At 38.7% G+C, this 59,697-nt stretch overlaps 6 protein-coding genes across 8 annotated transcripts in view; 3 read left to right on the top strand and 3 right to left on the bottom strand.

The window, feature by feature from the left end:
* The window catches only part of rbm8a (RNA binding motif protein 8A), a 10,770-nt gene extending 2,574 nt beyond the window's left edge, over positions 1 to 8,196 (bottom strand). Inside the window, exons 1-4 of one of the 2 annotated variants that reach the window (XM_053327289.1) lie at positions 8,112 to 8,196; positions 5,952 to 6,011; positions 5,776 to 5,853; positions 2,622 to 2,758 (exon numbers count right to left, since the gene is read on the bottom strand). In XM_053327289.1, the coding sequence (XP_053183264.1) occupies positions 2,622 to 2,758; positions 5,776 to 5,853; positions 5,952 to 6,011; positions 8,112 to 8,178 (342 nt within the window). In that variant the 5' untranslated portion in view covers positions 8,179 to 8,196. The remainder of the gene's footprint in view (positions 1 to 2,621; positions 2,759 to 5,775; positions 5,854 to 5,951; positions 6,012 to 8,111) is intronic. The other variant, XM_053327291.1, reaches the window with a different exon arrangement.
* A 1,000-nt stretch (positions 8,197 to 9,196) lies between these two features.
* Positions 9,197 to 19,145, bottom strand: tap1 (transporter 1, ATP-binding cassette, sub-family B (MDR/TAP)). Its single transcript, XM_053327391.1, has 13 exons — positions 19,006 to 19,145; positions 17,536 to 17,868; positions 16,606 to 16,834; positions 14,425 to 14,539; positions 13,863 to 13,993; positions 13,394 to 13,599; positions 13,098 to 13,295; positions 12,784 to 12,912; positions 12,435 to 12,629; positions 12,167 to 12,340; positions 10,355 to 10,514; positions 9,947 to 10,083; positions 9,197 to 9,857 (listed from the first exon to the last, which is right to left on the bottom strand). The coding sequence occupies exons 2-13, from the start codon at positions 17,854 to 17,856 to the stop codon at positions 9,630 to 9,632; spliced, it is 2,223 nt and encodes a 740-aa protein (XP_053183366.1). The 5' UTR covers positions 17,857 to 17,868; positions 19,006 to 19,145; the 3' UTR covers positions 9,197 to 9,629.
* Positions 19,146 to 21,642: 2,497 nt separating this feature from the next.
* On the top strand, positions 21,643 to 26,839 carry LOC128366657 (uncharacterized). Of its 2 annotated transcripts, none has more exons than XM_053327403.1 (5): positions 21,643 to 21,793; positions 22,789 to 22,896; positions 23,065 to 23,208; positions 24,667 to 25,281; positions 25,736 to 26,839. In XM_053327403.1, exons 1-5 carry the CDS (start codon positions 21,748 to 21,750, stop codon positions 26,647 to 26,649), a joined length of 1,827 nt encoding a protein of 608 aa, XP_053183378.1. In that variant the 5' UTR covers positions 21,643 to 21,747; the 3' UTR covers positions 26,650 to 26,839. The 2 variants fall into 2 exon arrangements, with proteins under 2 accessions (XP_053183378.1, XP_053183379.1); XM_053327404.1 differs by lacking the exon at positions 21,643 to 21,793 and adding an exon at positions 22,101 to 22,218.
* Positions 26,840 to 27,455: 616 nt separating this feature from the next.
* Positions 27,456 to 38,548, top strand: notchl (notch receptor, like). The gene is made up of 11 exons (XM_053327388.1): positions 27,456 to 27,735; positions 28,737 to 28,881; positions 29,554 to 29,892; positions 30,578 to 30,798; positions 32,253 to 32,592; positions 33,543 to 33,718; positions 34,013 to 34,074; positions 34,401 to 34,524; positions 36,010 to 36,107; positions 36,302 to 36,633; positions 37,521 to 38,548. Exons 1-11 carry the CDS (start codon positions 27,684 to 27,686, stop codon positions 38,032 to 38,034), a joined length of 2,403 nt encoding a protein of 800 aa, XP_053183363.1. The 5' UTR covers positions 27,456 to 27,683; the 3' UTR covers positions 38,035 to 38,548.
* A 3,418-nt stretch (positions 38,549 to 41,966) lies between these two features.
* On the top strand, positions 41,967 to 44,239 carry LOC128366168 (uncharacterized). The gene is made up of 6 exons (XM_053326848.1): positions 41,967 to 42,011; positions 42,368 to 42,463; positions 42,741 to 43,256; positions 43,545 to 43,629; positions 43,747 to 43,849; positions 44,050 to 44,239. Exons 1-6 carry the CDS (start codon positions 41,967 to 41,969, stop codon positions 44,237 to 44,239), a joined length of 1,035 nt encoding a protein of 344 aa, XP_053182823.1.
* A 7,029-nt stretch (positions 44,240 to 51,268) lies between these two features.
* On the bottom strand, positions 51,269 to 59,456 carry LOC128366167 (DNA helicase B-like). Its single transcript, XM_053326847.1, has 12 exons — positions 59,273 to 59,456; positions 58,280 to 58,633; positions 57,494 to 57,708; positions 56,475 to 57,344; positions 56,151 to 56,313; positions 55,488 to 55,629; positions 55,240 to 55,379; positions 54,558 to 54,642; positions 53,548 to 53,607; positions 53,069 to 53,375; positions 52,305 to 52,454; positions 51,269 to 51,781 (listed from the first exon to the last, which is right to left on the bottom strand). Exons 1-12 carry the CDS (start codon positions 59,454 to 59,456, stop codon positions 51,269 to 51,271), a joined length of 3,183 nt encoding a protein of 1,060 aa, XP_053182822.1.
* Positions 59,457 to 59,697: the final 241 nt, after the last annotated feature.

Raw genomic sequence — 59,697 nt, 5'->3', positions numbered from 1 at the left:
TAAACAAGCTCTCTACAAGCAAAAAGGACAATAGCCTTATCATGGAAAAACTTTGGTAAACCTGCTATTGCTGTGTGGTTTAGGGAACTAACTTCTTGTTTACCTCTGGAAACAATGTCTTATACTCTCAAAGACAGACAGGAGGTATTTCAGAAGGTATGGGGTCACTTCATCAATTATATGAAGGTAAATGATTTGTCGCATCTGATGGACGGGCCTGGAACGGTATAACACCTCCTGCATGACCCAGTTCTTTCTTCCCCTGCCCCCTTGGACTATACACTATGATAATGTATCTTCTGTGGACCCCTGACTATATGCTCTCATAGAGGAAGCCTCTGACCGCCATGTTTGTGTTTCATTCTGTTGTTGTATGCATGAAAAGTTGGACATGATGATGTATGTTGGTACACTTCTGCATCATTTGCACACTGGTCCGTTGTTATTTGTTCTTGTATGTCTTTTTATGCAAAGAAAATTCAATAAAGAAAAAAAAATGAGACTGCAGTTAAGAGAAAAAGAAGAAATCAAATTTGTATAAGCCATAAGAAAGCAGGAACAGCAGCAGCCTGGGTTACTTGAGATGACAAAGCAAAGACGTTCACAATTCAGAAATAGTCTGGCTTTGCAAACAAAACAAATGACTCATTCCACCAGACAGGAAGGATGGAAATGAAACAATAATGTATTTGTTTTTATATTATTTATTTCTCTTACACGAGTTGCATTGGGTAACCGGGTATGTGTGTGGATTTAGCTTCTCTATTTGGAAATAATTTATCACTGAAGAAACAATTAGGGTGAGTCAGAGAAACTGGGGCAGTTTAATTTTCTGGTTGAGACAACATGATGTTGGGAGTTGGTCTCAGCATCGTTTCAGCCAAAGCATTAAAAAAAAAAAAGATATTTGGCTCATTAATGGCATTTTTCTCTGGCTTTTTAAATGTGTATGTGGCTTAGTGGAGTCTCCATAAATGGTCAAATAAATTAATCTAGCTACAAAGTGCCGTACAAACAATTTCAGAGCACTTTTGATACCTGCTTGTGTTATAAAGCATGTAATAAGAACATTAAATTAACTACCGTAAATTCCAGACTATAAGCCGCTACTTTTTTCCCACACTTTGAACACTGCGGCTTCTACTACGGTGTGGCTAATGCATGTTTATTTTTTTTCGTGGGTGTTGTTGTTACGTACTTTATTATTTTTTCACTTTGCTTCATGTTTGATACACGTTGTTGTCCGACTCGTTCATAGGAGAGAACAGGAGAGTTCGCTCAGTAGGTTTAAATTCAAAGTTTTCCAATACAAGATGTAGGCTATAATGACAGGTGCGAACGAGGTAGATTACTCCAGTAAAAGTAAGACTTCGTTTAATGACTTAGAAGTCGCCAAATGAGAATTTCGTTAGTTTATATAGTGCAGATTTGTAAAATATTACTTTTATGGAGGGTCACAGTCACAGACTGTATAAACTTAGCATTTCATAATTGTAGTAGCAGCGGTGCAGCAGATGTAATGAAGTCCACGCAGCACTCTGGATGCAAACTAATATTAAGCCTATATCCTATTCATTATAATGTCCATGGACATAAACGGCGTGCAATCGCCGATGGACCAACCCTAGCTAATATCTCATATTACAACGTGGGACACATGCGGCTTAAAATCTGGTGCGGCTTGTACAAGCACAAAATTGATTTTCTTTCTAAAAGTAGAGCATGCAGCTTTTAATCAGGTGCGCTCTGTAGTCTGGAATTTACGGTAGTTTCTTTCTACTTCACTCATTTAACAATTACAAGCATGAATTAAGACCATAGTAATATTTTGGAATATTGCCCTTGTAGTACAGTGCAATGCTGATTTGGAAATGTATGGTCCAGCCCCCTGAGAAAACTCATTATATGGGGTTACTACTATATGGGCACTTTGATATCCAATCAGTGGTTCTTAAAAGACACAAGAGCAGCAAACACTATTTAATATCTAAATGGACGTCCACTGGATTGTTTGAAAAATTAGGTATATTCTATTTTATTTATTAAAAAAATAAATTAAAACACATTGTCACACTGTTTATAATCTTTTTAATTTTGTAATGCTTTAAAAAAATGTTCTACTTTATTGTATATTATTTTATTATCATCATCATTCTGTAAGTTCTATCTTTTATGTCATTTTACTTTTTGTCATTTTAATCTATTTTAACCTAGTTTTTACTACAAATTCTCTAATTGTCTTAATTTTCTCATACTTATCTTACTTTATTTATATTTTTCTAAAAATGTTTATCACTCTTATTTTCTCCTGAGTGCATTGGTCTCAATTTTCTCTTTTTAATGTTTTTTTAAATTCAAATATTGTCTTATTATCAGCTTGTCAAAGCACTCTGAACTACAATAACTTGTATGAAAGGTGCTATATATAATTTTGATTGATTGATTAATAAATTACCTATTAGTGTAAGAAAGTGAACCAGAGGCTGTGTCAATAAAATAAATAAATTGCCAAGAGACAGTGACAGGTGTGCATCGACTGAATGTGAACACTCTTCCCTGAACTTTGGACACACTGACACTCACAGATACACTATTAATGGCGCAGTGGTTATTTGTCTCACCTTGAGGTAGCCTGTTCTACGATCGAGGTTGAGATGCAGGTTCTTGATTTCTCCAAACTCTGAAAACTTGTCATGGATGTCCTCCTCTGTGGCCTCTTCATGAACACCGGTCACAAACAGGATCCAGCCCTCCACAGCTACAACAAGGAAAAACAGCAACGTGTCAAATATATTAAAATAAACAGCTAATTTCAACTGGGTCATTTAATGAGTGTTAGTTGATAAGTGAGATACAGTTTCCTTGTTTTTGGGATAAGAGCAAACACAAGCAGTTGATGGTAACTTATGCTGTTAGAAGTACAGAAAAATATCATAATTATTACTAGGGCTGTCAGCGTTAACGCGTTAATCGTGATCTGATTAATGCAATCCATAACGCGTTAATTTTTTTAAATCGCATTTTAATTTTGCAAGCCTTTTTGTCCCTTCTACTCACCCGTAGACGGCTCCTCTAGCTGTAGCGCTATGCTTTGAAGTGGCCTCCTGCAGTAAACCTACCGCGCTGATGGAAAGTAAGAGAGCTACTGGACTTTTGAACGGCTTGTTTAACTTTAAAACACTTCCAGACGCTTCAGTTGACAACGTCAAAAGTAAAATGCAACCTGTGTCAAACGGAGTTTAACTACCACCGGAGTATGTGGAGTTTGAGTTAGCACCTCCACGCTAAACACCCAGGTGCAGCCAAGCCAGCCTCAGCTCCACCAAAGGACCATTTTGGAATGTGGGAGTCGCAGCAGAGCCGTGATTGATTCCCAGTTAAGACACTCTGGTAAGAAATGCTTTACATTATGGGCTTAAAACTGCCTTCAAATGTAAAATAACAGGATTTTAAACATGCAATTCAAAACGCGGTTAACTATGGAAATTCTGTGATTAATGGCAATTTAAAAAATTAATTGTTTGACAGCCCTAATTATTACACTGTTACTGATCCCACTGACAGCCTGCGCCAAACAAGAGCAAAGCCGTGATAACACAAGTAACAGGATCTGACCAAAGGAAAAACAAACAAACCCTTCTTAAAGACACCATTTACTGTCACGACACCAATAAATTACTGGTGTGCATTTAACATCCTCACACAATGACACATAGAAATTTGTCAGTATCAAAGAGTGCTAGAGCTACAGAGCTGCACTGACACGCATCTTTATTGACTGTTTGTTCTTATCTTTCTATTTCTATTTAAAGCACATTATTCTGTGATGATACAGAACTGCTTGTTCTTTATTAGTCAGTTATTTGGTTTGTAATATCATCATCAGAATGATTTCTCAGACTTCACTTCAGATATGCAAGTAAAGCCTGCTATGTACTTGTAGTTTTCATACAATGTATACAAAAGCAATCATTCCAGTCTGGTTTGAGCATTATTTTCTGTTTGCCTGATTACAGTCTCTCACATACAATGGCGATTTTTAAAAATGTATATGAAGGGGTTGCCATCCTTGAATAGAGTTTTGGATGTGAAAAGATTGAAATTACTCAGTAAACTTTTGTTTTTGGCTAGGAAATGTACAGTATCTCACAGAAGTGAGTACACCCCTCACATTTTTGCAAATATTGTATTATATCTTTTCATGGGACAACACTATAGAAATGAAACTTTGATACAATTTAACAGTACATCTATAAGCTATACAAGCTGTACACTTATATCAAAGTTTCATTTCTATAGTGTTGTCCCATGAAACGATATAATAAAATATTTGCAAAAATGTGAGGGGTGTACTCACTTTTGTGAGATACTGTATATTATTTAATTGGATCAGTGAAAAAAAACCCCACTGTAACTCAGCAGTACAAAGAAATTTTTAGAGTTTTTCCTATGGAGAGACTAAGTGCCAAATTAAAAAGGAAATGACGACACTTTTAGGGACATATGGCAACCCCTAATAGATTACCTGCCTAGGGATCTAAGTGAAATTATACAGAGGGGAAACACTGGCTTGGAAGGTTCCAAAGTGAATCAACCAGTAATAAGAAATACTTGTTAATAGATATAAGGACACACATATTTTCATTTGCCGATAAGTTGTCATTGACACATTAACATTTTATATTTTCTTTCTTCTTACTTTTTACTTTACTTGAATCTTTTCCTCTTGCTTAGACCTCTATTGAATGTTGTATGTTTATATGTATTGTTGTGTTATAGTTTTGAAAATAAAATAAAGTCTGATTATTAAAAAAAATGTATATGAATAGTTAACTGGCAAATCTCAAGCGATTGTATTATCCCGATCAATTTAATTTTTTAACGGTGCAACTGTTTGGACATTGTGCCAATATGATACAATATACCATTATTATTATTATCATACATTCATGTAGAGAGCAACGATTAGTCGATCAATTGATTAGTTGCCAAATGTTGAATTCATTTTCAGCTGGACAGATTCATAATTTTTCAGGTCTGTGTTAAAACAGTCAGGTGCCCATATGAACAGTGAAAGAAGTTTCCTCGCTGTAATCATTCCTCCTGCTCATACTAACTATTAAAAGATCCTTCAAATGTATTTTCAAACTAAACGATAGCCAATATCTGCAGTATCCACGCAGGGATTTGTACAAAGAGTTGTGTTTAAAGTAGATGTGAAGCTTAAATGAGGCATCAGCAGTCTGAGTTAGTCATATCAAGTGGATATCTGCCACATTTACAGTCTTCTTAGCATCAAATTCCCTCTTTGTGTTTCCCTGTTGAGCTGTGGTGGAAATATCCTAACAAAACGAGGGACTTTAGAGTGCCCTTATTTACCCCACATCTATTGCAAGTGTCTGGAATATTCGAATTAAATTTGTTTAATTTTTCTGGAGTAATATATACCCTCATTAGCCAATTAAATTGTAGGAGTCTTAGGCGCGTATTACCTGTCCCTGTGTGGGCTGATTTGCTCTAAAGAGACTGCAACACTGAAAGAAATCTACTTGATTTAACTAATTTGGACTGAATCTTCATCTTAGCCACAAAAAAACTTTTAAATGCATTTTTGCACAGAAGCATGCTTGTGGATTTTGGCCCCCAATCACTATGAATAGGAGGAATTATCATGGCAAAAAAAGAAATCAGTGTTCATTTTTGCATCTAAATGTTGTTGAAAGACAGACTTCATTGTTAGCATGTCCTTTAAACTTTATTTTAAGCAGCACTTACATCTCTGAGGTCCTGGCTCATCACCATCCTGTTCCACAGTATCGTAGTCCTCCTTGATTCTGGACCTGGCTCCTTCCTCTGGAAACAAGAACAGAAAAAAATAATCAGCACTGCTAAAAAATTCTGACTGATAAAGAATTATTACCTAAGTCAATATCGCAAGATTGGACACTCACCTGAGCCGAAGCCACGTCCTTTCCTCTTCTTTGCTTTCTCTTTTAACTTGTGGATGCTCTCTGAGGAAAGAAAGTTGAAAATGTCAGAATCAATTCATGCAACTTCATCCTTTTCTGCACTCAGGGTAGTGAAAAGTAACTGAGCACATTCACTCAAGTACAATTTTGAGGAACTTGTACTTTAATTGAGTATTTACATTTTATGCTATATACTGCACTCCACTACATTTCAAAGGAAAATATTCTACTTTCTACTCTATTACATTTTACAGCTTTGGTTACTTTCCAAAGCCTGATGGATAATATAACAAGCTTTTAAAATACAACACATTGTTAAATATGAAACCAGTGATTTTCAAATGTTTTGGCTTTTGACACCGTACAAAAAGCAGTGTGTAGTCGGTGTCACTTTTCAAATAGCAGAATTTCGTTTTTTTTTCTTTTCTTCTTCATTAATCATCTCACAACCCCTAAGATTCATGTAGTGACCCTTTGGAGGGGACCAACTGTAATAAACTAACTAACTGCATACACGATCAGCCACAACATTAAATCCACTGACAGGTGACGTGAATAACTCTTAGTGCCGCCTATGGGGTCAACGGGTGGGATATATTAGGCAGCAAGTGAACAGTAAGTTCTTGATGTTTATGTAGACAAGAGTCAGAGCATCTTGTGGGGGGTTCCCAGTATGCCATGATTAATACTACCTATAAAAAGTGCTCCAAGACTTATTGTTGCACATGGGGAGTGCAGGCTTAGCCCATCTACTCCAATCCCACAGAGGAACTAATATAGCACAAACTGCTGAAAAAGTTAATGCTCAAAATCAGTCATTCTTTATCAATACAGCACTTTTGGCAGTTTTCACATAGAGCAGGTCTAGACTATACTCTTTAATTTAATTCAAAGAGATCCAACATTAGCACATGAGCAGCACTTGGCGACAGCAGCAAGGAAAAACTCCCCTTTTAATGATAAGAAACCCATGCTGACTCCTGCCCACTACTGAAAGTGCCTACAATGGGCATGTGAGCATCAGAGCAGGAACTTGGGACAAGAAGGCAAACCAGCAGAGGCAATATGATGCTCTGAGTGTCTTGGAGCACTTTTTATAGGTAGTATTGATCATGGCATACTGGGAACCCCCCACAAGACTTGCCATTTTGAAAATGCTCTGACTCTTGTCCATGTTTTCCTGCTTCTAACATAAGGATCATCCATGTGAATTCAAGGACTCAGACGTCTCCAGGCTTATGGATGTTACTTTAACATGTCCCACGTACTTAAAAGTTGTTCTATCAGCAGGATAATGTACCCCACCACACTGCAAAAACTCTTCAGGAATGGTTTCAAGAACACGACAAAGAGTCCAAGGTGCTGGGTTGGCTCTCCCCAGATCTCAAACCTATCAAGTATCTGGTCCACGGGGGTAATACTTTACCTACATAGACCTCATAATACTTATGTACTTTTACGGCAATACTTTAACTACATCACTCATAATACTTATGTACTTTCATTGTAATAATGTAACTACATCACTCATAATATTGCAGTACTTTTACTAAAATACTTTACATCACTCATAATACCTATGTACTTTTACTGTAATACTTTTACTACATTAAGCTCATAATACTTATGTACTTTTACTGCAGAGAGGTATCTTATCTATTATCCAATTAAACCTCCGTGCATAAGTCTCGTGCCATGCCGCTAAAATGAAACCAACTATTTGGATGTTGGAAAGCACAAGTTACAAGTTGTTAGTTCTCTGCAGCTACATTAAGTTAGAGCTAACTGCGGCTAACACACACGCTCATTGTTTTGTCGTGTTTCCTCGTGTTAATGTTGATAAACTACGTTAGACTTCTGCACTATTAAGCAGAGGAAACCCTTAAAAATAAATACACCTAAACCAATGAACGCTGGAAATGCTTTATTAAAGCAAAGTTTGTAATGACTGTAAGCGCGAAAGAGGGTTGAATGAATCATTAGCATTAGCATTAGCATCTCCAAGGCCTGAACCACGCAGTCTGGCGTTTTGGAGGCATTTTCAACCTCGGCCAACGTGCTGTAAACCTCAATACTTACACACCTTTTAAAGGCAGTGCTTAGGAATCGTCTCCTACTAACGTGCACAAATAATATTATTACCATCACCATCCTCATCCATAGGAAAGTCCTCGCCTCCCGCTTCATGAAGATCCAACACGTCCGCCATGATGCCTCTCTGTGTGTGTGTCTGTGCGTGCTGACCGACGTAACGTGGTTACGCAAAAAGAGTCCCGTGTTGGAGGATGTTGCCAGGTTACGAAAAAGTAAGTAAAGACCAAAACATAGCTCAAGAAGGACATCACTCTCACAGAATATGATTTGTTACTTATATTCAACAATCCTAATTTTTCCAGCAACGAACAATTCGTCATTAATTTGCTAATTTTTTTTAATTAATTTTGTTATTTTATTATTGATACTTTTTTATTTATCCTTCATGTATGAACTTGAATGACAAGTTGAATTTAAGTGCTTGAAAAACAAGCACTTAAAATCATGGACAAGAAGCTTCACTTGTATCACCACTGTAACATTACTCTTAAGTATAATCATCTCACCCTGGACAATCTCAGACTGCCTTGTTTTTAAAATCTTACATGTTCTTACCCCCTCCACCACTGAGCCAGTTTGTGCCATAAAGGACAATACCAGAACCACAACATCAATATTTAGCTGACTGCATTGTTTCTTATGGATGGATCACACTACTAGGACACTTTACTCATACATATCAGGACATAATCAACCCTTTTCTGTTAAAAAAACTTTAAAACAGTGGCTCAAGCAACACCAGTGCTGCAGCCATTACTAAAACTGATTTGCTATCTATGGTTCCTAATGTAACGTTTATTTTAATATGATTTATTTGTTTTTTCTCTGTTAATTAAAAACGTGGAAGGCAGGAAAAGATTCATGAAAAATGTTTATTCTGTAAACCCAACAGTGACACACACTACTGATTGCTTGAAAAATAGCATATATATACACCATCCATGACATTTAGAAACATTCAGTCTGAAAATGTGCAACAGGAAATGCCTAAAATCTTGCACATTCATCCATCCTACATGTTTACAAAGCAATAAAGTAAGTGATCATCATTAATCCTGCTGCAATTTATATGCATTGACATAACTGAGCTGCTGGTTAAAACATCGGGCTGTGTTTAGGTGACACGGTAAGGGTGAGTTATAGGTTGTAGCAGAGCATCATGGACAATGTTGCAAATGTTTTATTGTTATATATGTTGTATTTTAGAGTCAATCCATATTGAAATATAAATTAAAATGTCCCTTGATACAAGTTCCTCATCTTCCTGGAGCAGCTGGGGATTAGATATTCAGCTCAAAGGCTGCTGACTTTTCAGGAACTCTTCTTCTGGGATTTCTGGCACAACTTCCCGTAAGTTCAAGATGCATTAAAGAGGGGAAATAGTCTTAATGGGCCAAAACTCTAGCAACACCTCTGATATTAAGTATGGTCTTGCAATAAAGATAGTTTTTATAATGCTAGTGTTACTGGAGTTTTGACCCTTCAAGTCTGGACTTCTAATCAGCAACAACGTTCCTGTCACTCGTCTGCTTCTCTGGCTCGAGGGCAAGCCGCCACCCACGCAGATTAGTCTTCATTGTTCCCCTCTTCTTTACGGCAGAAGCCCTCATTTTGCTTTTTCACCAGTTCAGCATAAAGGCCACTTTTCCCAATCAGGTCTTCATGAGTGCCTTCCTCCTGCACCACCCCGTCATTCAGGACAATTATGTGATGGGCTTTCTCCACAACACTCATCTTGTTGGATATCAGCAGCACAGTGCAGTCGTCGGTTTGTTTTAACAGAGCTTGGTGGACCTGTTGAGTACAATCATGACCCGGTGTTACATGAAGCAAAAACATTACAGTAAATAATGAGAAAAATGTGAAACTCAAGTACTTCCTACCTGATATTCATTCTCTGAGTCCAAGTCACTGGTGGCGTTGTCCAGTATCAAGATTTTAGGACGTCTGATTAAGGCTCTGGCTATGGCGATGCGCTGCTTCTGGCCTCCAGACACCTGTCCTCCCTTCTCCCCGGCATCTATCCAACAGAAGGATATACTGTTATTGTGTGTATGTACATCCTCGGGGAAATAGGGAATGGGAAATTAATGTGAATTTCCCAATCGTGGGACTAATAAAGGAATATTTTATCTTAGTTTCTATAGTCAAATTAACACTCAATCAAATTAATTGTTCTTTTACTACTTTCAAAGTAAAAGTGAAAATGAAAAGTTGAAATGAAAAGTGAAAATGAAAAGTTGGGTCTTTCCCCAAGGAAAGCCCCAACTTTGGGATCCACTATTTCGAACCTGTGTTGTATCCCTTTGACAGGTCCTTGATGAACTCGTGGGCACTAGCCAGCTTGGCAGCTCTGTGCATTTCCTCATCAGAAGCATCCTCGTACCCGTATTTGATGTTCTCCCGCACTGAGCGAGCAAAGAGCGTGCAGTCCTGATTCACAACAGCGATCTGAAAAACAAACAGGATGAAGAAGACAAGTCAGTGGCTGCTTAACTGTTAGAGCTGACGCAGAGCGGCTTACAATGCAACAGCAGAATAAAGTTTAGCAAAAGTGTCCTATGAATATTCCTGTGACCAGTGTGCAATAATACAAACATATAAAAATTTAGTTGAAAGATAAAAAGGAGGAAATGGGTGAAATTAAACTGAAGTTTTTAGTACTTGGAGTAGAAACTTTCAATGGATTGCAGTTCACCTCTGCTGTGTCATTATTATTGTACACCTCAGGGCTACTTTCATTTCATTTCTGTTTTATGGCCTCAGCTGCACAATAAGCCTTCATATTTTTCATTTTGAATTTTCGTCAGTGTTTGTGGTACGGTGGCTTAATGAACCCCTGAGGGTGTTACTACCTCACCAACACAGGTTGGTGTTTATTATGTCTTTCTTCACTGTATCACTGATAGATTCACGGTATAGCAAATAGATCCATGCAGTCTTTTCTGCTGATGATATAGAAATTAAAAGTAAAATATGTTGTTTTTATGGTGGAAAATTGCAAACGTTTGGGCATTAACTCGATCAATAGAGGTCCAGGAGTGCAGAACTTGCAACACACTTTATTTCTGTAATGATTACTGTAATGTCCCTTTCTGCATTTTCGCTTGAGCTTCCTGGCCCAGGAGCCAGTGGGCGGGACTAAAGAGGACATCAGGAAAATTCCTGCACCTGGGTAGTTTAGGCCTCAGCCTATTTATGCTGGCTGCTTTGATAGTTAATGTCTCTCTTCTCTTCCTTCCAGGCCTCCAGGCCGGTTAGGTTTTTGCTTTTGGTTTTGTTTGCACTCATTATTGATTTAACTGACTCTAACATTATTTTATTTTGACATAAGTAATAAAGTAACATAAGTAATAAAATAAATGCTATTTTAGACACTTTATTCATGTGTAATTTCCCTTTCTTTTTCTTTTTTTGCGGACTGTAAGCCGGTTTATAACATTACACAGTTACAGAGCAGTTGCGTTGTACCTGCTTCTATTAATTCTTTGTTGATTTTATAGTTGTGTTGTTCTGTTTGCTAATTGTCTCGTTTGTGAAAGATGTCTTAATCACAATGAGACTGCCTGTTTAAATAAAGATTAAATAATAAATTGCTTTAGGACAACAGCTTGTTAATTGGACTGAAGAATTTGTCAGGGCAGTGTTTCTATGACTGACTGTACATAATTCTTCCACTTAGTGACCAAAAATCACTTAATGAAACTTCAAATCTGTCCTGTACATTTTTCGGCTAAAAATATTTTAAACTGTGCAGTGTTTACATTTATGTTTACCATTGCTGTGCATTGCTATAGTGTGAAACTAGCAGTAGGAATTACATTACCTACATGCTCTAAATCATCATGTCCACACACACTATACATGGAAAACATGAACCCACTTTTAAAACATTGCACTGAAAAAAAAACCCTCTCCATAGTACTTTCAAGCTTCCTGTTCTTCATGTCAGCTAATGCTTAAAATTTCAAAAGCAAAATGATCTGAGTCTGTGTACCAAGAGAAACCTTTGTGTCACATGATCTGTCAGCTTTAAGTAACACTTTCAGATTTGTTTTTAATGGTAAAAATACTGGCTGCATTTCCTCTTGTTATTCACCCACCTTGTCATGAAGGTACTGGTCTTTGTAGCTTAGCAGTGGTTTCCCATCCAGTAGGATTTCTCCTGCTTCGGGCTGATAAAACCTCTCCAGCAGCTTAACACAAGTGGACTTCCCTGATCTGTTTAGCCCTACGAGGGCGGTGATCTGGCCTGCCTTCATCTCCATAGACAGGTCCTGGTAGAAGAGAGAGAAAGTGTGGATTGGTAAAGGGTCATATGTGATGATAAATAATTGTAAAAGTAATAAACATAAATAAAGAAATACATACCTTGAGCAAAGGAGTGTTATTTTCTGTCCCACTAGAGTAGCAAAATTTAACGTTTTTAAACTGAATGTGTCCTCTAAGGCTTTTCGGGGCCAGAGTGCCATCAGGAGGTCCCTTAGGGTCCCGATCCAAATATTCGAAGATCTTTTCAGAGGCGCCAATTGCCTTCTTCACCTCTGGATAATAACGCATGACAGCCTGGGAGAGAGGTGGTAGAATGAGGCACTTTTTAGTTTGACACATGTTGGTTTAAAACAAAAGACTCACTCATGCTCCTGCAGTTGGGGAAACAAGTGCACAGACATAACGTTTCATTCAAAATGATTCCCTTTCTTCTTGGCTCGTGGCTCACCTCAACAGCAGAGGCAAACTGTAGCTCGTACAGGACGAAGGACACCAGGTCTCCACTGCTAACAGCCCCTCTGGTCACAAGCGTCCCTCCATAGTACAGAATGAACACCTTCAATGCTAAAGTGGTCATCTGGAGGAACAGAAACAATGGTTTATTTAACAAGATAAACTATGCATCTACCTGACGGAGAGTACAGTAACCTTTATTTGACATTATATTGTCCTATATTCTCTAGGTTTACTCCCATTAGCTCATATTCACAGGCAAAGATATGCTAAGAAACACTTGATAATCCAGGTCAGTATTTAACTCACGCTGCTGGCCCAGGTAGAGGCTGCATAGGCTGCTGCTTCCTGTTTGTTAAGGGCGTAAGTATCCTCCAGTCGCTGTCTGTATCTCTCCGTCTCACCATCCTCGTTGGCAAAACTCCTCACAGTCGTCATGTTGAAGAAGGTCTCTGTGGCCACCTGGTTGGCCTTAGCTAGAGACTCCTGAACCTTTACGGCAATAGTCTAAAAGATGGACAGAAGCTCAAGCTGTTAATTCTTGCTTTAAGGTAAAAATGTCCTTGCAGAATAAATATGGGATAATTAGGGGCAGTAAGTTTTACCTGGTGGAAGTGTCCAGTGAGCTCCGGTATGACCCAGATGATTGGCAGTCCCATGCAAGTAAGCAGGGACATTTTCCATGACTGGCTCACCATGAAGTATAAAAGGAAGCCAAAACGAGCCGTGTACCACATCACAAGACTTAGCTTCTCACTCAGCGCCTCGCTCATATCGTTGGTATCCGTGGTGATGCGGGACACCAGTTCACCTGAGATAAGAGTTGAGCATTAACTTTGTCAAAGGGATATGACAATATAAATATGTGTTAAATATGTTCTTAAAATCCTGTACAGTTGTGGAAATTACTTATTTGTTATATTGGGGAAATCATAATCAGGAAAAGCGTACACTCTATATGCATGTTAAAATGGTTTCAGATTTATTCATAATGGCCTACTGTATGCAAAACACTTTGATTTAAAGATAACTCTCCGTCGACTCAGCCCTACATACACTGTGTACATGACTTACCAGTTGAAGTGGACTCAAAGAAACCTATCTCCTGTTTCAGCACAGCCTGGAAGACGACTCCCTGCACTGAGGTGTGTATGCGGCTCATGGTGATGTTGTACGTGAGGTCACACACAAACTCAAGCACAGCACTAAAAAGAGGACAGAGCACACATTTTGGTGGAAAGTACATAAAATGCCACGATTAGGATGTAATTACCACCAATTTGTGTACAAAACTAAAAAAAGAAATCATGTAAATATCTTCTTAAAACCCAGAATTGGCTGTTTTTTGTGTGAATTCAATCCGAAAGATGCAAAAGAAACCATGGATCAAACACGGCCATGTTTTAGGACTACAAACTTAACCACAAAGAACTGAAACTAAATCCAGTATAAAAAACATTTATTGAAACACTAACCTAAAATCTAAAAGTGAAGTTTTACCAGATAAATTTGGTTAAAAGATAACCTACAACATTGGTGTTTGCTAATTGAAAAAAAGAGAGAAAGCTGTAAGATAACATTTTTAAAAAGTAGAAACAGTAATGCTTTAACAACTATGTGACAAAACTTGTTTTACCTGGCAATAGTCATTAGGGTCATGGCTGTGATGGCTTCTGTGAATGCATCAGGAGCTTCTTCATTTATAATCCAGTCAGCCACACGACCAGTGTACTGAGGAATAGCCATCTCACCTGCGGTCAGAAGATCACATTATTATCGCCATTATCAAAACACTTTCTTTGACCTTTTTGCCAACGAAAGCACAGAGGTTCAGTCACAGACAGGCATAGGAGACAAAGTGGAGATCTGTGTAGCTGCTGATGCACTAAGATGGAAAAAACCATTTATATTTTGATTGATTATTTCCAAACTGTGGTGGAAAAATGAGACAACCCACTTCACTTTGCTCAAAAGACAAGCAGCAGCAGCACCTTTCAGCTAGTTTATAGCCTGTCTGAAGCATTATAGATAGACTTGCCTCTACTCAGGCTAGGGCTGGGCGATATGGCCTAAAATCAATATCACAATATATTGAGCAGTTCACCTCGATAACGATAAATGGACGATAACTACCACCAGAGCGATAGATATAACATATGTTATATAACATATGTTATATCTATCGCTCTGACTACCACCACCCCGTGCGCTAAAAAAAAGTTTGGCCACTAGATGGGGCTGTGGCAGCATAATTGCTCCACTCCAAGGTTAGATGTATTGCCCTGGCTGGTGACGACAGTCTTTTTGCACAACTTACATTTTACATCTTTCTGAGCAGTATCTTTCCTTTTGAAACCAAAATGTTGCCACACGATTGAAGACGCGTTTTTCTTGGGAACAAGCTACTGCTCTTCCTCCTCCTCCTCCTCCACCAGGTGTACCTCCGCCGCCGGCGCTGCAGCTGCCCCTTCGACGTTTGAACTGTCCTCTATCTATCTATCTATCTATTTATTTTGCTATAAGTCATATGTCAAGTCGAAGAAGAACCAACCGTGTACCAAAATGCCGAGTGCATAATGATATGGTTCAACTCTTTTACGCACCGGGCGCACGCCGGTTACGCTTGGAGTTTGTTTATGGACAGCCAAACCTGATAGCTTAGTGTCATACACCATTAAAAACCTCAGACTATTGGCTAAAAGGTTATCAACTTCATTTCACCGAATACTTCCATTGGCTGGAAAAGCTGTCAATCAAACCCACGTTGTCGTCGGTCACATGTCCTCATTGGCTTTGGAGACATGTACTGCCTAATCCTAAACACCGATTGGCTTGTGTGTGGTGTCGTCAGAAGCAGGAGAGGCTCACGGTCGTAAACATCTAGTCACGTGTACTCTGAGATGGACGTGCAGGTCAGGAAATGACGTAAACGGACCGGATATGGTTTGTTATTTGTGTTATTACGTTACGTGTTGGACTAAATACATGGACATATTGAGGAAAGTATTTCGGTTTTATGGAAACGGATTTCATATTTCACAAGAATGGATACTTGGCGAGCTGTACAGAAAGTCCTGAGTCATAAGATGATCGTTGTGGATAAAGGGAAGACTTTGAAGGTATGTAGCATTATAGCTTTTCTCACTTAGCTCAGGGGCTAGCCGAGCTAATCGCTAATACTATTACGGCTGTGAGCAACCATATAAGTCGTGAGTGGTCTTGAATGAATCAGGACAATCTAAGCTTTCTAACAATGTACGGCATGAATATATATGTTTAAGGGTTGGTGTTTAAAACATTCAGAAGAACGTGTGGCTACCACCAAACATCCGTCCCGTCCCGTAAACGGAACAGCGTGCGTTAAGAGGTAAAAAACCGAATATACCGACATGGGCGAAATGACGTCGGTTATTGTCGTAAATTTCGGTATCGATAAATTTTCGGTTTATCGCCCAGCCCTAACTCAGGCTGCGGACATGTTGCTAGCTGCTGAAATGTGAAGTCACAGCTGGTTAGGATCTTCATGGACTTTTTTCAGGCTGCTTGCATTTTGTTTGTAGGTGAGGTCACTCGGGCAGACACAGACATGCTACAGGAATTTCAAGATAAACGGGCGTCCCAAACATGATGATCGATATCTGTACAACCCCTAGCCCTAACTGGTGTAAATAGATGCAATGTTACCTTTTGATTAGTAATACCTACTCTGTGCTTGAAGCTGCTATCTTATATATAACTTTGTAATTGTATGAGGACATTTTTAAAGCTATCATAATATCAAGTGCACCACCTTAAATTAAGGTGCTGGCTCACTTACCATAGGAAGAGAGAACCACAAGAATCAGCACAGCAACAAAACGCCAGAAATAGGGCTTCATGTATCCCATCATTTTCTTAAGAGAGGCACCGGTGTCCTTTTTTGGTTTTTCGGAGGGCTTCCTCGTCCACAGAGATGAGATGTATTGACCCCAGGAGAGCAAAAGAGATGACACATATCTGCTCCAGTAAAGCCACGCCACCACAGTCACAATATAACTGTGCAACACCTGCAAAACAAATAGCAGGTTAAACACACGATACCATATCCCAAAAAAAAAATCATTCACCTGTTGCTTCAACAATGCAAACGAGTCTGTGTTTGGATAAAAGGCAATGTATTCAAACTCATTGGTTTCTTTTTTACCAAATGTATTGCCACGTTTCTCAAATTATGGGTTTCTAGTTCTCATAAGACTGGTTTAGTTTTGGTTTCACTCTTGTTCTCGCTAAAGGCTCAGTAGCTTATGCAAAAACATTTTAACCATTACAAGTAGAGTTTAATCTTGCTGTGACAGGTTAAAAATCATATCTAACTTGGAGGAAATGTGATACATTTCCAAATAAATTGAGTTTAATACCACTTAATTCTAAAACATATACAATTTCATTTAAAAATGGTCACACTATGTCAATAATGGTGGATTTTCACAATCGTCCTTCCTCAAAAACATTCAATAAGAAAAACCATAACTATACGATTTAGCTTATCTTATGAAGCTACTAAATTGAAGTAACAATATATATCAAGTAAATGTACCAAACTTTCCACATTACAATTTTTAGCACATCCATGTTGGTCTATCATGACATGTTTCTGACACATGAGCAATGTAGGACAAAGATATCTGGAAAAAAGCATTCAGAAAAGTGCCTGCTACTGCCTTTACTTGGATAGAGCTAACTATGAATTAAAAACACAGCAGCTCACCCTTTCCCAGGAGTGCCACCCCCATAGTTCCTCCATGGTGGGCTGCCCCAGCACCCAGAGAAGACTGGTGTATGCTGGGAAGAGAAAGCAAAGGACCCCTAAACTTTGGAGCCCCTCAAAGCTGCTCATCCATGGCAGGTTACCAGGAAAGGTGAGGATGAGAAGCAGGAGGAAGGTAGCCCTGGTTATCCCTCCTGCCCACAGGGTGATGAACGGGTGGCTGAGGAGGAGAGGCGAGAGCTGTGCCAAGCGGAAGGCCTGCACCACGCAGACATCCAGGCACACGAAGAGCAGAGGGGAGAAGTAGCTCATTTTCTGCATGTCACACAAATTCTGCATCACAAGAAGAGAGTGTTAGGGTCAGTCGTATTTAAGTTGACACACAAAGTAAGGTTTATATTATATTATTTATATTAACTGTGGGCTAATTAATCAAATAAACATTTTTAGAGAAAAGTGCCAAAAATCTGCTGGTTGCAGCTTCACAGATGCAAAGATTTAAAGCTTTTTTATGTCACAAATGATAGAAAACTATTCATATTTGTGTGAATAGTTAGCATATTTGTTTGAGTTTGGACTGATGATCAGACAAAACAAGACATTACGGTTCACTTATTGAATTTGCTGATTGTTATAAATACTTGGGACTCTTGGCTGGATACCAAACTTACTTTCAAGGTCCATGTGTAAAACCTATCAAACAAATTTAAAGCTAAATTAGGATTTCTGTATCAAACAAATCGTGTTTCTCTTTTGCAAGTTGCAAAACAATAGTGCAATGTACAATCTTGCCTTCTTTATAACAGGTGATAAAGTTTTTACCCACCATTTCCTACTTTACAAAAGGTGTGTAACAGACAGAAGGGAGTGTTGGAGTTCATTAATTACGTTCAAACACAACACCTATAATGTCATGTTTCAGGATATTTTAATATTATCTGTACTTCTTGTACACACAGAACTTGGTAAACATGGTTTCAAATATTTTGCTGCACTATACTGAATCTGCAACCATTGTTATAATCAAATAATGATCTTAGTTCCTCATATGCATGAAGTATAAGAAAGCATACTTCATTATTTTCTGACATTTCGTAGAGAAAACAATTGATAGTGTTGCAGCCCTAAAATACTTATCTACCCCTCTGTAAGTATTACTTTCACAGGATTATAAGTGAAATCATGTCCTTTATTGACACAGATAAGAAGTTGCTGTCTGTTTAGTGCTCTTTGTCTTCTGTGTTAAGTTACTTTCACTTTCACCCGTAGGCTACTGCTGATTTCTTTGAAATGGTCTGAGTAAAGTAACTCTAAACCAGACCCACATGGCACAAAGACACACAAAGAAGCAGCACACACACACAGACACACACACTCATTATTAGTATATCCATATTAGTTCATTTACAGTAAGTACAGTGCAGGCCTGGTTTAGCTTGCATCATTACAGCTCTTAAAAATACAACTTACATTTCCTTTAGACGAAGCCAAGTTCACTGCGGATGTTTAATAGTCGTCTGAAATCTGAAGTGACTCCAATATTGAAGCTAGAAAGCTGAAAATGTGACAATTAAACTAGTGAAAGACAACCAGCTGCATTGCTGACTGTAGCCGAGCTGCAACTAACAAGACTGAAACCGAAACTAAGTTTTTATACCGTATTCTACAGCGGAAAGTCCCGTGCATGACTGATGCAAATGGCGGATGAACACTGAGGATTATAAAAAAAAATACGCTTTGCTTTAAGAATTATTGTATTTTTAATTATTAGATCTTCGGAAACATATTTTAATAAATATAATGCATGTTGCACGTAGTATACAAGAGTGAAGACTGCTGTAAACAGGGATGTCTAATAGTCCAACAGCGACATCATGTGGCCGAGATTACATTCACATTCATGGGTTCATAAATATCCAATATCCTATTCAACCATGTAAATATCGAATAATCGCCTTAATTATTTTATTATTATCATTCTATTAGTTTTATTATATTCTTATCGATTTTATTTGTTTGTTTCTTTTGTCTTTTAATGTCTTTTTATACCTAGTTTTAGTCCATAGCTTTTATTAAACTTAATCTTTTATTTAATTTTACTTTTTGTTTATTTTAACCTATTTTTTTACTCTAAAAATGTCTATTATTTATTTATTTATGCATTTTTTTATTTAATCAATACATGTATTTCTTGAATGTGAGAATCTGAAGCTTTTCTGCAGATTATATATGATAGTAAACTAAAGTTTTAGACTGTTGATCTCACAAAACAAGACATTTAAAATGTTCAACTTGAGCTGTTAAGAAATTTAATGTTTATTTTCCTCTATTTTCTGACATTTCATCAACAAAGCGATTAATTGAGAGATTAATAGTGAGTTGCAGCCCTGGTAATTTAATTAAATCAATCTTCATTTATGCAAATATACAATATGAGCACTTAAAAATGTGCAGTTTATTGCAGTAAACTACCAACATCTGAACAAAAGGCTGTAAACCTGATGCTTTTGGGCCTCCTGGGGCATCGGAGAACGTTGTCTGCTTTTCCTGGATGGTAATCTGACCTTGTGCAACAGTGGATTAAGACAACTGTGGGGACTGAGACTTTGAACTCCCTAATAGCTTCCTTCCTTTCCTCTTCCTTTTCATGTCAAAAGAATAGGATGAGCAAAGCTTGTAAACATCCTAGCTATTTTAAGCACCATCTTTGCAGGTCCCTTTAAATCACCTATACTTAGAATATGTTCCCTTTTATGTATATTTAGAAAATGCAATGAAATATCAATATAATAGATTTAATATTTATCCCATTTTCATTGCTCAGATACAATACTGTGCAAATGTTTAAGCACTAAAAGTAAAGTTCAGTAATCTGAAGAAACCTAAACTAAATACATTTTTGGTACAACCTTTAAATTAGCACTAGTTCTCATTTGTTCACCTGTGCAGTTTTTCGAGATACTTGAATGGCAGAATGGTTGTTCCTGCATCTTGGAGAACTCACCACAGCACTCAGACTGACTCCTTTATGTTGAGATCAGGTTTCTCTGAGGTCCAAATCATCTTTTGCAGGACACCTGGATCTCCTTGTTCTTTATGACTCTGGCTGTGTATGACTTTAGGCGTGTTGGCATGCTGCAGAATAGATTTGGGACAGATCAGACTCCTCCCTGATGGTACTGCATATGGACAAGAATCTAAACATCTAACATGCCTAAACATTTGCATAGATAGATAGATAGATAGAGAGGTAGATAGATAGATAGATAGATGGATGGATGGATGGATGGATGGATGGATGGATGGATGGATGGATGGATGGATGGATGGATGGATGGATAGATAGATAGATAGATAGATAGATAGATAGATAGATAGATAGATAGATAGATAGATAGATAGATAGATAGATAGATAGATAGATAGATAGATGGATGGATGGATGGATGGATGGATGGATGGATGGATGGATGGATGGATAGATAGATAGATAGATAGATAGATAGATAGATAGATGGATAGATGGATAGATAGATAGATAGATAGATATACTTTTATTGATCCCAAGCTGGGAAATTACAGTGCAGCAGCAGCATTACACACAGTGACGATAACAACATATAGTATAAGAATATAATGAACAAACTATACATAATAAAATAGCAAAATAGCAATAGCAAATAAAATAAAATAAATAAATACAATAATGTAATAATCAAGTAATGTTTTAAGTAACTTATTGAGCATAAAACATGTGGTTACAGTTTTTCTGTTTTCTATAGTTGTAAACTGAATATCAATCTTTTTAAAAATGTCTATTTCATCATCATCATTATTATTATCATTATTATTGTTATTAATATTATTGATATTCTTATTTGAGTAGTTTTGGCTTTTTTTAAATGTCTATTTTATTATCATGATTATTATTCATAGTAGCAGTCGTAGTAGTGGGCTATCATTATTATCTGAGTCATTTAGATTTTCTTTTTTGTAATGTCTATTTATGGTAGGAGAGCCCTTGGAAGCTCAGTGCGCATGCTCAGACATGGCAGCTGCCAGTGAGAGACTCCTGTGATCCTTCAGTAGAAAATATTTAGTAAAAAATAAAACCCTGCTGCAGTAACAGAGCTGACAGATGCTGAGTTTCACTGTCACAGCTGTAATGGAGTAAGCAGCCGGGCAGCGGAGACACTTTGAGATCTGGTCTGGATGGAACCGACGGGTCTACGAGACGTTTTCAAATGTATAACACTATGTAAGCAAACACGAAATATCCTTAAATAGCCATTAAATCATTTTTAAAGCGGGTTGTCGTCGTTTAGCCTGCAGGAAGAGTTGCTAGGTATTAACTAATTTATACATAATATCAGCGAAATATGTAATCTGACCTCCAAACTTACCTTTTCTGTACCAGTCAGGCCTGAAACGCCTACTTCTACGTAACGCACCAAACATCTGGATTTGGACACATGGCGTTTGTTTCCACCGCTAAAATATGGATGAAGTGTGTTTTTAGATCTGGTCTGACTCATGGTCTGACTGAGTGGATGCTACTACGTTTTAAAAGATGTGTGCACAAAATTTCAAGTCTGCTAAAAAAAGAAAAAAAAGGACAGCAGTCAGGTGTCCATATGATCAGTCTGTAGGCTAATCATCCCTCATGTTCATACTGCTTTCAGTGTAAGTAACAGGAGCCAAACTCTACCGTCATTTTGTGCAAAAATGCATTTAAAAGTTCATGTGAAGCTTATATGAGACTTCAGTAGTCTGTGTTAGTCACATTAAGTGGATATCTGCCACATTTACAGAGTTTTTAGCATCAAATTCCCTCTTTGTGTTTCAAGGAACATTACGCACATGTATTATAATCTCGGGAATTTCGGATTTATATATTGCAGATTTATTTACACAGAGATTGTTGACTATATATAATATTTTAATTTATTTATTTTATAGCTTTCACTCTTATGCAGCTACTTTTTGCCCTCACTGTACTGCTGTGTAAATTTGAATGGGCTTCAATAATGATATATCTTATTTTATAGTAAGAAAAAGAGGGACTTTGGCATTAAAAAGACTTTAACATTGAAAGGTATCTATCTGATTTGACTAATTTGGATGGCTGAAGCTACATATTAGTTGCAGATAAACCTTTAAATGCATTTTTGCACAGAAGGGAGGCAGTAGGATTTTGTGTAGCTTGATGCAAAATGCAACAATAACTTTAGTTTCTTATGTGTTTTTTTTTAGCCATTGCAGCAATGGAGGATATTGGTCTCCTTCCCAAACCCACCAATGACCCCCCAGTTCACAGACCCACAGTCACTGAGACTTTTGGGCTGCACCACATACCAACAGGTGGGTTTGAGCTCCAGCAGTGTCACTGTGAGAGTCTGATGCTTTTTAAAGAAACACAGCAGTTGTTGACATGTCTTAACGAGGTGTGTGTGTGTGTGTGTGTGTGTGTGTGTATGTGTGTGTGTGTGTGTGCGCGTGTGTGTGTGTGTGCGTGTGTGCTTTACCCAGACCATCTGCACGTCACTGATGTAAGCAGGAAATGTGACATGGAAAAAGATGGACCGTCCAAAAAAAGACCCCACTCAGCAATATTGGCAGAGCCGCAGATGATTCCCCACTGCCCGAATACACTTCCTCTGGGTACTGATAATAGTAAGTGACGACGTTATGTTCTTTCTACAGTAGATAAAAGAATAAATGCCAAAATCATCTGGTTCCAGACCATTAAATATTAATATTTGATCTTCTTTGATAGTATATCTGCATCTTGGGCTTTAGGACACACTGATTGATGTTTTTCACCATTTTCTGACATTTGACGGATCACACAACTAATTGGGAAACAACTATCAAGAAAATAATTGATAAAACAATTAAATAATGAATATATCCATTAGTTGCAGCCCTAGCATACAGTATATTTAACTACATACCCACATTTTTTGGAAGTTTCTCTTTTCTACAGATTTAAAAGAATAATTCTTTAATCCCATTTTAATCATCAGCTGGCATTTAACTAAAATTGTTTGGATTCAAAAGTGTCACTCACAGCGCAGGTGGATGCAGAATATCACGCCAGTACATATATCCTTTTATATCTGCTACTTATCTGATACACAAAGATGCCCATCACACACCCAGATCATGATCAACTTTTGAACATTGATAATACACAAACTATTTATATTAAAAAGTGTAAATATATCACAGACTTATTCAACAAACAGGATAATCATGATAAGTAAGTTGGGATTTTAGTATTACACTTTAAATACAGTAGTACAGAAACTCACAATAAGTAGAATTAAGTTTATACAGTTATTTTCACATGTTTCTATGGACGTTTATTCCATAATTGTCATCCTTTTGAAACCATATCAGTATCAGACTTATTTGAGAGTTATTTTCATTCAAATCAAGCTTGATTTTCATAAGTTTCATAAGCAAATGTAGCTCTCTTGCTGTGGCAGTGACATCTGATAATGTCCATCATCCCTTTTGAATGGATGTGTAGATCCTTTATCCAAGAAAGTGATGTTCATTATTGAAATCACCCAACATAATTGAGGGTAAAAATATTCCTTCCTATTTTCCTACCCTATTCCTACCCATTTCTACTCCATTTATCCACATTTACCACATTTGTAGAAGTGTATTTCTTTCTATAATACTGTATGTTGAAATCAACCAAAACGAGGGGAAAATTTGCTTAAGATAAATTCAAGTTCAAGTTTTTTTAAATTGTCGTTCATGCATTACTCAGGATCCTTGTGCCAAAGTTAAATAAAACAACGACATACACACTTAATTTAAAGAGGAAAAAAATCCTAAACAAAGACAGACATAAAAGATAAGATAAGACAAGATAAGAGGAACCTATTAATTCCCTAGAGGGGAAACTGAATGTCACTCTTACACAAAGACAGAAAACATACAAGACTTAGGCAGTGTAAAGTAAGTGCTAGGCATCACATCAACCCCGATATTCAACAGTCAACAACAGTGCTATTGCATAAATTTGTATTTGATAAACCAAAAATGTTATTTGTGCCACAGTCAGTGTATTTTAGGCCACTGCTTCCATTAATAAATCCCTTTTTTCCAATACAGCTGCCAGAAATGGAAATACACATCTGGATAAGGCTGCCAGAAAGAAACCCAAAACCAAAATTGCAGATCAGTCAAAGTGGAAGCAAAATAAGCAGAAACAGCTGAGAATGGAGGGAAAAGCATACGTAAGCAAGCGAAAAAAAGACGGCGAAGTTGTGACAAAACAGCCAAGATCAATGGGACCAAGATGCACCTCGAATGCGTGCAAAAGGGCGTCGAATCGGCTTTGCAATGAAATCAACGAAGACGCCCGAAAAAAGGTGTTTGATGAGTTCTGGCAGGACATGAACTGGACTCAGAGAAAGATGTACGTGGCAGGACAAGTGGATCGCAATGCGGTGGAAAGATCTCGAGCAGTGGGATCGCAGTCGAGGCGATCGGTGTCACTGCGTTATCACTTGATGGTGGATGGTAAAAGGAAACAAGTGTGTAAAAACATGTTCCTGTCCACCTTGGGGATTGGAGAGTGGTCTGTGCTCAACTGGGCACACACTGGAAAAACAAAAAAGACTGAATCAAATGAGAACAGATTAGAGAAGAAGATGTTTGTCCCTCAGTGTCCACAGCTGAACTCTGCTCCTTCTATATTTAATAACACTGTGGAGGTAACTCTGGGTGAGTGAGTTTTGTCTTTACTCCTTTTCAGCTACTCTCTAAACTTGAAACAATTATCTGATTTATTGAATAATTAGACAACACAACAATTTGGATTATTGATCAATTGTTAAACAATTTATCAAATAAAATGGGGTTTATATCTGCTGGTTGGTTCAATACAAGCCATTTCAGGTCACCTCAGGTTCTTGGAGATTATGATGGGCATGTTTCATCATTTTCATATATTTTATAGAATAATTAATCATGTTATAGTGATAACAATCAACAGATTAATTGATAATGACAATATTTTTTAGTTTAAGCCAAACTTAGAAGTGCACTAATGTAATGTCATTTGATATATTATTGCTTTGGGAAACACCTAATGACATTTTATAGACCAAACCACTATTTGAGAAAATAACTTCATGCCTGTGTCATGCATGTTAATGACATTTTGCTTGTTTTGCAGAACCAGAGGATGCCGCTGACGAAGACAAAATCAACCCAGCAGACCTAGAAGGACCAGCCGGGAAGAAATCCAGAGTTGCCAGACCTCTAACATGGAAACAAAATCGACAGAAGCAGCTTAGGATGGAGGGCAAACCCTACATCAGCAAACGAAAGAAAGATGGTGCCACCATAACTAAAGCTCAAAGGGCAATTGGACCCAGATGCACATCCAGTGCTTGCAAAAGAGCATCCAATCGCTTCTGTGCTGACTTCAGTGAAGACTTGAGGAACAAGCTGTTTAATAGCTTCTGGCAGTGCATGAATTGGGTTCAGAGAAAGGTCTATGTGGCTAGGCTAGTTGATTGCGACCCAGTGGAAAGAACTAGAGCACCGTGGACACAATCAAGAAGATCTGTCTCGATGCGTTATCATTTAATAGGCGATGGCGACAGAAAACAAGTTTGCAAAAAGATGTTCCTTTCCACGTTGGGGATTGGAGAGTGGTCGGTGCTTAACTGGGCACAAAGTGCATCCCAGGAGGACAATTCAGAAGAAAATACAAAGAAGAGGACGCAGAGAAAATCCCGTAAGGCTTCAGAGCACGTATTCCTCAAGGAGTTCCTCGAGAGTTTACCCAAAGTGCTCTGCTGCGGGACGTCAATCTCTAAACTGTATCTGGAGCCAGTCTTCTCGAACATGTCCGAAGTGTACAGGCACTACTACAATCAGTGCTTAGAAAAGAAGGTCACACCTCTGTCTCGGCAGGTTTTCTGTGCCGTATTTAAAAAGATGAATTTGGGATTGTGCGACCCGAAAAAAGATCAAGGTTGTTCTTACGGTGCGACGGGAAACTTGTTCAAAGATCTTTGGGAGGAATACTGCATGGAGAGGGGAGCTACAGGGCCACAGCCAGAGAAAGCAGGTAACCAGTAAAGAGGACATATACAGTATGATCAGTGTTGGATCATCGTGTTTGAATCAGCTGTGTAATACTTCCTTACTTCATTTCTGATGGACACTTTGATTCCAAGACTTTTCCAAAATGACTGAACTTAATGATCTCACATTTCATTAAGTCCTGTTAAAAACACACCCTATTTGAAGCAATCCAGTGGTTTTCATGCAGCTGTTTCACTTCATTCTGTTTCTGTCATGGACAAGGCTGTGATCTTCCTTAAAATATAAGCTCTTTTGACATTCTTTGTCAGTATTAAATGTGTAATAATATATTTAAACATGTCAATCTGTTATTATGAATTTCAAGTCAAGCGTCAACTGTTTAATTCATTTGTTCTTATCTGTATGCGTCCGTACCTTCCAAATAGCAGTCTCAAGATGTTTTCTTTTCTTTTTTTAAATTAAAATAAGTACAAATAAGTACAGGAGCAGTTGACTGTGTTGTGAGTCCTTTTTTAGAGTCAGAGCACACAGTCACAGCACAGATATGTTTGTTTGAAAAGGTCAGATTCAAACCACGCCGTCTACTCGCACCCTGTGGGGTTTTTTCACATTGAAATAACGGCTCTTGCAACAGCTCCCACAACCCCATACTGTGTTTTTTTTCAAGTTGAGTCACAGTAAGAGCCTCAAATACACACACACACACATACATAATCGCCCTCCCATTCTTCTCCACACAGTGGCAGGAAGTTGTCCAGATTTCCGCAGAGCCTCTGAAAAAAAAAAAGGAAAAAAAGAGCGAGTGAACAAAGTGGGCTGGGTGGTGGTGCTGGAAGGTGTTGGTGGTGGCGGTGGTGATGGAATTGGATGATTTCACTCAGAGTTAACTGTTCACTGTGAGCGGCAGGACTGTAGCTACGCCACACAGAGTCTTAAAAACATTGTGAGTCACAGCAGAGCTCCTGCAGTCCAAGAGGTAGTTTTATGTTTATTGATATCAAACAGCTGGACCGGACATATCCGTCTTGAGCTGAGAGAAGGAAAGGCTCACAGTTTGTGACCTGAAGATGTTCCCTCTGAGGACGTTTATTCTGCTTGGATTGAGCTGGACGTGTCAAGGTGAGTCAGCCATCCAATTATACACAGATTTATCTTTCTTTTGAGCATACATGAAATGGCTTATCTGTTCAAAATGTGTCTAAACTTTACTCTGTAGCTGTAGATTGTTGATTCTTATGACCAGTTTTTAAAAAATGGCATCCATTCTTATCTAATAATGAATGTTAAAGTGTGTTGAATTAATAATTACTACTTTTTAAGGCCTCTTTGGCAACTTAAGCCCAATATGATATGAATATTCAGGTTGAAACTCGATTTTAAGATACTTAAAAATGAACTTAAGGGGAAAAAAGTATTTTTGGTGAAAAAAAAAGATCTTATCCTCCATAATATTCTGTTAAAGATAAAGTGAAAAGTCTATATTGTGTAACTGTTTCATTTATATTAACCTCATGATTGTGTTCTTCTTCCACAAGGAAAGCTCTCATTGCTGCTCAAATGAAACAAAAGAAAAAACTTAACACATCTAATTTCAGCTCTATTGTCCATGCCTTTTTTTTGTTATGGTTTTATGGTCCCCCACACACACCTGCCAAACCCATTGTCCAACTCCATCACATTCCTCATTGCCAAGGCGATGACCTTCGACCTTTATCAAGTCCCAGCCCACTCCATTTCCTGTTGCTATTCACTTCTCCTGGAAACTTCCTGTTTATGTCGGTCCCATTTCCTTTTCCCGTTAACGGCCTGTATCAGGACCCACCTTTCGTGGCTTGACCTGCATTGTTATGAATAGTTGTTAATACTCTGAAACAATGACTTGGTTTGTGATATGTGGGTAAGCTGGTCCTGTGATAAAACTGGGAAAATAGTCTGCGTGGTCTTTTTAAGTACTGTAGCCGTGCATAAAGTCAGGTGCAGTTTAAATATCCCACATAGACCGAATAGAGACCATCTACATCACACTATGAATACACCAATACTACATTTTAACCACAAGAACTGCATCTTGGCTCACTTCTACAAATTTTTCTACCAATCTGTGTTTTTTGTCTCTACAGCTGTACCTAGTGATCCATGGGGCCAGTGTCCTGTCAACCGAAAGTGTAAGGGCAAGTTTGGGGACGGGACATGTAACAAAGAATGTATGGAGCCTGAGTGTCTTCGAGATGGCTTCGACTGCCTAAAGGACAAGGGCTACTGCAAGTAAAACTCTTTTTTTTTTGTAATTTTTTATTGTCAAGGAACCATGAAAATAATTCAGCTTAATATTTAATTTGATGTTTTCATTTACTTATTTGTTCTTTTTCATCTATTTTTTGTCTTATTTTTATTAACCCTCCTGTTGTCCTCAGGTCGAGGACAGACAGGAGGACGGAGGAAGGGAGGAAGGAAGTAAAGGAGGAAGGAAGGAAGGAAGGAAGGAAGGAAGGAAGGAGGGAAGGAAGGAAAGGAGTAAGGAGGGAGGAAAGGAGGAAGGAAGGAAGGAAAGGAGGAAGGACACAAAAAGGAAGGATTTAAGGAGAGGAGGGAGGAAGGAAGGAAGGAAGGAAAGGAGTAAGGAGGAAGGAAGGAAAGGAGTAAGGAGTGATGGAGGGAGGGAAAGAGGAAGGAAGGGAGGAAGGAAGGAAGGAAGTCACTTAAGTCATCTATTGAGTAAATTGTAAAAAAACTGGTTTATTAACATCTACTTAACAAAGTTATGTGGAACCACTTGAAACAACATTTTTAAGTAAATCCAACATATCTTTTTTTGAGTGTATTTACATCTTTAATTCTGAGCATGAAAGTTTTATAGTGTTTTTTAGTTTTCTCATATCTTTTATTCTTTCTCTTCTCGTTTTCATCCCTCTCATCGCTCCCCATCCTGGCTCTCAGTCCGGGTCACATCCAGTACTGTCGCGATCACTACGCCAACAACCACTGCGAGCAGGGATGTGACAACGCTGCCTGTGGATGGGACGGCAGCGACTGCTTCAAACACCAGAGCTCCATTTGGGCAAAAGGCACGCTAGTCCTGCACGCCAACATCCCACAGCATCACGGCACCTTCTCCAACAGCTCCCTGCTGTGGGCGCTCAGTGTGGTCCTCCGGACGACCCTCAAACTGAGAGGCTCGGCACCTCTCGCATTCAACAGGAACTTGTTTGACTTTGACCCTCCGCAGCTCACTAACCTGCTGGCTCAAGCTCATGCATCACCAGCTAACTCAAATGGGTGGGTGCTCATTGACATGTTACTGGTGTTTGATTAGGAGTGTCCAAAATTTTGAGTGTAGTTGTACTTTATTTAATCAGGTAAGTTATTTTTGCAAAGGAGACCTAGTTAAGACAAAAGAACTCATATCTAGAAGCAGATAAAACAATATTAAAGATAGAGAATAACAATAAAATAAGAAAACTAGGGGGGAGTAGTAGCAAAAATATATATATATATTTTTTTTGCAAGGCAAGGCAAAGCAGTTTTATTTATATAGCGTATTTCATACACAATGGCAACTCAATGTGCTTTACATAAAACAGAAAAACATGTAATTTGAGAAACATTAAAACATACAATTAAGAATTAGAAATATCAATTGAGTGAGAGATAAGGGGGGATAAAAATAACAGGGAAAAAAATGACAGTGAGTATTAGTTTCATGTAGATTTACACAATTACAAGTGGGCCGAGTACAGAACCTTGGGACACTCCTTTTAGTTCAGTAAGCCAGTTTCTGTTTGTTAGGTAAGAGTGTGTAAGTTTTTGTAGATTGTGAATTTCATAATAAGTTTTTTATGTCAGTCTATGTTCCAGATTTTAGTCAGCAACCGTATCCAGGCAAATCTACTCCCTAGAAACGACCTCAGAAATGACATACCTGTTCTTTCCTACTGTTTCCTTCCCTCTCTGTCTTTCCTAGCTCCCTCCTTTTCCTCCAAGTGGACAACAGGCCATGCTCCCGGCTGCCCACTACCTGTTTCCCCTATGCCACCGAGGCAGCCAGTTTCCTTCGTGCCGTAATGTTACTGAAACCCGAAACGCTCCACACCCTCAAACAGCTACAGGCCGTCATCAGTATTAGAGGTGTCCGAGAGGAAATAGGAAGCAGAGAGGAGGAAACGGTGATAAAGGAAGTCAAAGGTAGGCTCATGTCCTGTCTCCTGCGTATGGACACAACCAACTTTGAATTTCATCCAAACACAACAGTTTACAACACCTTTCCGTTTCCAGTGTGTACATGTGTTGGACACTGCTGCAGGGTTGAGGTTCAGTTGTTCAAACATAAATCTCTCAGAGGCAGAGCTACTCACAAGCTGAAATGACAAAAAAGGATCTCCTGTCAAAGTATTAACAATTGCTATAAATTAATCTGGCATTTCATTTATTTATAGTAATATTCATGATACTAGTTCATCAATAGGCCAGCTACATGACCTGACTGATGACCTGGATACCTTAGATTAATTTGAATTGGGGCGTTATTTTTTTTAATGCTGAGCTAAAAAAACATTTTTATATAAAATTGTGACCTGACTGTGCAGTTCCTCTTAGCTCCATGGAGCATTTAAGCGTCTTTTAGCTCATTGTTTTAGATTTACAACCTGCAGCTTCACTGTTTTGCTTCACTATCATCACTTTTTTTGTTAAAAAAGCTCTGATAAACCTGTCTGTAGACTACCTGCCCAGCACTAAATGACAGACAGGCAAAGTTAGTGACTAGCTGGTGGACACAGTTGAGCATTTAGCAGCTACAGTATAGAGCCAGAAGTAAAAGGAGACTGAATATTGGACTTGTATTCACCAGGTGACCAGCAGATATTAATATCTTATAAGCAGGGTTGGGAAGGTTACTTTGGAAATGTAATAGGTTACAGATTACTAGTTACCCTGTTTAAAATGTAATAGTTAACATCTGATTACTTTTTGATTACTTTTCTAATTTTCAAACAAATGTTTTAAGCTGTTAGGGATTTGTAGGGGAGATCATTTCTTATAAACCAAGATTTAGCTCTCATTTGAAAATGTTAAAAGTCTGACATGGGCTTAATTAGTACTGTGACACCATTTAAGTTCATGTGTGCTACAAATAAGTCTACATCATGAAAGTAGTAGTAGTTTCAAAGGATTAAAAACAGCAATATATATGTATTGAGTAACATGTTAAATATCTAAAAATTAATAAAAACAAACTCTCCACCTCAGCAAAATCTTAAAGGTCTGACTTCAGATGGAACCTCCTTTGTAATCATTAACATTTTCACAAGTAACTGTAATTTAATTATAATTTTTTTTCAGTTACATTTATTTTGTAATTAAATTACATAACGCCACTACACCCCAACAGCTTATAAGATATTGAAATTCACCAAAATTAAACCCTTAATGCATAAATACTTGCTGATTTGTGTATTTTATTTCAAATTTACAGTCTGTGTACCAAAACATATGATAAGAGTGTAAAAACATGATCTTTTATTAGATTAATTTGAGTAATTTAGTAAATAATATTAATATTTCCATGTCATTGCAGCCCCAACAGAAAGGAAATTGGACCTGTTTATTCTAACATTTATTTTCCATTCTGCCTTTTATAGAGCCGACCCCAGTGTGGCTATGGGCTGTGGTCGCCGTAGGAATAGGTATGCTGCTGATTTTGGCCCTGGTGGTGTTCCTGGTGGTGAGGAGGGTGAGGCAGCAGCGGGTGGAGAGAGAGAGCAGCAACAGGGTGAGACACAGGTTCGCAGTCACCGACAACGGCAACAACAGCAACAACAGCAAAACCAAGGCCTGGACGACGCACATAACCCAGCAAGAACAGAGGATCAGATCCAACAGGGAGAAAGAGAAAATCAGCTTGAGGAAAAAGAAGAAAGCAAAGGAAGCAGAGAAGAAGAGGAGGCGGGAACCACTCGGGGAGGACGCAATCAGAATGCGGTGAGAGGAGCTGCTTCGAAAAGGCGTGACAGGATGTTTAGTCTGCTGCAGGAATGTAGTCATGTAGGAAAATACAATTAGAGTTCATTTTGTATAATCATTTTGGATGTCACTTTTTCTTGTGAGTCTTGTGGTAATTTGACCACAGTTCACACGGCATTCACAACTTTACAATTTCAGCAGGTGAACAGCGTGTACAGAAGAGAGAAAAGCAGCTGCTCATTAAGTTTTCTGACCAGTTTATTTTAATTTTCAAACATACAAGCAAAAGGTGATATCTCTGCCCTTTTAGTCAAAGGCTACCGTGATTAAATTAATAAATTAATACATTAATACATTTACCCCTCCCCCCAATTGATCATTTATAAGCACTATACAGATATTTCATAAATGTTTGACAGCACATGTAAGTAGATATTTATATTTTTATCAGCATCTATAAGTAGAGGCTGATGATCAATGTAGTGAAACACAGCTTTAATAATATAAAATGTCAAAAGTAATAATAGCTAACAAATACTGCAGATTGATAAACACTTTCAAATGTCATTATATCTCCAGGTAAGTACATTATAGTGTGTTATAAACTATTTATTGAATATTTGTATACTGCTTGTGATGCTAAATAAGGGGGATTTAAAGTTAAATGTTTATTATAAAGCAATAATGGCAAAAGATTTGATGCTTATCACTATTTCATATCTTTATAAAGTGAATAGTGTTTGTGAATGATGGTCAGCCTAAACAAGTCATTAGAAGACTATGTGCTCTTATCATTGGTAATTTGCATTTTGTGATCTTATACTTTAGACTTAATTTGTAATTTATTAATTTAAAAAGAAAATGGCAACGCTGTATTCTTCTGCTGGCTGTGTTGCAGAGCAATTTGATGATTCATAAATCATAAAAAAAAGAAAAGCAAAACTAAATGACTTTTCTTTTGTTTTCAGACCTCTCAAAAGAGACCAGGATATAGGAAGTGACACAGACTTTACCCAGAGTTCAATGGAAGATATAAATGCGCGTTGCTCCAGGCGACAGGAGGACGCCTCCATCTGTGACCACAGGAGCCAGGAGCAGAAACACTACCGGGGTGGATCCTCACAGCCCCGCAGGCCTATACCACGTAAAGAAACTTCTATGTTGTTTTCCTTCTTTCATACATTCATTCTTAATTTCTTACATTTTTATTCGCCTGGGAATCCAACACGTATTTTTTTATGGCCACAAAAATACTGACAACATATGACATGGTGCAAATGAGCTTATTTTCACTGAATCCTGAACCACTTTATTCTTTATTTAATTAACATAAATAACATTTGTAGATGCATTCATCATTAATTATATCTTTTTAATGTTAAAATCCGTGTGTGTGTCAGTTGGGTATCCACCTAACATGATTCTTGCTCTCCATCAGCTCCACCTAGAGGATGGGAGAGAAACGCCATGCCTCCTCCTCTGCTCAGTCCTCCTCAGCAGGTCAGGTTTTGTGTTTTGGCAGTGTTACCTAACCCTAACCCTAACCCATTTTATTTGATCCATGATGTGTGGACTCATTGCTATTCAGGCCTTGTAAATGACCATGGGGCTGACAGTGTATTTATTTTCTTTCCCATTTCTTTTAATGGGCTATGACATTGTGCATTGTACTGTTACCGGTATTTAGATTAATTTATTTGACTTTATCTAAAGATTTTAATTTACTTTTAGTAATGTATTTATATAGTTTTTGATTTTAATATTTTTGCCTAGATGCATATATAATGTGTATTTATATTTTCGTCATGTCTTGGTTGTGTTGGCAGTCTGCAGAGTGGTGTGGCCCGGATGGGTCTGTGGTTCTGATCCGAGCGGTCCGTAGCGGGCTGGACAGAGTGGTCTTGGAGCTGCTGCGAGCAGGAGTGCCAGTTAACAACACCGATCATACTGGTAATGCTTCCTTGTCATAGATACTGTTATTAGTTTGATACCTTAAAGTCTGGTTCAACCCCAAACCTCAGTCAGATGGTATTTGTATGTAATTCTTGGTGCCTGTTTTAACCTGCTTGATGTATGAATGATATAAATGCCAGAAATTCTAATTCATCATATAATTTCCTTCCATCTTATAAGACAAGTCAGTTAAAACAGTAATGAAGAAATATGTGCAAATACAGTTTCATCAGAGCTTATGCAATTCACTGTGAGTTGCAGCAATTTCCCCATAAATGTTACATCATCATTCAGGTCAGGAGTGGAGATGAAGTGGAGTATTTCTGCTCTAACCCCTTCACGCTTGATTTGGTTTTGGTACTGGCTGATTTTGGCAAACTTTCATGAACGTCCAAATTGTCAGTGTCAAAGTTGTCATATTTATTAATGTAGTAGATTTGTGCAAATTGTCTTTGAACATAATCTCGGAATCCCTTATCTCGGACTTAAGAGTCTATAGTAATGCTAATGGCTCTTACAGCTGAGGCTTATAAGAAAACCACTAGTGTTGTAATAAGTGATAAACCAAAGTAAGAAATAAAATTTTTTAGCTGATTTAGCCATGGAAGAAAAATGAGGGGATCACCAAAGTTATTAGAATTGATGCTGAGGGGTACAAGGCTGTAAGAACCAAATTTTATGTCAGTCTAACCAATAGTTTTTGAGTAATTCCTCTAAATACTCAAATACCAACCTAATGGTAAGAGTTAAAAGTTAAAGGATCAGCAAAGCTGATAGGATTCATATTCTGGGAAATAGGAATGTCCAACCAACAGCTGATATATTTTAGTCTGGACCAAAGACTGACCAGTAAACAAACCGTTATCCCAAGAACCACACAAGCAAATCTTAAATTCTCCTGTCTGCATGCTATATTTGCTGAATGGGTTAAAACTGATGTTGGAGAAGAATAACATGTAGAGATGATGAGCAAGCCATTCATTCTGTGATCTGTACACTGAGGGGTTGAGTAAGTGGTGTAACTTACCCCATTTCTCTCACATCCTCTTTTTGTGTCCCTCCTCTCCCGTCCTTCTTCTGTCCATGTCTTCCCTCTCTTTCCTCTCCCTGCTTCTCCAGCTCCCCTGCTGCCCTCCGACGAAGACTCAGAACAAAGTTAATGTGCTCTAGTGCTCAAACACAAGACGATAGGCATTAACTTTGTTGCTCATTTACTTTTGCAAGTGCTGTCTCTTTGACATCTCTGATCTCTCTCTATCTCTCTCATTCAGCATCTCTTCTCTTTTCTATCTTTACGTCATGTTTCTATTCGTCTTTTTCTCACTTCTGGCTGAAGCAGTTCATCTCCACATCCCATCATTCCTCCTCTCTTCACCATCTGGGCTTGACTCTGTTGTGTAATGGTTGTTCATTGGCTGACTTACTCCCTCCCCTCTTCCCCCTCACTTCCCCTCCACTCTGAACACACACTGTCTCTCTCAGGGAGATCAGCCCTCCACTGGGCATGCTCAGTTAACCACCTCTCCCTAACAAGGACTCTCATACGCTATGGGGCCGCTGTGGACCTGCAAGACAACAAGGTAAGCTTTGACAGTGGACAGTTGCTATCTTTACTATTTTTGTGAGTCTCATAAATGTATTAATAGTTTTTAAATGTCTTGTGAGCATTGGGCATGTTGGGTAGACCACCACAAGACTTGTAATATAAGATGGATTTGATTAAATATCCTCCAACTGTTACAAAAGTATATTGTATTCCTGATTTCTCCTATAGGGTGAGACACCGCTCTTCCTCTCCGCCCTGCATGGCTGCTATGATACCTCCAGACTTCTGCTCCTTCACGGTGCCAACCTTGAGCTGCACGACCGCAGAGGACGTCGTCCGATAGACGTGGCCAGAGAGGGCATGCGCCACCAAGTCCTGGAGCTCCTTTTAGCTCACCAAATCCAAAGAGGGCCTGTTCCAGTGGAGTCGACCAACGAGATGATGTGGGAGGAGCGAACTCTGATGTACTCGCCGTGGGTCGGAGCACAAGGCATTCCTGGAAGAAGTGCCTCCTTCTCTGGGATCATAGGGCATCGGGATATGACCCCACCACCACAAGGGTAACCATATATAAGGATCATACAGGCGCAGATGTTTGACAGATGTTTCTTTATTGGCCCTCTGAGTGGATCATGAGATGAGATGATGACTTGTGTTCACTCACTGATAGGATATGACATATGATTTGATACGATTCAATACGATACGATTCAATACGATATGATTTGATACGATACAACACGATACGATACAACACAATACGATTCGACATGATACGATACGATACAATTTGATAGGATACAATATGATACGATACCCGATTTGAAATTATACAATACGATACGGCATGACATGACACGACTCGGCATCGTACGATACGATATGATATAATATGATATATGATTTGGTACAATATGATACGATATGAAGTGATAATGATTTGAGACAATACGACAACAGAACATGACATGACACGACACCATAAGATACGATTCAGTATGGATTAGAGACACAAAACCTAAAAGTTTGAGGGATAACATAATAAAGTGAAAAAATGTATTTTGTGAGTAGTAAAAAATGGTAATCTATACCACTTATTGTGAGTTTTAAATCATCAGCAAACACAGAAGGAGTTTTTCGGGGGTACTTTACAAAATCAGGTAATCACATGTATAAAAATTAGGTTGCAGCATCTTGATGAAAATTGTTGGTTTTTTTAGTTGAAAACAAAGTTGGTGTCATATGTTAATGCAGCTGTGAACTGTTGTTCCTTCCTGATCAGTGCATCTTGGCTCAGAAATATGAAGATTTAAGTTTTGGCTCCTAAAGACAAACTTTTTTCATCCAAGAAAAAGAATAAATACATTTTTATGGGATAAAACTATTTTGCCATCATCTCTGTTATAATGGTGCAATCTAATATTGTGATGACTTTCTGTCTCGGCAGTGATTGGCAGTCAATGGGCAGAGTACAATACCCCTCCCCTCAGATCTGGCGACCACAGCTCAACCAATCAGCAACAGCGCTGGTCCCACCAAGAATCATGGGCCGCTCCCCTCGGCCAATCAGCACCTTACAGGAGGTTACCTCAGAAGACGAGGATCGAGAAAGGCATCATGAAGTTCCCAGAGCTGCGACGCCACACTTCCTGTCACCCCAGCCCGCTCCTCGGCAGCGTTCCTTTTCCTGCACCCAGCATGCATTGCAGCGTCGCTCCAGTGCCCACCAGCCAGAGCCCAATTATGGTATAGTGACAGAAAGAACAGTCAATGAGCACATAGAAAGAGTGATTGTTTCACCTCCCGCAGATGCTGCCGCCCAACCAGATCACCTGCTAGTTTTAAATAGCGACAATCCCAATAGAGCAGAACAAGCAGCGGTTGGCTTCTCAAACTCAGAGCAGAAATCCAGAGGGGAGAGGTCAAACAACACAGCCGACTCCACACAGACAGCCTTGTAGAGAGAGAGAGAGAAGCAATTCAGCTGCTTTTCCTTTCAGCCATTAACAAAAAATAGTATTTAAGAACATGTGAATAAAATAATCCCAATAAAAAGCAGAAGGCTTACAAGAAACCTGGAGGGAGTCTAACCTGCATTTACATTTTTGGGACCTCAATTATATTCCAATGTGCACCTGTTATAATACACAGCAGCACTTGGAGATGTTACTTCCTGTCTCATCTTACCAATTTTCACTCAGCCTTGCCTAAATTATTATTATGTTTTGTTTTGTTTGATTTTTGTGGGGAGGGCTTTATTATATTACTTGTGAATATTTTTCTCTTACAATGCACACACAGTCAAATATATAACAGAGCATGTCTGAGATGACAGCCAGTGAAGCATGTGAACATCCAGAATATTGTAATGTAACGGGTTGTATTCTGATTATTTCACAAATAATCCAGTACAAATGACCAAAGAAAAAGAAAAAAAATGATGTCAGAATCCTTGCTGATGCATGCAATAAAATGACTTTTCATGGAAATATTCAATTTAATGGCTCTTTAGTTTTATTTTCAAATACTCTTGATTTACATCACACCACGGGGATTCACACTGTGCCTGTTGATATTAATATTAATATTAATTTGATCTCATGTGGGCAGGACCAATAAAAAGATGGAAAGAAGGGAAAAGTGATAGGAAGGAAAGACAAAAGGAAGAATGGAAGGAAGGAAAGGAAGGAAAGGAAGAAAGGAAAAGAAGATGAAGGAAGGATGGAAGGAAGAAATGAAAAGAAGACAAGAAAGGAAGGAAAGGAAGGACGGAAAAGAAGATGAAGAAAAGATGGAAGGAAGGAAGGATGGAGGGAAGGAAACAAAGAAGGAAAGAAGACAGGGAAGGAAGGAAGAAAGGAAAAGAAAATTAAGGAAACATGGAAGGAAAGAAGTAAGAAAGGGAGGAAGGAAAGAAGGACAGTTGACAGGAGGGTAGGAAGGAAAAGAAGACAGGAAGGAAAGTGGGCCGGATTGGACGCCTTGGCGGGCCGGTTCTGGCCCACGGGCCGCATGTTTGACACGATAACCGAAACCTCCAAATTTTCTGTCGTACCGTTCCTAAGGTATGAGCTGTTTTTAGTCTGGTCAAAGACAGGAAGTGCTGGTCAGAAATCCCTCAGGTGGTGCAGCTGCAGCGTAGAGTATCACGACCCCTCACACTGTCATTACAGATTCAGGTTAAATGAACATGTCTGTCTTTATTTTTCTTCCTTTTAGGAATATTTTAGAGCTGTAATCATAATACTGCCATACCGTGAAACCGTGATATTTTTGCTTATGGTTATCATACCGCCAGAATCTCATACCGGCCTATGCCTACTCCCATTTATTAAATTTACACACTCTCTTCCTTCAAACACTTTGTACATGTTATACGTCCTGATACTGATACACAAAGCTCTGAGCTCGAAGCTTCGTTTTAAGTAAATCAGTTTCACATCAACAAAATGTGAATTTATGCTCCTTGTTTTGGTGATGGCCCGCTGGCTGTGTGGTTAATCCCTGTTAATGGTCAACCCCCCCCCCCCCCCCCCTCAGATAACAAGGCTGAGAGTTAAGTCACAGCTCAGGGCAGTGCTCCTACTGGGAACACTGGTCTGAATCACACTTTTTTCAGCATTAGCACTTAACAGTTTGTTGCTGTTTCTGCTGCAAAACCAACAACAGAGGCCCCCAACTGACTCTATATATTACCCTATTCTTATTTTGGCTTTCTAATTCTTCAGGAAAAGCACAAATGTGAGGATTTTAACTTAACCTCTGACTTCTTGGTTTTGTTTAATTTGATCTACACAAGCTAAACATATACAGAAGTCTTTTGACACACACGCTTAAACATTTCAGCAGCAGTTTTTGTGTATTCTTCGGGATGTTCCTTCGGGATGTTCCTCAGCAGGCCTGTCACACACAGAAACACACAGCTGAGCCCAATCTGCTGCTGATGAACACATTTTGGGGCTGATTCATGTCAGTCATGATTGATACGCTTGTTATGTACAATCATGTTAAACTGCTTCAACTGCCTTTCATATTATATATATTTCAGTGCTTCAATCCTTATTTCCTGCAATTAAAAGTCTACATATATAGAAAAAAAAAGATCTTACTGATGTATTTCTCTGAGTCATTACAGGTTTAACGCCAGGTCATAGGTTCAATCTTATCAATTAGCAACTTCAATTTTGGTAGAAGAACAATACAATTCAAATTCCAGCTGTTTTTCAGCAATGCAGAGCAATAACTTCAGAAATGGCAGAATTTCACACAAAGCAGTCACACTACTAGAAAATTCAGCTTGTAATAATTTCTACTCACACATATTTATAAATAGACACATGGTTTTAATTTGTCTCATGTATAGTATGTGTATCTCATGTGGGCGATTACTCTTCATTTCAGTATCTATTACATTTATTGATAGATTAATTGTGTATTGTAGTTTTTGAGTGGTCATCTATGAGAGTGTGCATCTATCAATCAAAATCTCAAATACTAAACATAATAAAATAATTTTACTTTATACACAGGTGCTCCATGGAGATGTGCTCCATATATTAAAGCATGCATTCAATAGTGCCACCATGTGTCTCTTTCTACAACTCATAGATTACCATTTATTAGTTATTAGCCAAAACGTACTCTTAACACATGTTGCGCACATCATGTCATACTTGGCACCTTTATATCAAGTAATACGATCACTGCAATATGTATAGTATTTCAGATTTAGACGAATGTATATATACACACTCCCATTGACGACCATTAAAAAAAGAAAAGACGGTGGCCTGGCAGCATCAAAGACATTTCACAGGCAAATGTGGAACAACTGCGGCACTAAAAGGCGCGCCAGCACGAGACAGAGGCACAAATGGCACGCGTGGTCTATTGTGACACTGAGCCGTGAATGCAAAGTGTTAACCATTGTTACCTTCACCCTGCAGACTGACTAACAAATGCAAAGGCGTCAAGTGTGAACGGTAAGGTGTTGGCACTTACCCACAGCTGATGTTAATGGAGGGGGAAAACAGCAGGAAAAAAAGAAAGAAAGGCGCATTGAGCTGGAAAATAACTTCTCCAACAGCGAAGTCTGAGCCACGTTCATCAAATGAGCTTGATAAATAATGAGTGGGCTAATTTCTCATTTAGCACGTTTACAGGGAAGATGTCACAGGTTGTGGTACATTAGGTCTAATAAACCAGCTGATTCTTTTTTTCTTTTCTTTTCTTACCACAATCAAGGATCTTTGTTATCGCTGCAATGTCACAAGATAACTACGAAACAATGATGTATAACGTTGTATAAAATTATTAAAAAGTGCAACAACACCACTATAAATACATATTTTTGTTGCTGATAACATCAGTAGTTTTAAATCGCTCTAATATCTTGCAAAAGCAAAGAGATGATAGTCTCCAACTTTTCTACATGAGGCATCTCTGACTTCATCTTAAATGAAGCAAATCTAAATTTATATATTGAATATTTTTTGGGAAAAATCTCAAATTCCAGTCATTTTACGCACGGCTTTTACGCACTGATTTGTGCGTAATTATTCAGTCTATTATCTTTGAATCTTATCCCAGAAACTGGTTTATTGCATGATGATGATGAGATCGAGGCTTGAGCTCAATAAACTGTTATATAAATTGTTGCAAAATACATTTAATTGAATTGCCAAAAAGTGTGTGAACCAAGAGCCAGAGACAGGGGATGGAGGGTGGCTTGGTTTGGTGACGTGGGGTCATTAGTGGTCGGCTGGTGGGAGGAGTCTGGGGGTCTGGCATAGAGGAGATAAAAGAAGCAGCCTAAGACAAGAGCTTCATTATCTGATCTGTTGTAGACTGTGAAGGAACCTGCTATTTTACCACTGGATAAGGACATTGGAGAATGAAACTCATACATGAAACTGAGGATGGAGCAAACGACAGAAAGGTAAAAATAATTATGATAAATAATATTAAATGTGGTATAGCTTGTTTTTTTTAAGATATAGACTACAGATAAGAACTGTTAATATGATAGTTACACTCAGGTATTATTTTGTCTGGCTTTATTTTAGTCTGATTAGCCAAATTAAAGTTTTTAGAATCACAAATAAATGAATAATTTGTCCAACAAAGAGTTAAATATCATACATGACACAAATATCTCAGTAAAACATTGATCTTAACATTGGAAATAACATTTTTCCATAGGTGTAGATTACATTAAATTAAATAGCTGATTACTGTGGCCTACATTTGCTTTACAATTTACACTTTCTTGTTTTCTCTGTATCTTCCTAATAGTTCATAAAATCTCAAGTGGAGAAACGTCGAAGGGAGAGGATGAACCGCAGTCTGGAGCGTCTGAGGACCATGTTGCTTCAGCAGCCACAACAACTGGTAAACAATGAATCCCTTTGAGTGCACTTCTAGATACTTTGAAAAGAGATCATGTGGGATTCATCTCATTGTAAAACTGTATTTATTTATTCCATGTGGCTCAGTTTCAAGTACCAAATATTGAATAATGCTGCTTTACGTGATTGGCCTACTGTGAACAAACTATATCAATATTAGAAATCCAGCGACCTTTGAACATCTGCAAACAGCTAAACACATTTTTAAAAGTATGTTTAGGCTGAATTTAAAGGAAATGTAATCATTATGTACCATTCAGACTCCATTAACTCATACTGGTTTTTCTATGCAGGGTGCGACTCAGCGCAGAATGGAGAAAACTGAGATACTGGAGCACACAGTCCTCTTCCTACAGAACACCGTCAAAACAGACGACACGAGAGCTGGAGGTGGAGGTCAGAAACACTCCTTCCAAGACGGCTTCTCTACCTGCCTGCAGAAAGCCGCTCAGTTCCTGGGACCTGAGGGGAAAGGCCTGTGGCTTGGAGCAGCTCTGGATGCATCTTTCGCTGCTCGCTTTACCCACTCAGACTCTGATTCTGCAGGCGCCAGAAGCACGACTGAAGCCCAATCCTCCAGCTCTCTGCCACACACAAAGTCCATTCTTCGGATGCTGAGGCAAAAGTCCACGCACAGATTGCATACACGAGCCTCTGGTGTGAACAGTTTTGCTCATCCATACCAACTTCCAGTCCAGCAGGGGTTTCCCAGAGTTCCCCAACAGCCTCAGAGACACAGTGACACGAGCAAGCAGAGCTCGTCTCAGAGTCTCCCGGTCAGCCAGACTATGTGGAGGCCCTGGCCTTGATCACCATAAAGTGACTTCTCAAACTGAACTTTTAATGACTGTTACAAATCTTTAACATTCACTGGTGCCATATGTGTTGTTCCTGACAGAAAAAATGCATTGCAAGGTTTAAACAATGGCCTCTGGTTCTGTCATAGCAATTTTGGCATTCAACCACAAAGCCTGTAAATAATGTAAAAATGTCATTTGTACATGTGATGTATGTGTGATAGGGTTAACTCACTACTCTAGTTTAATACTTTTGAATGAGCTCAGTCAGTGGGACAGCCGTCTACTCTGCTGGATCATCCAGCTGTCATCCAGCTGGGACTGCTGCTGTGCTTTAAGAGCGAGTTTAGAGGTGAGTATCATGGAGCTGAAGAGTATTGTCTCCTCCTTCATATACTGATGCATCTGCTTGCCTGATTCAACATACTGAAGTGGATAATGATTGAGTGTCCATCCGTCACATTTCCAGGTGTGGGACTTCAGGGTTCGAGGATGGGAGAGCCCCATGCAGCCCCACACATCCACCCGTGTGCCATCATGTCCGGCGGCATGAATGACATCTGCGGCCCTGTGTACGATATAACTTGTATTGGGTTTAAATATATATCTTGTATATTTTGCACACTAATTTATTCTTGATGTCTCCCTATGGTGAGCAGTACTCTTTTTTTATTAAAAAAACATTTCTTCAAATAAAAAAAATGGTGTCGAGTGATTTCTTAAAAGACAAATGAGATACAAGCTGCAGACATTTTGTGAAAGCTCTTTTTAGTTTGAGTCAGAGGTGTGAAGCACGGCCTCCTGCAGAGCAACATCCTTCAGGTGTGAAATCTGGCCAGGAGGTGAAAGAGTTCAATAGCAGTTCCCACTTCAAAAAGACAGCCAGGCCTCTGCTGACACTGTCTGAACATCTTTTTGGAATGAACCAGGAAAACTATATTATAGCCTTAAGGCAGTGTTGAAAGAAATCATCACAAAATGATACAAAATAAAACATTTCACAAGTCAGATTTCATTTCAGCGTGTAGCTCTTGCACAGCATGTTTCCATCCACCTATTCTGTTCTTTAAAAAGGCCTAAAAACTGTAATATTACTGCAAATATTGTGCAGTTCTTTAAAAAAAAGTTTTATATCACTAGCATAAATTCTGTAATTATATGTAACATCAGAGCCCATGTTAAACTTATTTAGAGTAGTATAACTCATTTTATCTGTCACTATCAGTATTAGTACTTCTAATACTACTTCATCTAATTCTTTACTGTCTAGAAACAACTACTCCTCTAAATATCATTTCTTCATCACGCTCTGGACCTGACAGGATGAATTATCTGAAAACCATGCCAGCTCATGTCCACGTTTGTTTTCATTATAATTAGCGTTCATTCTCTCACCAACATGCGCCCCCAGCTGCATATAAAGGCCATTTGTTTTCCACGCGTGTCCGGTGTCAGCTCACAGGAAACAAAACGTGTCTTAACACCTCCTGCAGCCCTTTGAAGTCCAGCCAGACGCATCACATTGTCTGCAGCGTCTGACATTTGTCCATCAGCTGTCAAACCTGAATTAACTGTTGATGTTTGTGTCTGAAAAACCGAAATATAGATTGTGTGACTTCAGCATATAAGGGCAATAATAAGTGATATGATTAATAACGAATGAATGGAGTTTATCTTCTTCGTTGAGCTGATATTAAACTTCGACATATATCCAAACTATAGAGGAGACTACAACAAATAGTTTGAATATATCTCAGAAAAACATCATCTTAAAATTAAAAGCTCTACTTTTATTAAAATTACTTTTAGTTGTCATTTTCAGATTAGGCAATTTGTTCCCCAACTGTCTTTTGATCAAAGTGATGTCATCACGGGAGACAGTTTTCTGTCGCCATCTGGTGGTAAAAGAAGAGATAAGCTCTTAAAAGCCTTTAGTAATTTCATCCTTTTTAAATACATGCTCATCTGTGTTTACTATCTAAGTTATGCTTAAGTTAAATTGTGTTCAGAAGACTCATTCACCTCTCGTAACGTATCTTGTAGGCTAATGTGAGACAGTCACCACTTAACACGGTCACCAGTTAAACTGAAACACCGGATCGACTGATGCTGCGGTCGAGCGAGGTAGAGAGTGAATGAAGAGAGAGAGAGCGCTGACAGTAAGAGAGCCGGTGAATCAGATCAATAACACGTTATTTTCTGACTGGTTACATTGAACAACAGTAATAAACTTCCCCACACACCTCCACTCCACCCCATCAGATTCAAAAAGCAAAGGCTTAATGAGAGATGTTCTTTATTTGCCCCAGGATCTCCCTAAAGGATCAGATTAAGGTCCACCCACCATAGTCTCTAAAAATTCTGTGGGAAACACTGAACCATTACTATTATTATTATTATTATTATTATTATTGTTATTTTTAACACTTGCAGGCCATTGAATGTCAAATTCTGATTAGGAGCTGAACTCCCCTAAAGTTCTGAACCTACGATTGCCCCTGCTAAGAAGAGCCATCATGTTCTTCTTGACTAACTAGTGTTTGCCTTGCTTTCTTATAGCTAGTAGAATCATGAACACTGACCTTGATTGAGGTGAGAGGCCGACTTCCTGGATGAGTTGTCACTGTGCGCTTGGAAGACTTTTGGATGGTTTGCCAGTCCTAGGAAGGTTCAATAGTTTTTGGAGATTATGGGTCTCTATGTGGTCCTTTGGAGTCCCACACATGGCTTTGTAACTCATCCCAGACTGATGTATTTAAATCAACCTTCTTCTTCACCTCTTTTGGAATTTTCTTTTATGCGGCCATGGCATGCTGACATTTAGGTGACATAGATGTAGCATGGCTGGTAGTAATCAGGTTGTGTTTAGTCCAGCTGAATTGAATTAACGATGACATTTGTTGGGTTAGGGGTTTTAGTAGCTATAGGGGCAAAATCTATACTCATATACCAGCCAGGTAGGTGTTGAATGGAGTTTTTTTTTTGCTTCAATAAATACAATGATCATTTAAAAACTGTATTTTGTTCACTCAGGTTCTTTAATGTTAAACTTAGTTTGAAGATCTGAAACCATTTAGACACCATATACACCAACATAGATGAAATCAGGAGGGGGCAAATACTCTTTTACTGCAATACATCAGATGAAAGAGTAACTTAAAGACCGTGTAAAGTGAAAATATATTTGTGTTCTGAGTTAGTCACATCACAGACAGATGTGTTATTAACCATCCTTCCAAATTTGAATGCTAGAAAAATTGTCTAAGTATGTAAAATTATCTTTTAAAATCATGAAAAATCAAGCACTTCTCTGTGCTGCCAAACGCTGGGGGCGTGTCTGCTGAAGGCGCTGGAAACACACCCACGCGCGGAAGGGGGCCGCCTCCGTGTAACATAGCAACAGTAGCAATGGACGCTCGCGCTAACAGCATTGCAGTGACCCAGCCCTACATGTTCGAGCCATCAGAGCCAGACACTGACTCGGAGTCAGACAATGAACATGCACAATCTCGTGCCTCACAGTCTGCAACAGAATGGTAATGTATGTCTCCTATATATGCAAGTTAGCAATATGTATTACTGGGATACTGACGCCGAGCTAGCAACCGAGTTAGCTGCCGAGGTACGCTCCCACTGACTAGCTAAAAACGTTAGGGTTTCATGTAATGAAGAATTGTGATTGTTTTGTCTGTTCACAGATTAAACACTTGATTTTTATTACTGTTTCGTTAATTTAATTATTCCTTTTGTTTATACCTAATAAAGGTAGTACTAGTATTTGTTTTTAAGTGTAGTGGGTGGTAAACCCAAGTAAATTCAGTTTGTCCAGCTTTGAAAGGAGGCATTTTACTCGTTTTTTCAGATCACACTATTCAACAAATGTGGGGAAACGCATTAGGTAACTAATTAGACTACAAAAAAGTAAAATATAACACTAACCAGTTTCACTTAGTCAGTTACTTACCTGTCTTCTGATTAATTTGTGGATTGCTGAATGTCATCATTATAACACACAGGCTGAATAAGACAATATGCTTCAACTGATTAGGTCATTTTGCTGAACCAGGCTTCATACTGAACTGACAACTGAAATGGTTAACATTTGTCACACTGTGATTAAAAATGTACTTGTGCAGGTGCACATGTGGAGAATGCAGAACACTGCCCACAGAGGTTGAACATGTCTGCTGCAAGGAGCTGAATGCTGTATGTAAATGAAAACTGTTTTTCACAATAATAATTCAAATAATGAATACATAAGCAGCAGCATACTATATGTCTAGCACTAAAACACCTATTACACATATTCCTATAGGTTCAGAGTAGATGTGGAGAGCTGCCTGAAGAGCCACGCTGCATGACTCTTCATCCAGGCTTGGAGCCAGTCTGCCTGAACCCCTACTCCCTGCAGAATGCCCTAAACATTTATCAGGCAGACCATGGACCACTGGCGGAAAAGGAAAGATCTGGGTAACGTAGACAATATAATATTTGTTTTACTGATTTCGGATATTTATAAATTACACTTGTGTTGATCAAATGACATGCCTTTCAAAGAGAGGTAAGGTTTAGTACCCGGGAATAAACTTACATCATTTATACAATCATATTATAGTTGACTAATGTATACAGTGTATTTCATTTACACTCAAAGCACATGAGTGACGTTTGACTGTATCCATTTTAATCCTTCATCTTCCTGAGCTATATATAAACTCTCATGTCGGACAGATTGCAAACAATAAATACTAGTTCATTCTTTAGCTGTTTTTCACTACATAGTAAATCAAACAACATGTACATCATCTTGATATATAGATGTATAAACTGAATGCACATGATTGGACATTTATACAAGCAATCACTAGATTATTATTATTTCTGAAAATGTAGATGTGTGGTCGTGGAAATTCCTTGGAAACTGCTGTCCATTTTCTTGTCCATCCATTTAGCCAATATGATGAGGTAGACTGCAGGTTGATGAATCAAACTCATCTTCTGAGGTCCCAATCTGTAAGACATGACAAAAAATGTGGAGGGAAACAAATAAGTTCAGTTTGGTTTGGGATAGGTTCTTCTAAAAGACAACACATGTCAATGTTTTGTGAAAGACAGCTCCAGTGTCAAATTTGATTACACAGAGGACAACATACCAAAAGTAAACATACATAAAAATATAAATTAAAGTATTTTTCTACATTTTTTTATTACAGGCGTGCTCGCTACCTGGCCTACAGGAGTTTTGTGTCCTGGTGCTGGGGATACCTGGGAAAGGACAACCGGGTTGTCATCCCCTCCTGTGTTGTCCTCCGCATTCATCAGGAGTACCCTGATGAAGATGGGGAATACACAGGTTTTAAACCTCCCCTTTAGATTGTTTTATTATTTATAGTTTATTGCTTGCTTATATTGTTATTTGTTTATAAAATGTGTCCAATATAAAATAAATGTATTATTGAGTAATGATATATTTGTGTGTGTCACAACTTCTTTTACAATGGAGGCTGGTGGAGCTCTGGTCCTGAGATTGGCTGAGGCAGGAGTAGGCTTGGGCGGTATAAAGGTGTTGCAGTATACCAAGGTGCTTTCTGAGTGCTTCATACTGTTATAGTGGTTTAATTTCAAATGTTTTAGTCACCACGGAAATTAGTCTCCAGAAATGTGTAATAAATACCATACACCAAGGTAAATGTCTGGAAGCTATGAAGGCTTGAAAAATATATATACCGCCCAAGTCTAGGCACAAGGTAAGTCACAGGAACAGTGGCTGCCAGATATGCTGGAGGAAGACACTGAGACCTGTACATGGGAAAAGAAAACAGGAATAAGGAAAAGAGACATTAGGCTGTCATCATGAACACTGCATACATACACACAACATACCTCGTGGGTACCTCGGAAGCCACTTTGACGCTCATTTTAGGTGTCCCTCGGTCCATGTTTTACATTACACACAAACGTAAAACCTCAGTCTACATATAATTCCTTGTCATAGCTATATTGGTGCACATAAAATATTACCTGTCGATTATCATTCTGTTGTCAGATGGATGACGCTCAGGGAATAAGGCCAAATTATGTCACGATTACATGCTAACATTACACGGGCATGACAGGGTGCATGATGTAAAATCACTTTCAGGATTTGCGCATTCAGCAAAATGCATTTAATTGCCTAAATGTACAGTATTATAACTTATAAGCACATAACGTTACTTACACTCTCTGACGGGCACATAATGCCGGTGGCGGTGATGATGGCACCTGCTGTCGGCGGGATGGGAGGATGTAAACCGGTGAGGGAGACGGTCGGTGGCGGGCTGGTGGCGGTGATATAGGCACCTGCTGTCGGCGGGATGGGAGGACGTAAACCGGGGAGGGAGACGGTCGGTGGCGGGCACGTAATGCCAGTAGCACCTGCTGCCGGCGGGACGAGAGGACGTAAGCCGGGGAGGGAGACGGTCGGTGGCGGGCACGAAGCCGGGGAGGGAGACGGTCGGTGGCGGGCACGTAATGCCAGTAGCACCGGCGGGACGAGAGGACGTAAGCCGGGGAGGGAGGCGGTCGGTACGGCACCTCTAAACAGACACAACGGACTGCTCAAAAATCCCGACTTCCAGTGAAGATGCACACACGAGGAGGAGTCATGACTAGTTAGCTAGCTGAGAGCGAGCTGGAAAACGACTGAGGCTAATGCGCTGAATGTATTTATACTGCAGCAGCAGCAGGGGCGGGTTTATGATAATTACCGCCGCATTACGTAACGCGGCGGAGATTTCAGACCCGCCTACTAAATCCTGACACAGAAATCTGGAAACACAGTTTGTGAAGCCTAGCTCCACAATTCAAATCTAAATGGTTGAAATGCTTTTTACACCTTTTTTAGAAATACATTTATGACCTATTTAATGTGTTTAGAAGAAAATGTCTGATTTCACTTTACACGGTCTTTAAGAAGATTATAAATCCGACCATGACATTCCCTATTTTCAGTCCTTGACAGTTTTTGATGCTTGGAGCTGCAGAGACATTGCTGCAGTCAGTACCAGTAGAAAAGTGATACTCTCTATTATGTACATCACACTGAACTAGTAACCAGCTGGTGTTTGTACTATAAAGAAGAATGTGTCAATTTTATAACAATAATAAACTTTACTTAAAACTTTATTCAAAATCCAGCAAAATACACCAAGTCATATGGATGAATGGAAATGGATTGTTACACTTTTACTTATTTCATTCCTCGCACCCTGTGTTGAAGTCTGAGCAGTTTAAATCATCCATTTCTCAAATTCATCCTATAATACAACATTTCTTCATTTCTAATGTAACAATTACAGCATGTCCAGATAAAAAAGAAAGCAGTGCAAATCATTGATCTATGACTTCAATCTGAAAGAGCACGGATAATAATAATTGTTTCAATGTTGCTAGCAATAGCTACTTTGCTATTCTGACCTATTTAATGCTATAACTTGAGTCCCACAGCAGACACAGTGACACAGAAACATTCAAAGCTCAGGCACTGACAGTGTCCCATTTTACCAGAAAGAACAAAAAGTTAATTTAGGAGCAGGAAAGGATAGAAAACGGCTCTGAAAAAGCAACAAATAAAAACATGAAATAGAAGAAAGGCGGGAAATAGCTCCAAATATTGATTGATTTGATTGTTTTGATTGATTGATTGATTGTTTTGATTGATTTTTTATTTAAAAAAACTATTTCTAATTTCTTTTGGTAAAACTTAATTAACTGTATTACCAGTTCAAATCAGTGTGTGGAGGCCCTCATTAAAACAAGGTAAGACTAATGTGTCTAACGTTTAGCTTTCTGTGATCATTAAAACCTCATTTAAAAACATGATGTGATTTAATATTATACATTGAGACAATTGATGTAAGATTACAGTTATTTTGACCAATAAAAGAACTATACTGTATGTCATTTTATCTAACTATGAAACACGTTTCACATGAACATTAGACTTCAGCCTACTCCGTTACCCGAGGCTGTTTGCATGGCATCTCCTGATTTTCTGCAAAGAGCACCCTTTTGTTGCCTTGTGATGTTACTGTACTGTTCAGTTGTTCGACCCCTGAGAGATTACTGAATCTGCTCCTAGGTGATGAGCCCGATGGTGTAGTGTCCCCCTTAACTCTGTCATCCGTCCCTTTAGGCCGCAGTGGTGTGACCTGGCCAACGGAGCTTGAAGGTCTGTTGGGGGCTTGTGTGTGCAGAGGGGTGAACTTTTGGGGAGTACAGCCTGAGGGAATCCTCTGTGGTGTGTTCAGCTGCATCCAGGGGTGCACCAGGTGATCCTTGATCAGACTTGCAAGTCTGGTGTTTCGAGGGGTTTCACGCTTCTGAATGGCTGCTTTCATATCATCTTCTCTGGCGACCACATATACACGTTTCTGCCCCCGTGTTATGGCGGTATAGATGTGCTTCCATGTCTGGGCCTGGCTATCTCCTACCACATAGACGATGGTCTCATTCTCTGAGCCCTGAGGGATCAGACAAACTTTGATTTAAACAGGACTACGACTCTACAACCAGCCGCTTAAAAATAAATGGTAACATCGGCATGCTAACATGGCCATATTGACAATGCTAAGAATTAGCATTGAAAGTGAGCATATCAGAACAGACTTCTTTTGGAGCAGTGCCATGAATGTCTTTGGTATTTGTCTTAAAATCCCGGACTTTGTGGAGCTTACAGCATAACTACACTGATTCCACGTGAATAAATAGCCAAAGTGAAACCAGGATTTCAGCATTATTTTCCAGAAATCATGATCTAAAATCACACTGGCATTTGTGTCAATGCAAATTTCTAAAAAAAAATCCAGTTGTACAACACCATTAAACATTCAAGATTATGTCACGAATAAAGTCTTTTGAACTGAGAACACATTACAATCCTGGAAGTTATTTGTGATTGGACTTTCAACCTTTTAACAGCAGTATGGCTGCCATTGAACTAAGTCAAATTAAAGTTAAAAAGGCACTCATGTGTGATAAGTATACCTGGAAGGTGTGGATAGTCCTGGCCCAGGCATGCTGCAGCTTGCACTCCCTCTGCAGCTCTCTGTATTCTACTGTGAGCTGGCGTCCATCATTATCATCCAGGGTCAAATAGCGTTTGCTGCGTCTCTGGTTATCCACTTCTGTTTTGTCCTGCCAGAAATAGCATTAAAGAGAACCATTACACCATAATATTGTTGAGATATTGTATAAAGCATTATGTGGCTCAAATTCTAGGAAAGTTACTTTGTTGAAATGTGGCATTGGACCACTTTGAAATTAGTTTTAATTTTTCCACATATAGATCCAGAAAATCAAAAAATGATTTAATACCTTAGTCAATACAAGTTCATAGTTTGTGATTACATGGACCACACAGGGCACATCCACCAAATGTCAATTTAAAAGACAGTTTAGCATTTCACTATGGTTGGGACTAGAGACTACACTTTTCTTACAGAAACATCCTGATTTATAAAACCAACATTATTTTCAACTGAACTGAATACTTGCACTGAATGAGGATTGTGGGTTTTGTTCCTCATCACTTACATTGAAATTACATTGAAATCTTTGTGGACTATATGGACAGGAAGAACAACTACAGGAACCAAAAACATAATCTTAATGTACAGATGAACATGTTATCTGAAAAACATGAACATATCCTTTAACTATTGATCACACTAAGGTATTTATTTGGATTCTTTCATATTGCAATTAAAGTTATTAGAAGAGAAAGCAGAGCAGTGCTCCATGTTACTAACCTCTCTGATGAAGAAAATCTCTCCGTTACAGAGGCGATCTTTTGATATCTTTTCCATCTTTGCTTCTTTTCCTTCTCCTTCTTTTCCTTCTTCTCCTTCCTTTCCTTCTTCTCCTTCTTTTCCTTCTTTTCCTTCTCCTTCTTTTCCTTCTTTTCCTTCTTCTCCTTCTTTTCCTTCTTCCATTTGTGTGCAGAGTACCATATCTGACTGATTCAACCTCTTCGTGTCGTCTGTATCAGTGATGTAACCGTTCTTGGTGCAACAGACTTTGTCACCAGGCTGAAACTGCAGTTTGTTTTTGTGGTTTCTATCATCAAGGGGAAGACACATCCAGACATTAGCAGACTGTTTGCCCAATGGCTGTATCACTGCATCAAATGAAAAATAACACTGATAGCAGTAAAAAAAAAAAGTCAATGTCAGTGGCTAACATTTTGGTAGCTTTAGGAGAAACAGATGTTGTTCACTGTATCACTTACTTAGTTGTGTGATTGTTGTAATGCTTACAGCAAAGCTTGTTGATCAGTGCCACATCCCACCTGTAAAAGAAAAGAGAGAATACCAACATAATATTCCCAAAAGACACTGAGCAACAAAAACCAATATTATATCACCATATCAGTAAAATACCATCAGTTGTTCTTCAATGATATTCAACTAATGATTTAAAAGTTTGCACTTGGCATTGCATGAACACATACACACAATACTCAACAGATAAATCATCAGCAGAAATATAATGCCTCAATGTTTGTGTCCAGTTTAATTTACAAGAGAGCCCACATGATTTTGAAATATAGACTATACAAGTATATAACATTTTTGTATATGTTGTGTGTGAGACAGCAGGTGATGTGAATGCTCTACTATACTCTGCATGGATCTGCATCAAACATCTGTGTAACATGTATAAAAAATAAAGTTAATTTGCATTTGACTGTGCTTCATGGGTCTCTATAGATTAAATGAAAGAGTACAGTCTAGACCTGCTCTATGTGTAAAGTGCCTTGAGATGACTTTTGTTGTGATTTGGTGCAGCAAGGAAGAAACCACAAGCACAATCAATTCTAGGTGGGAAACCATCTGCCTTGACCAGTTAGGGTTGAGAAGGTGTTCTTAACATAATTTAATTAAAAAACTATCATATAACAGGTTCAGTTTTTATCACTGGAGTATGAAACATCAGTAATATAAATCAGAGTATGAGATTGTAATTTTATGCCCTAAAAATAGTTTTCAAAGATATTTTCAACAGAGTATTTTCACTGCAGAAAATGAATAAGTACAGGTACAAGTACTAACACTAATGATGGCTCCATTCCATTAAGTGTCCCAGTAAGCCAAAGTGATGAATGAGGCTCATATAAATTCCTACCATGTGTTTCTTGCTAGCAAATCAGGTCAATACCAAACAAAAACAGCTAACTGAAAAACTATTTCCAATTATCTCTGCCCATAATGTTATAAAAATGACTGTTAAGACTCTTACCTTTTAAAAGCAATGAATTGTGAAGTTGAATGGTCATCCAGTCCTGGAGCAGTGTCAATCAGGAACTTGATAGTCTTCTTTAACTCTGAAATTGAATGTGCATGTGCAAAGTACATAAGTAATGCTTCATATCACACTTGACAGAGGGCATATCCTAGATGCACACTACCTGTATTTTTGATTATCATACGTGCACTCTGACGATGCTCATCTTAAATATGGTTTTACATTTAAGGAATTAAGAAATGAAAGACCCTAGAACACACATAGTGTCCTTTGCTATGCTAGTTTAGGCACATATACTCAAAAATGGAACTATGCTTGGGGCTTGACAGCCACAGAGCTATTCAGTAGAGACTGCAATAATTGTGATTGGTCAGTTTGTGTGTGGTCCTGTATGCCTTTGATGCTGGTAAAGATTGTTGATAGTGAAAACAACATAAGGAAAATCAAAGAAAGACTGAGTAATGTTTTTCAGTAATATTTTTTAGCCACTCGCCACCACAACTATCAATCAGACAATGTAAATAGAATTACTATTAGGTGTATAAAGAAACAAGGTGTGCAACACATGCCATTATCAGGTGAATCTATGAATTGATAATGTGATCAGTGCACAGCTTGAGGCCCAGGAATCCATTCAGCTTTACATTCCTAGGTCACGCCCAGGAAATATACTCACCATCATGAGCCCCTTCCTCAGGCAGACGAATGAGGATAAACTTCTTGTCAGCAGACAACGTGTTATGAGACCCTTCCAGATCCACTATGGCATCAAAGTCCAAATCACCATACTTGTGCCTCTTCCCCATGTCAGCAACGCTACAACACATGAGCAACATACTGAATGTAGCATTAACTGGATTAGGCATATTTTGTAAATGGGTCTGCTAACATTTTATAATTGAAGCTTAACAAAAAAATATTTACAGTCCAGCGTTTTTAATGATGAGTTGAGACTCTGAGCGGTGGTTGGTCCTCATTTCAATGACCCACTGGAGGGGTTTTAGACTGTCATATAGGTCGTTTAGGATGTTCCCAGGCTGGATACTAGGAAGTTGGCTGACATCACCTACACAAAAACACACAGACAAAAGATGTACCCTTAGTACAGTTAACAGTACATTGCAGTTACATTCAATAGCGGATAACTAGCACAGTGAACCCAACCCATCCTAACATCCGGTAAGTGCATCTAATGCGAAGCTGAATCATATTAAAATTGAGTTCTGGTTCATCTCTGATACGACAGGCATGATTTCATATGGAGTGTATGCACACCACACTGGTTTATTACAGGAAGCACTCAAAACCTCACTGTTCCTACCTACTTTATTCCATCAGATCCCTCATAAGCATACGTATCCCTCATGTGATTAATACTGTTATGGTTTCTAGTGGCAGTGTGTCAGTATCAGAAATACATTTGACCACAGGAGCTAGTAGGACTTGGTAATAATAATAATAATAATAATAATAATAATAATAATAATAAAATGTATCAACAAAGAGATTTTCATTAACAAAGACAAGTGAAGTCCACCAGTCTGCTCCAACTGCAAACAGAGTAAAATGTTAATGCTCAGTGCTCACCAAGTATAATGACTTTTCGGAGCTTGGCGTGTATGACAAGCAATTCCAGGACTGTGTGGAGGAGCTGGACAGAGACCATGCTGCCCTCATCTGCCACGAAAATACGGACACGCTTGAACATCCATTGTTCATCTTTTTGTTTCTTCATGAAACTAAACAGCACCTGGGACAAACGAAAAAACAGGAAACACTGAGTTGGGTCTAATGCACAATATCTAGTAAGTATAGTAGTAAGTCACCCATCATTTATTATTTAGTCATGTTAACTGTGGGTTTTTTCAATTGAAGCATATTGGGGTTCATGTCCAGATCTTAATTCATTACCTGATGCAGAGTGTATGCAGGGAAGCCGGTCTTCTTTCTCAGTAGTGAGGCAGCTCTCCCTGTAGGTGCTGTCAAAAGGATCTCTTTTTTACTTTTTATATCTTCTGTCTCCTCCTCTGACTCAAAGGACATTCCAGTATAATTTTCGTAGTCTTCATAGTCGTCATGTGTCTTCTGCTGTTCACAGCTGATCTGTGGCACAGCAGCTTTGAACAGACTGCTGACCACTGTGGTTTTCCCACAGCCAGCCTTTCCACTGATGATTGTTACTGGGTTGGCACAAATCATCTCTACAGCCCGAACATGGTCTGGGTCCAGTTTAATAGGGGAAAAGTCTGGATTTGCTTCTGCCTGCTGTTCTGAGGATTCAGATGATGTGTTGGATATATTTGTAGGCTCAACAACTGAAGGCCTGTCTTCAACACAGGAAGTTGTAGCATTGTCTGAGGTTTGCATTTTCTTTTGTTGCCTATCCTCTGCAGCTGTACGCAGCACCTCTGTGGCATTTACAGGGATGTTCCATCTACGGTCCATCAAGGAGCTCAGGCATTCAGCTATGCCTGTCTCATACAAGTGAAAGTTCATCAGCACTATCTTTCTATTGACAACTACTACAATATTCTGTTCTCTGAGGAAGTGAATGGCATTCCAGGCCTGCTCATCAGACATTCTTTCTTTCTCTCTAAGGCGTTTACACAGAGCATCCTTTTCAATGTAGGTGCTACCTGTTTGTTGGCAAGATGTTTTTAGCTGGTGATACACCAAGAGGGCATCATGCTGTAGTAGTGGGATTGTCTGAAGCAGCTCGCATTCCTCGAACGCTTTGAGCGAAGCTTCACAGCGCACAAGCTTCAGTTCCGTGAACACAAGCTGGTGAGAAAAGACAAACATTTTCTTAATGTAGTGTCAAACAGGTTAGGGGCATCACAAGAGGCAATCATTTCTCAAATGTTGATAAATAGTTGAAATCAGTAATGGTTAATATAACCAGTTAACAAGAACATGTTACTTGTTCTTACTTGGTTAAATCCCAGTTTCCACACATCATCTGCAATTACAAGTTCCAGTTTGGCCAGCTGTGCAATCGGTGCAGTCGGTGCAGCCTGTGTTGCTGGCAGAGTCTTTTTTTTCTTTCCACGTCCAAACAGCTCTGTGAACCGGCCAGGAAGCAGGGTCGGGATGTATTTCATTACTCCTGGATACAGACTGGCTGCACGCACTTGCATTCCTGCAACTAAGACAGAACAGATCAGGTATTAAAAATTGAAGCACTGCTGAAATAAATAAGAAGTTGAACTCCTGTTATTACTTTTTAATAATTATACAGTACTTAAAATATTAAGTCATGTAACACTCTTGCCCCTAGTTGTATGTAGCCATGCAGAGAGTTTTGGTTTTATTTGCCCAGGCTCTGAGACAACTTACTTGTGCTTCTGACAGTATTGAATAATTACATTATGAAAACAGAAACATCTCTTAAAAAGAGAAAAAAAGAGAGAAAAATCAACTTTCTAGTGAATAAACAGTCCCATGGAAACTGTTCTCAGTGTGCTCTGTGGATTATTTGCAATTATATTTTTGAATGTCATTTCTAAATTATTTGAGCAACAAAAACTATTTAATTTGAATCACCTCCATTATATTTATGTGAAGGCAGAAACCTCAGAGACAGATATCTGAAAATCTAAACAAATAAAACCTAAACTAGACTGAGCGTATGTGAGTAAAGTTTTTATAAAGTGAGAATCATCTTATTCACAACATTTAGATTTCTACAAAAGCTAGGGAGGTAAGAAATTACAAACCTGAACTTGAGAGTCTGCATGTAATTTCCTGTGCCACAGCTTCATTACCCTCTGAAAATTCCTCAACGACTTCATCCAGATTGGAAAAGGTGACATTTCTATTTTTTGGCAGCCAGTCGAAAAAGTTGCGGATAAAGTCTGGTTCTACTTCACATGCGTTTAGAAACAGGGACAGAATAGAAATCCATCCTTTTCTGTCTAAGTCAGATCGCAGTTTGTAGGAAGGATATCCTTTCATGACCCACTTGCCCCTCGACCATCCTACGTGACAGTTCACCTCCCACCACGGACTCCTGAGAGCAAAGCGTCCCTCCACGCAGTAGACTTTTTTGGTCTCGAAGTCATAGAAGTCAGCTGTTAAAATTGAGAACACAGAATTACAACAATGCAGCTGCTTTTTCTTCCTGCTGCCATTTTTATGACAAGACATGGTGATCAGTATGGCCAGCTTGTAGAGGGAATTCATTGCCTTGATGATCCAAACCATCAGGGCAATGAACTCCCTCTACATGCTGCCCCTCATTCCTCCAGTCAGGGATTCAAATGAATGAGAACTGTATGCTAAATGTATGCACTTCACACTTTAGGTAAATCAAGCACTATATTCTGCTGCTGTTGTGTCACCTATGCTGCTCTTAAATATGTATTCAAATGTCTCTTTCATTTTGACTTTCCTTTTCTTTTATGAGTGACTGTTTACATGATGAATCTGGATAACGGTATCTCGCTCCTGTATGCTGAAGGTTTATTATGGAAGTGACAATAAAGGGAAGTAGACTGAGCTGCATGGGAGTCTTGAATGGAGACTTTCGCAGGAATCGAAACTTAAAATGCAAGTTTCAATTACCGCGTTTGCGTTGCAGTCGATAGAAACTCTACTTTACTGCTGAAGTTAATGATTTGATGATTGATGATCAGACATTATCAAATATGCTTACGTTATTAGAAATTGTATAAGCAGTAAAATAACAGTGAAACAAGAAACATCCCTACCTTTGCTCAGAGGTACTACTGACGGCTGGAAAGAGTGTCCTCCTGAAGAAACATTGTTGATTTCGTTCAGATCTAGAAATTCAGGTTGTTGCTCTGCTTCGTTTTCCTCGTCAGAATCATCCGTTTCATTTACGGCTTCTTCTTTCTTTTCAGGTAAAATGTATCCTCTCACTTTCACAAACATGTTGGAAACTATGGAAATATGTAGCTTTCCCCTCGAGCACTCACTGCCTCGCCGTTATTAACTAATGATCGTTTGATGCCAGAATTTTGGGGGAGTATTGTTACATTACTATAAAGGCTGCTTATATGTGTTTCCTTGCTCATTGTCCCTCAGATATGCCCCCGCCCCCCCTCGATCCTTGTCCCCAATAGAAAACCAGTACAACTCTTAATTCAAGTGAGTGACAGAAGAGATGCACTAC

Source organism: Scomber japonicus, chromosome 10 (assembly GCF_027409825.1).
Source record: "Scomber japonicus isolate fScoJap1 chromosome 10, fScoJap1.pri, whole genome shotgun sequence".
Classification (NCBI taxonomy): domain Eukaryota; kingdom Metazoa; phylum Chordata; class Actinopteri; order Scombriformes; family Scombridae; genus Scomber; species Scomber japonicus.
This window is presented reverse-complemented; position numbering and strand designations above follow the sequence as displayed.

Excerpts from the sequence above, each read along its gene's own strand:
- tap1 (XM_053327391.1), bottom strand. The coding sequence starts at position 17,856 with ATGCAGAAAATGAGCTACTTCTCCCCTCTGCTCTTCGTGTGCCTGGAT. Across the intron at positions 10,515-12,166 it reads ACCAGTACCTTCATGACAAG|ATCGCTGTTGTGAATCAGGA; the intron begins GTGGGTGAATAA and ends TTTGTTTTTCAG. Across the intron at positions 10,084-10,354 it reads GTCAAAGGGATACAACACAG|ATGCCGGGGAGAAGGGAGGA; the intron begins GTTCGAAATAGT and ends TCTGTTGGATAG.
- LOC128366657 (XM_053327403.1), top strand. The coding sequence starts at position 21,748 with ATGGAACCGACGGGTCTACGAGACGTTTTCAAATGTATAACACTAT. Across the intron at positions 21,794-22,788 it reads TTTCAAATGTATAACACTAT|CCATTGCAGCAATGGAGGAT; the intron begins GTAAGCAAACAC and ends GTTTTTTTTTAG. Across the intron at positions 25,282-25,735 it reads CACTGTGGAGGTAACTCTGG|AACCAGAGGATGCCGCTGAC; the intron begins GTGAGTGAGTTT and ends CTTGTTTTGCAG.
- notchl (XM_053327388.1), top strand. The coding sequence starts at position 27,684 with ATGTTCCCTCTGAGGACGTTTATTCTGCTTGGATTGAGCTGGACGTGT. Across the intron at positions 27,736-28,736 it reads ATTGAGCTGGACGTGTCAAG|CTGTACCTAGTGATCCATGG; the intron begins GTGAGTCAGCCA and ends TTGTCTCTACAG. Across the intron at positions 36,108-36,301 it reads TGGACCTGCAAGACAACAAG|GGTGAGACACCGCTCTTCCT; the intron begins GTAAGCTTTGAC and ends TTTCTCCTATAG.
- LOC128366168 (XM_053326848.1), top strand. The coding sequence starts at position 41,967 with ATGAAACTCATACATGAAACTGAGGATGGAGCAAACGACAGAAAG. Across the intron at positions 42,012-42,367 it reads ATGGAGCAAACGACAGAAAG|TTCATAAAATCTCAAGTGGA; the intron begins GTAAAAATAATT and ends TCTTCCTAATAG. Across the intron at positions 43,850-44,049 it reads AATGACATCTGCGGCCCTGT|TTTGAGTCAGAGGTGTGAAG; the intron begins GTACGATATAAC and ends AGCTCTTTTTAG.
- LOC128366167 (XM_053326847.1), bottom strand. The coding sequence starts at position 59,456 with ATGTTTGTGAAAGTGAGAGGATACATTTTACCTGAAAAGAAAGAAGAA. Across the intron at positions 57,709-58,279 it reads ATGCAGACTCTCAAGTTCAG|TTGCAGGAATGCAAGTGCGT; the intron begins GTTTGTAATTTC and ends GTTCTGTCTTAG. Across the intron at positions 56,314-56,474 it reads CTGCATACACTCTGCATCAG|GTGCTGTTTAGTTTCATGAA; the intron begins GTAATGAATTAA and ends CGTTTGTCCCAG.